The 72,089-nt window shown below is 41.6% G+C and overlaps 4 protein-coding genes across 4 annotated transcripts; all 4 read left to right on the top strand.

Annotated features, from left to right (window-relative positions):
• Positions 1-26,968: 26,968 nt before the first annotated feature.
• LOC138190664 (mucin-2-like) lies at positions 26,969-34,381 on the top strand. The gene is made up of 2 exons (XM_069134507.1): positions 26,969-27,305; positions 32,771-34,381. Exon 2 carries the CDS (start codon positions 32,780-32,782, stop codon positions 33,947-33,949), a length of 1,170 nt encoding a protein of 389 aa, XP_068990608.1. The 5' UTR covers positions 26,969-27,305; positions 32,771-32,779; the 3' UTR covers positions 33,950-34,381.
• A 1,041-nt stretch (positions 34,382-35,422) lies between these two features.
• Positions 35,423-36,163, top strand: LOC124214314 (uncharacterized). Its single transcript, XM_046616565.1, has one exon. It carries the CDS (start codon positions 35,423-35,425, stop codon positions 36,161-36,163), a length of 741 nt encoding a protein of 246 aa, XP_046472521.1.
• An 806-nt stretch (positions 36,164-36,969) lies between these two features.
• On the top strand, positions 36,970-39,325 carry LOC124214313 (juvenile hormone epoxide hydrolase 1-like). Its single transcript, XM_069134603.1, has one exon. It carries the CDS (start codon positions 37,644-37,646, stop codon positions 38,430-38,432), a length of 789 nt encoding a protein of 262 aa, XP_068990704.1. The 5' UTR covers positions 36,970-37,643; the 3' UTR covers positions 38,433-39,325.
• Positions 39,326-56,760: 17,435 nt separating this feature from the next.
• On the top strand, positions 56,761-57,765 carry LOC138190574 (golgin subfamily A member 6-like protein 22). Its single transcript, XM_069134318.1, has one exon. It carries the CDS (start codon positions 56,761-56,763, stop codon positions 57,763-57,765), a length of 1,005 nt encoding a protein of 334 aa, XP_068990419.1.
• The last annotated feature ends 14,324 nt before the right edge of the window (positions 57,766-72,089 follow it).

The raw sequence follows: 72,089 nt of genomic DNA, 5'->3' as shown, positions 1-72,089 counted from the left end.
TGGAACGGTGAAATTCTATTGGCCGGCGTCCAAGACTTGCCAAATTTTGAGTACCGACCCCCCCCCCCCCCCCCCCACTCCCCCTGCAAGTCCTGAATATTAAATGCACCTGCAATTGCTAACCTGGATCACTTGCCGAAGTGAACTCCATCGAGTAAGACGTGTTTGAGAGAACCGAATCCGAGCGCTGATTTTGAGTGTTCAATTACTCGCGAAAAGTTTAAAGTAAAATAAAGCTGAAAGCAAAATAAAGTTTGAATTTTTTCGAACCCATTGCAACCTAGTTTTTACTCTCGAATTACTCCCGCGTTTAAATCAGAAAATGATGTCTTTTCTTCATCACGTGAAAAGTAGGGGCTCCGACAAAGTAAGTAAACTTGTATCTCATTTCGCAAATTCTAAATTCACGATCAAATTAAAAGTATTCTGTGGTAAGGAATTGATAATTATTGCTTCTGGTTTTTTTTTTTACATTTATTAACGCATCGCTAATCACGGTGACGTTGGATCTTAACTCTCCTGTTCCTCGTTTCAAGTTGTTCCTGTCTTAATTCGAAATTTCACTGTTTTGCAGGTTCGGCAGAACACAAATACCAGCGATAATGATGGGAAGCCGACGATACTCGAGACCGGACCTGATGGATCTTCGGATCTCCCGAAGAAAGAAGATCAAGCTGGACGATATTCGTCGAGCACGTCGTTGTTCGCTAAGGCGATGAAGCACCATCGTCATCGTGAGCCGGAAGCGAACGTGGATCTTGCCAAGGCGTCGACGAGTCGGGAGGTCGAGGACGGGGTAAAAGAAGTTGGCCAGAATGGCAAATCGTCAACAAAATCGCCGGTGAAGAAGTCGATGAGCTTTGTGAAGCGGCTCGTTCTTGCATTTGACCGAATTCAGAGCTTGAACTGCGATGAACCCAACGAATCGTCCAGCGTGTACGACGATGGACCGGTAATTGCCTACGATAGTACCGGAACAATCCGGAAGCGAAAGACCAGCAAAACCCCGGAGGACGATCCCTCCGACGAATCGCTCGCGGAGAAACCGACTCAGTCCGCGGTGGTGTTAAAAACGGAGCCGAAGATCGTAGGGGCTTTCTTAAAAAAACCAATTAAGATCGACGAGACGCCGGTAGACTGGATACCGATAACAGGCAAGACGCTTCCTCGTAAAAAATCGTTCAAGAAACTTTTGGCCATGCTGACCGGAAGAAGCCCCGAGGAACGGACCACCGCAAAAACGGTCGTCTTTGCGTCTCAAGACAACCTCGTCGAGGAGATTCAGACTTCGGAACACGAGGACGAGGAGTCCAGCTCGACGTCATCGGAGGCCTCGACCCTCGTTCCCTTTACCGAGACGATGACGAAGCAGGACACCGAGGTTTTTGAATCGGCCCACTTTGACTGCTCGTTCTCGACATTCGCCAAGACTTCACCGGTGAAAATCGAAAAGCCCGGCGAGTCCTCGCGGCCGAAGCTGCGGTTCGTCGACGCGGAACCGATCGTCTCTGAAAGATTTCGCTTCGACTAGGGCTACGTATCGAGCTATTCGATCAGCGACGAATCCAACCAGGAGAAGGGCCTTGTCGCCAAAAGGGTTCGCCGGATCGGTAAACAATTCGCCAAGATTCCGAAGCACCCTCTCGCTCGATCCGACCCGTGGCTTCACAACGAATACCGTCACTGCGATCGGTTCAGTGGCGGAACCGTCGAGATGAGGAACCAGCAGGAGGAGCCGATCTACGACGTCCCAATGGCCAGACCGCAGTCTGAGCCCACCGTCTTTGACGAGTCGGTTTCGATCGACGGGAAGCACGCTGCTCCTCCTGTTCGAGGGGCATTTTCCGGTTTTTACGGTTCTCTCGTCGAGGAGGTGCCTCATTACGCGACGATCAAGCCGAGGTGTGCCAGCCCTCGTTCCAGCATGGAGAAACTTCCAGGGAATCCATCTGAGATTTCGAAACAAGAGGAAATCGAGGAGAAATATGTTAGCTGCAGCTCCAACGATGCGGCCGCTCGTTCGTCATTCGTTATCTCGATGTACATCTAGTTGCGAAGCAGGTAGTATTTCATTTATAAACTGTCGTAGAGCCTTGTTAACGTATAAGAATACAAGATGCCGAGGTTATAAGTAAATGATTAAATTACGATGCTTCGTTCAAGATCGATTCAAAATAGAGGTGCTGAAAATTTAATGGATTCGTTCGATTTCACTCAAGTGTATGATTTTCACTAGAAGCATAGGCAGCTAAGCTTTTCCTTATGATTACGGTATTCTTTCGCTTTCATTTATTTGTTTTTTAACTCCGCGGATATAATAATTTTATAAGTATTATGAAGGATTATTTTACGACAAAATTAGAATATAGCATTTTTGCATAGCAAAATTTTTGAGACTGAATTACACAAGTCCTGAATCATATTCGATATCGAGATCGATCATAATCGATCTATAATACGGAATTCGAATAAGCAATCAACACAATTGGTTTTATTCGTTAAAAGTCCGATAAGCGCATCCCAGACGATTTAGACAGATTCTTCCTTGCGTAAATTTATCGAAATTACTTTAAGTTGGTCACGAATTGCTTGTATTTGCTGGTGATTTTGCAGATTCTCTTCAATCGAGTGAAAAATCATGTAACAAATAAGTTTAGAAAATGCCGATCAATTGCTTTTAATAATTTTTGAATGCAATCCAGTGGTTTTTGGCTTGGGTAAAATATTTATTCGAGGATAATGTGTGTACGAGTTCTTACTTAGCGGTCGGTCAATTTGTGTGACTTTAATCGAGACAAACGACGGCGAATAATCGAACGACCGAATATTTATTCAAAAACTTTTGCTCGAAATTAGTTTTTAGTTTGCGAAAACAATTTTCGATGCAAAATTTCCTCGAATAAATTTAATACGCATAATAACTGTACGATAATTTGTTTCATGTATTATTATTTCATCTCATGTATCATTCGTAATATATGTATCACCTAACTATAGGATTTGTTTGACAATCAAATTCACCTTCTATTTTATGTATACTTTCATGAATAAATTTATACTGTACTTGCAATTTTTGTACCTTTTTTTGTGTGATATTTCAGGAATTCCACCTTTCCCAACCGAATTAAATTTCAGATCGGTTGGTACGATAAATATCGAATTTATTGCTGTCGAATCGTAAATAGTTCTGCAGCTAATTCGCGTTGCTCAGAGCCTACAAAAGAGGATAAAATGAGAATATTCATAATCCATTATTTTTTTACGAGACGAACGCTCTCGGAAAAGGAGCGTTTTCGCAATCAGATCACCCTTGGCGTTGAGAAAATTTCGACGTCAAGTCGAGATGTTATTAATATGAAATTCAGCATTACATTTATATGCTGCAGCTTGATCGTATATTTATATGCTTAAAACCGAGTAACAATTCAATAATATTTGCGGGATAAAATAAAATGTTTAATCAATATTGAAGATCGCTGGGAGACGAAAGCTCCCCGTATATGATAATCCATGGATCTTGATGCTATCGTTGAGCATTAATCGCTAGCCTGTGGTTACTAATGAGCATTTAATTAATTAAATCGGGTTCCGTTCGATCAAAATAACGAAAAAAGTTCAACGAGCATTTCTTGCGGTGATAAGTTGAAGACCCGGCCGTGTCAGGATTCATTTTTATACGTAAACTTCACCGCTCGATGAATAAATCAATCGTCATTCTCACCGATCAGTGATACAACAATTGCGATTTTACACTTCCCATCTTTTGATTTATAAATGTTAAAAACACAACATGCTGTCATCATAATAATTTCTAGTTTTTCTCTGATTCAGAGTTCTATTCTAATATGCGCGAAGAGAAACTATCCGAGTGAAAATAAAATAAATTGACCCTGAAATTGTTTTGCAATCCGGATTGTTTGAAAAGTAATTACTTCGGTAATAATGCGCCGCAAAAGCGTGACGGAAGTAGTAATTAACTCCGGCGTGACGTTTTATCGTAAATTAATGTTGCGGGCTGCATATTTTCATTATATTTGCGCAGCAACACAAAATCAAACTACGGCCAGGAATTTTGCATTTACAGGGACTTTGGCCTGGCGCCGTCAATTTATATTTTACGCATCCACAAGGGTAGCGTTACACGAATTGTGTTTGATACACAAAGTTATACACGCAGTGATGCATTGATTACCGTCATCAAGGGGCGAGAAGCTCCGCTAATTACCCAACAATGGCAGCGGAGAATAGCTGTGTTGATTCTGAGTTAATTTGAAGACCTACAGCCTATGTAATTGAGGAAATTGTACACTTGGGGACCAACAATTTTTTTCTAATTTTTTTACAGGTTTGTTCTATCCGTCGAATGATTATTAAATTAGTAAATTGATAAATACCGCGGTGCTTACCTTAAAAATCCAAAGAAAATGGATTAAAATCGTAAACAGGAGCTTTTCACTTGAAACCTGCAACTAAATTTACAGATACTTGAGCCGAATTTATAAACTCGAAGGTGAAGCGAAGCTTTGTATTTTTTCTGGCTGGTAAATTATTTTTAAAATTGATTGCCGCTCCGGGTGGATTCGGTGAAAAAAAGTTTCACGTACAACCGAATGATCATAAATATATTATAAATGGACGAACCGCCGAGTAAGTGTCGCGAAAGTTTCGCATCCGTTTCGGCGATGAGTTGGATTACCTCGTGTCATTATTATCCGTGGAAAATACGCGAAGGAAACCACCGCAGGACGACAGCGAATGTCCGCCGAGTGGAAAACATTAATATCAGGTGTCCGCAAGCTCATATAAACTCTGTTTTCGGTTTCCTGCTCTTTCCTCAACCCCCGCATGCTATTCGCTTGTCTGTCAGGCTGCACGATGTTTGCATCTCGCTCTCCTTTCGTGTACTCCCAAGGGCTTAATATTTGCTTGAATAAATTTGACAGAGTTTCCAGCAGCCGACAAAGTGAGAAAAAAAATTAACAACTTCAGACTCCCGGCTTATTAAAAGGCGTCGAACCTTATCTCCCACCCCTGAAGACCAACTACGTATATACATATGTACGGTCTAGGTGCTTAGGTAGAGGTTGACCTACGTTGCGCAACCGGGTCTGCAGCTCGAGCGTACAAACAAAACCCAGTTAAAGCTTGCAATCTATTTTTGATCCCTGATTATCCCGGGGATCCGCGCCAATCCCGGGAAACTCTTGTCAAGCGTTGCGGAAAATTTATTTCAGTCAAGCTTGCGTCGAGATAAGTTTATGGCTGTACAGGTTATACCTGCTGCGGTGTCCTCAACTTGTAAACAAACAAATTTAATGTCGCGTTAATCAGAAAATGTAATACCGATTACTACAATCATGCTAAATAACTACTTGCACCACTTTCTCTTGCGAGTCTACAACTATTTCAACCGTCGTTTGAACAATATTTATTTTGCTAAAATTTTTCTCAGCGCGTGCCTCACCTAGACGCGATAGCTTTAAACATCGTTACATTAACAAACAACATTCAAAATTTTTTATACATCATTTCTTATTGTCATTTATATTCAGGCTGATTACCGATACGTGCCGAAATCTCCTACCATAGAGAATCATTGGATCTTACGCAAAGTTGCACGTTAACTTGTATGAAATCGGATTACTCGAATTTTGAAGCACGAAGTTTTCAGTCCAATTTTAATTTTTAATTAAGGCTATTTTCCTCTCACACCTCGAAAAACAATACTAGTCCGTGGCAATAATAACTAAAAATTTCTGTCTTACTAACTGAAAACCAATTTTTCAGACGCTTTTCTTTAAAAGTTTTTCAAAACTTGCTTCGATAAATCTTTACTTTGCAACCTTGTTTATTGCGTATCAATTTTTTCCAAATCAATCCGACAAAGCTGTTCAATTTTGCCAAAAAATGTTTAATTCTAGCGAAATAATTTTAGTCCAGTCTCGTCGTTTTTGGATTTTTTTGAATATCGTTAAAAGATTCCGTAAAAGGTGCTTTATTTTAACAGGAACTCTATTGAACTGAATTAAAATTGTAGAGAATATTGAGGTTTCGGTTTGATCCGTCTCGTGTCCTGGCTAACAATCGAATGCCTCCAGGACCGCCTTCCTCAGAGAGCATTCCTCAGGGCTCTCGAGTCGAGTTGTTCCGTAGCGTCAACATCCGATAACCGATCCCGCATGATTTTCTGGCTGAGCCAGTCCTCTTCAAAAATGTTTACTTCAATTCATAGATTTCACACAAGTTTTGAAGCGCCTTTCATACATTTTGAAATATAATATATGATACCTACAGATCCAAGAATAGAAAAAAAAATAAATGAAATAAAATCATTTGAACCTTTGCTGTGAAGCGGTAAGAATAAATCGTTGAAATTCCTTCCGCGAGCTCAATTAAATTGACCGATCGAACGATAAAAAACCAAAAAAGCGAATGACAATACCTATAATAATATCAGGGATACGTAGAGAGTAAGACGCCAGCGAAAGTTGGAGAGTTTGAAAATCGACGGCTCGAGATCCTCCCCCCCTCATATGTACACTATATATACATATTCATATTATATGAAATCGGATTACTCGAATTTTGAAGCACGAAGTTTTCAGTCCAATTTGTAATGTATGTTTTTTAATTTGCATGTAAGTTTGTGGCCTGTGTACCCAAACTTATCTATGAAAAACAACAAACACGCTGAACGGGTTACGGAAAGAATAACCAAGAGTGACCATCGCGGAATCATCGCCTCGGGAGAGAGGGGAGTGATTGACAGGCGCTCGAGACATCCACTAGCGTCATAGTAAAGGCTCAGCAAAATATATTGTAAATTATATTGTAAATTATATTGTAAATTATATTGTAAATTATATTGTAAATTATATTGTAAATTATTCTTTTCATCATTGTTAACTAAGCCTACAATCCCGATCGTCAAAACCGACATTGTTGTTGATTTAGGTGACTATAAGTGTTGTAATTATTTTTGTCATTATTTATGTAATTATTTGTGATTGGTGTTAATATAATGTTCTAGTATCGTTTCTACATCAACCCAAGTCGTTGAGACTCAGAAATTATTATTTCCGCAACCCTTTTAAGTTATAAGAGTCACGCTTATAACTTAAACATATACCTTTAACAACGTAAACATCAGCTGTACTTGTTTTACCCGACATGTTCTGTTTACACACGCCTCGTAATCGGATCCAGTATGTGAGGTACGTGTGTAAACACAGTAGTAGAAGAAGGTCGGCGATGCCGAACGGCGCCGACGCCGGGCGTCCCCGTCTTTCTTCATTCATAAACCGAACTCCAAGCAAGTAAGTGAGTGACCAAGCGAGTGACTTTCTCGGCTGAACGCTTCGGATTTGTGTCTCCGTGACGTCATTGCCGTATCGCCCCGGGGGTTGTCCGCCGCCCCGGGGGTTGTCCACCGCCCCGGGGGTTGTCCGCCGCCCCGGGGGTTGTCCGCCACCCCCGGAAGTCGGTCGCACCGAGGTTCGGATGTGTTGTTCAGTGGGCTTTAATTCGACGTTATTAATAATTGGCCTTCTTTTCTACGGTGGGAAGGGGCTGCTGTCAAAGGTAAAGAGTGTGCTTTTCTACCCAATTCAATGCAAGGTTGAGGGGGTGTTCTGGTCGATTTCAAAGTTGACGTGTATCTCTCCAAATATCCAAGTCCATGTATTTTAAACGCGAAAAAGGGCTTAGCAGCCTTATTGTACACACAACTCTGAATAAAAACACTCCAATACACTTTCATTTGACGCAGAAATAAAGACATGGAATGAAATCTACGAATTTACTATCGCGGCTTCGTAGAGTCCTGCCATTTATTATCGCGTATAGAATGGGGCTGTTGAGTCTTTTTCAACGTTTGAGACACCTGGACTTCAATATTTGAAGATATATACGTCAACGTTTAAATAGATCAGGGTATCCTTTCAAGAATTTGGCGAGCGTACGATTGCAGGTCACGCAATTTTTCGTAAGGTTTACCGTCGATCAAGCTGATTAACCCGTTTGATTTAAAATAAAAATATCAGCCAAAAATGCCTTTAGTTGAGTAAAGAAACACTTTTCGGATCATTTTAAGATGTTTTCGACATGTTTCAGAAATTGAGTTTCTTTTCTCAAAATTTTTTTCCTTCTCGCAGTGCGAAAGTAATTCTACGAAACAAATAGCGTTGACCGATTCGTCGGAAAATTTTACCCGTACATCACATACTTTACAATTATTTAATACGCGGTATATCTCAAGAAAATCGTCGGGTGTACGTCCGTTTAGAACATACTTCAGATCGATCTGTACAGAGTAGTACAGAGAACTTTTCTTTTTTTATGTGCCGGTGTGACTCAGACCGTATGTTTATCCTCACATCCTACATATACATAACGTCGGAATCTCTTGGACGGTTAGTGACGGTCACGATATCACACTATATCGTTACTCAATTTTCTACGAGCAGCACAGTGCAAAATTTCCCGCGATCCAGAGTACGAAATGTCCTTCCGTGACTCACCGTCCGCCGGTCGGTGCAGTGGGATATACACCTGGCCGGCGTCGCTGGAGTTGCGAGAGACGCGCGCCCCTAGCGGGCGCGTGCGGTACTTGGACGGTGCCAGGGGTACGGCGCGCGGCGACAAGATAGCGGCAGCGGATTTCTGACCCCAAGACGTGCGGTGTTTCGGAGTAAGTTCCGAGTCGCTTCGACCATTCTCTCAATAGTTCCGATATAATCAAACATAGCTCAGGCCAGAAACGTAAGTACGTATAGCTTTGTGTCTCTCTTTCACTTCTTGGGTTGCAGCTCGAGGCTGATGTTTATCTGGAACGGTCTCTTGCTATACTGTGTTTATATTTGAGGTGTGGACGACTTTTCTTAGGTACCCCCCCCCTCTCGATATCAATTTCAAATCATTAAAAAACAATAGCCTAATTTTTTCGGATTCTTGTCTCAACCCTAACTCGTGCTATCAACAGGGTGGATTTCGCCTTTAAAATACATATATTTCATACTTATTCTCAGTATATATTTTATTATCAAAGTACGAATGTACAAAAAATTTTGTAACTGTAAGGTTTTAGTGGTTATTAGCGCAACTATCTGAGAAAGCATTCATATCATCATACGATGCAATCGCGACGATTTGCACACCCTCGAAACCTGACTCTTTTGCATTTAAAGGAAGTGTAAATTCGTCGAGATTGTATGGTATGATGATGTGAATTTTTTCTTAGATAGTAACAATAATCCTCGAAGCAACCACTGAAACGTCGCAGTTACAAATTTTTTTGAACACAGTTTCTGTTACAGTATAATAGTCGTATATACTGCAAGCGTGTCCAAATAACGTGTATTTTAAACGTGGAAAACCACTGTTCTCGGCACGCCGGACAGGTTAGAGTTGAGACAAAAATCCGAAAAAATTAGGCAATTATTTTTTAATTACTTGAAATTGATTTGGGGGGGGGAGGTAGTTGAAAAAATCTCCAAAACCTGTGGGACACCCTACATATACATTCATATAAAAACGTGTGCGGTCGGGGAACCCCCGTATTTACATCGTTTCTATTTGTCAATTTTCGCGACGTTATAAAAAGCGTTATGTCCCTTCTTTCTCTCTCTCTCTATTCCCACTTCGTCACCCAGTGAGTTCACGAACTCTCCTGAGTTCTTAATCGTCGATATTAATCAAGATCGGTCAGATTTTCTTTTATTCGCTTCTATCTATAGACGACCTAAGGGCTTCCGTTTACAAGAATTTTCTGCTAAATTTCATCAGTTTGCGTATGCTTATAGAAATCTCATTATTGCTGGGGACTTACATTGCATCTTACCGTCAAACAATCACGAAGCACCGGTGCCTCACCGACTTGATTTTCTCTTCGGCTTTTTATCTTGTTGAGTCGCCTGCAACGTACCACACGGCCATGTCTAATTCGTGGTTAGATGTATTTGGGTCATTCCATGTCAATTCGACGACGTTCCGACGGTGACCCTCTTAGATTTTTATGATTTTTTAATTTATTTTTATACATATAGAAAAACGTCCTGAGCTAAATTTTTAGCTCTTTATCTCTTCCCATTCCGCAGTTGGCGATTTTGAAGAAATTAACGAAAAATATTCATGTTTCTGACAACAATTGAAATAACCGAATTGAGTACAAAAATTTTCCAGTATTTTTTGATGCTCTTTCTGAAAAAAAATATAAAAATTAAAAAAAAAAAATTTGTCGATGCTTTTTTGGCCATTTTCAATCAAAAAATTGGATTTTCGTTCAATGTGACATGTTTGTTTTATCCAAAAAAATGAACCAAACTCAGCGTTAAAAAACAAAATTTCAGAGCCATAATAGAAAATCGGCTGTCCATAACTTCTAGTGAAAATAAATTTAAAAATAAATTTTTTTTCGGTAATTTTGATTTATTTTCCTTCTCAGATCACGTAGCTTATTTTTATAGTCTAAAGATACATTATTCTTACATTTTATTTTATTTACTGCATTGACGGTCTTGTTCTTGCATTTATGACCATTTTTATTACTTTGTGCGTTGTTGATTCTGTTGATCCAGAAAATCTTTTGACACTGATTGTGTTATCGGTATTTGGTACATCAGAATAAATTTGTTGTGTGTTAGGTATTGCTTTTGCACTACTAAAAAGATCTAACAATTTTCTCTCCATCGCTTCATAGTCAATTTTAGACAAAAATTCAACTTCCATATATATCAAAATTACCGAAAAAAAATTTGTTTTCAAATTATTTTCACTAGAAGTTATTGGAAGCCCATCTTCTATTATGGCTCAAAAATTTTGTGTTTCAACGTAAAATTTGGTAATTTTTTTTGGATAAAATCAAGTGTCCCATTGAACGGAAATCCAATTTTTCGATCAAAAATGGCCAAAAAAAATCGATAAAATATTTTTTCAATTTCCGTATTTTTTTTCAGAAAGAGCACCATCAAATACTTAAAAAATTTTGTATTTGATAAAGTTATTCCAATACGAAGGGTAGGAATTCTCGACCCCGTATATAATCTATTATTGAATCTTGGTGATCGGTCAATTATGTAAACGTATTTTTTTTTAACGTTTCGGCCCGGATATGGGCCCTCCTCAGAACGATTCATTCATTCAACTGTCAAGAACAACATAAATTTTTTATAAGAAAAGTACAAGCAGACATTAAATACTGTAGATGTAATACTCTTAGGGCTATTATATATTATAGGTCAGTGAGTACATTTTGATTATTTGAAAAAAAGATAGACTTAGAGAGTTATTCACCTTTTTATAGTAAGCGGACTAAGATACAGTCGAATTCATAAATTACAATTTGTGGAGACAATGTTCTGTGAGTAACGGTAGTCATTGTCGGCTCCTCTGGTTGTTTAACGTGTAGGAGTTACAAGTTGGAGGTCATTAATTAAAAAGATTGAAAAACTATGTATCTTCACAATCTATATGTCAACGTATTAAAAGGTTTTAACCCTTCAGCACTATCGCTATGAGATTTTCTCTCACGCTCACAAATAGCTCGAATTTTTTTTCAAATTTCAAATGTAATGACTACTTGATTTTTTTTCTATCTGTTAAAAGATTAACATTATTTTAGTTTTCAAAATTGTTATTTCAACAGTCTGAAACGTAATTGAAAAAAAAAATTTTTTATTACCTCTGTGAGATTTTTTCTCAACGCGATACGAAAGTGGGGTGTTAGAATTTTAAAACTCGAGCCTGATCGGCATAGTTCGGATGTTTCGGTAAAAACTTTATTTGTGTTGGTAGATGTATGTGTGGAGTGTACCAGACAAACGGCTGCATGGAGTTAACCTTAATCTAGTCTTTTCACGATATAAATTTTCTCAGATTATTAGTTCAATTCATTATTAAAAAATAGAAATAAAATCAGTAAAATTACTATTACGTTACTTTGATCAATAATAATTATTGAAGTGCTCAGAACGGTAAGTTATTATCATTCATTGAAAAAAAAAACAGCTCATAAAAAATTGACCTGATACTATAAGAGAAAATAAGTTTGTAAAGTTAATAATGAATTTACTAATTTTAATTATTGTAGAATGGAGAGACCAAGGAGGAGTTGTAGGAACAAAACTGCTCCGCCAGAATGGTTTAACGACGACCACAACGAGTATGATAAATGTGATGACAATGCATCAGATACCGATGCATTTGAACTTCCTAACATCGAATCAGAGTCCGATTCTAATTATGGCGAAGATAGTGAAAGTGTCAACAGTGATGCTAGTGATGTTAATAACAATAATGATGCGGAGAATCTGAATGACGACCATCTATATGGAAAAGACAAAACTACAACATGGTTTTCTCAAGTTCCTTCTCAGAAGAAGAAAACTGCGAGACATAATATTGTCTTAAAGACTTCTGGGGTCAAGAAATGTGCTAAACAAGCAAAAACTCCTATGGATAGTTGGAAATTATTTTTTACGGATGATATAGTAAGGAACATTGTAAAATTTACAAATGCTCAACTGGATAAAGTGAGACCATCTTATAAAAATCCATTGAATGTTCTTCCAACTGATATGGACGAAATGTACGCATTCTTTGGACTGCATTATTATCTTGGTATATTTAATGCATCACATGTCAACTTGAAAGAGATGTGGGCCACTGACGGCTCGGCACCTGATTTATTCAGAGCGACTATGTCCCTCAACAGATTTTATCTACTTTCAAGTTCATTACGATTCGATGACAGCACCAGTCGGGAGGAACGTAAAAAAATTGATAATTTGGCTCCTGTAAGAGACTTTTCGGATCAATTCATCCAACAATGTAATGAAAACTATACAGTTGGTGCGTATACAACTGTAGACGAAATGTTGGAATCATTTAGAGGCCGTTGTAAGTTCCGCCAATATACAGCTAACAAACCGGCAAAATATGGCATCAAAATTTATGTACTAGTTGATTCCAAATCATTCTATACCCCTAATTTAGAAATTTATTGCGGAAAACAGCCTTTTGGACCTTATCAAAAATCAAATGCAGTTGTAGATCTCATGAATCGTCTTTGTGCGCCAATTTTAGATACTGGCCGCAATATCACTTGCGACAATTATTTTACATCCGTCCCGTTGGCTGAAGATTTTGTGAAGAATCGTCTTACTACTCTTGTAGGGACGGTAAGGAAAAATGAAAAAGAATTGCTTCCACAATTTGTCAACTGTAAAGATCGCAATATTTGTAGTAGCAAGTTCCTATTTAATGATAACTGTACGCTTGTTTCATATGTCCCAAAGAAGAAAAAGAACGTTCTTTTATTGTCAACTCTCCATTCTTCTGATGAAATCGACACTGATACCGGGGCAAAGATGAAACCAGAGATTTTAACGTTTTATAATCACACAAAGGCTGGCGTTGATGTGGTAGATCAATTAAAAGGTAATTACTCGGTTGCCAGAGAAACGCATCGGTGGCCAATGGTGATTTTTTATTCTTTTATGAGTATTGCTGGAATAAACTCACAAATTATTTGGAGTGAAAACACTAAAAATAAAACGAGTCGCCGATTTTATTTACGACAATTAGGTCAGCAATTGATAAAGGCGCATCTTATTACTCGTAGCAAAATACCTGGTTCATCCGTCGAACTGAAAAACAAGATCAAAAAAGTTGGGGAAATTTTATCTGAGCGTGTTGAAAAAAAAAAAAAACTACTGGAATTTGGGGTTGGTGTCCACGTAGGTCCAACAAATACACAAAAAAAGTTTGTTCGGCTTGTTCAAATTCAATTTGCCCTACTCATTCTTCGTTACTTTGTCCAGATTGCAAAAATTATATACATATTGTTGAACAATAACTGATTGATTGTGATAAAATTTTTAAATTATACCAGTCTGCTATATCAGTGATATTATAGCTATAATTTTAAAAACAAGTACTGATTGTTAATAATTTGAAAATTTTATGATGATAATAGCCTTTAATTATTTTAATTTTAAGATGATAATTTAGTCAAAGACTGTCTTACTACTTGTATTAATATTCAAATTATAATTTCGTATACTCTTAAAGTATACTTATACTGCAATATTATTAAAAAATTAATAAGATATTAAAAAGAAATACTTGAAATTGTTCAACTAAAAATAATAATCTTAAAGTAAGAACCGAAATAAAGTTTCTAACCAAAATTTACTGTTGTATAATTTTATATATTTATCAATTCAATATTTTTTTTAATATTCATAGTTATATTTATAAACAAAGTGAACTTTTGGATAAATAAATTTGGCTTGCTTTGGGCTTTTCAAATTGAAGAGGCTATACGCATGCGCGCGCATGCGCAGCGGACGTGAGACTTTTTCTCATCGCAAGAGTAATGATACTCAATCATTTCACGATAGTGCTGAAGGGTTAAACGCTTTGTGGTGACAGAATATCCGGCATCGCTGTCATCTTCTCTGTCCCGATTAAATGCTCCGTCCTTCTCTACTCTTTCCTCTCCTGATCACTTTGACAATATGGTCCGTGGTGTTTCGTCTGCCATCGCTCAGGCTTTTGATACTAATGCTCCGCTGAAGCAATGGACCAGAATCCGAAGGATGGCGCCCTGGCTAACCGATTTACTACGATCTAAAATTAAGCATAGAAATTCGCTTTACAATCGAGCTAGGCGTGCGAGTGATTTGCTGTCCATGGCCGTCTACCGTCAATATCGCAATGCCCTTTGTAGTGAATTACGTATCGCTAAAGATAATTTCTATTGCTCCCGCATCTCGTCGATCTCTGATCCCTCTGGAATTTGGAGGGAGCTGTCGTCTCTTGGTCTCACTAAAGCTAGGGTATCTTCCCTCTTTTCCTTTTTTTCTCCCGATAGCCTTAATCAGTTTTATTCCGCCGGCTCAACCTCTGATATTCCCTATCCAGACTCTCTATCTTCCCTATGTCTCCCCCCCACTGTCTTCCTCTCAACCTGTGTTTGAGTTTGCTGGGATAACCGCTGAGTCACTGTCGTCAGTTTTGTTTGTTCCCCACTCTTCCTCATTATCCCAGGGCCCTGACTTACTTTCTAATTATGCGATTAATAAAGCTGTCCCGCTTCTTTTTAACAGCCTTCTGGATATGTTCAATGCTAGTCTTTGTCTGTCACGTTTCCCGTCTTGATGGAAATGTGCCTTCATTCATCCGATACTCAAAACTGTGCCTCCGTCGTCCCCATCTGACACTAGACCAGTCGCAAACCTCTGCGAGCTCTCTAAGGCTCAGGAGCGAATTGTTTTCGGTCAGGTTACTGACTTTCTTCAGGTCAATGATCTTGCCGATCCTTTTCAGTCGGGCTTCAGGAAGGGTTACAGCACGTTGACTACTCTGCTTAAGCTTAACCAAGATATCAGACAGGTAGTTGATGACAGAAAACTAACGGTGCTTGTTCTCTTTGACTTCAGCAAGGCGTTTGACATGGTTCCACATCACCTACTTCTACGTAAACTTCGTCTCTTGGGTTGCTCGGATGGAGTGCTTGCCTGGTTCTTCTCATATTTATCGAAGCGATCGCAAGCAGTTGTTGATGACAGGGGAACTGTTTCCTCCTGGTGCACCACCAATTATGGGTGTTCCACAGGGATCGGTTCTTGGTCCTCTTCTTCTTTCAATCTTCATCCGTGATATTGGAATTGGTCTGAACTATACCCAATACCTCACTTATGCGGATGATTCATAGATTTATCTTACCTGCTACCCCATTGATCTGGCTCGTGCTCTATCCGATCTGACTCTCGACGTGAACTATATCTTCGATTATGCTGTGGTCAATGGACTCAGGTTGAATCTTGCGAAGTCTAAAGTTATGATTTTGGGTAGTGGTGCTTACATTAATCAAATTGATTTTACGACTCTCCCTCGCATTCGAGTCAGGGGAAATGAGCTTCCCTATGTCTCGCATGCACGCAACCTGGGCATCACTATGCAATCCAACCTCTCGTGGCACAAGCACATTTTGCACATTTCGTCCAAGGTGAACTTCACTCTCTTTCGCCTAAAATATAATAAGAATCTTCTATCGAAAAAATTGCGCATCATGCTTATGACTGCACTTGTTTTTCCTCTTATTGATTATTGTTGCCTCGCCTATATCGATTTAACCGATGAACAGAACCTGATGTTGGAACGATTAATCAATAACTGTATTCGCTTCGTTTTCAACGTACGTCGTGACATCCATATCTCCTCATTTCGCAATAGCTTATCTTGGCTTACGGTTTCTAATCGCAGAAAATACTTCATGGGCATCCTTATTTTCAAGCTTCTCAAATTAAATGTCCCTTCCTACATCTCCGACCTCTTCTCTTTTGCTCCTGCATTAGCTCGTCCATCTCGTCTCCACTCTACACTAACATTTTCCACTCCCTTGCATCGTACCTCGACATTACGCAATTCCTTCGTTCTCTCTGCATCTCATTTCTGGCATTCCCTCCCTTTTAGCATCACAACTCTGCAGTGTCTATCCACCTTCAAGAGGGATCTGCGGGCGCGTTTTTTGGCTTCGCAACTTTAATATATTTGGTTGCATTCACTGCGTGCGGTTAATCGGCTTGCTGGCCACTCTCTTTTTCTTTTCTTTTTTTTTTACTCTTTTTCTTTACACTATTTCTATGTTTTATTTACACTTTTGTGCTCGCGGTTTCTCTGCATTTTGATTTTGTACGCTTTTTCTTAGTTTTAAGCTCTTAGGTTAAGTCTTATTACATTATATTTTCATGTACACATTGCCCACGGAGTTTTTCTCCAGGGCATAATGAAGTGTGGCGGCTTCGCCTCACAAAAATTAAACAGAAAATTACAACCGGACGTGACAAATCCCAAAAATCTCAAATGCATTTAAAAATCCATATTTCTCCTAATCCTTAATTATTGCACCGCAATTATGAACTCCTAAGTACTTAAATGTATTCTCGTTTTTTTTCTCTCAATACACTGTACTCTAGCCTTTACAACCGACGCCGCCGCGCGTCTCGAGTTTTTACAACTCGACCGCCCGCACGCAGATCCAAGTTTTATGACTTGATCGTGCATGCGCAGTTTAGGCACGTTTTCCTAATTACTGGGTTTTCCCCATTTTTTCTGCATGTCATCTCCTTTGTACCTTTTCGTCCTATCACAGACAAGAAATCCCTTCCATCCACCTACTTCCTAACTGTTTCCTCGTGCATAAAACCGATGCACGGACACAGCGCAAGTACAGACTCGGGGACTCTCTCTGACACTCAACAGTGACTGACGTGCACACTCAACAGTCACCCGCGCTCATCAACTCTGCCAGCGCGTATTCAAATATTACATTACATCATTTATTTTCTTTGTCATCTAATCAAGTGTTTTATAATAAATAATTCTTCTGTGTTAAAGTAAACCTATTGTGTCATCTACCTCAATCACCCGACCACCAACCCTAAAGAAGTATATTCATTCATTCTCTCTCTCTCTCTCTCTCTCTCTCTCTCTCTCTCTCTCTCTCTCTCTCTCTCTCTCTCTCTCTCTCTCTCTCTCTCTCTCTCTCTCTCTCTCTCTCTCTCTCTCTTTCTTTCTTTCTTGGATCGGTGAGTACCTGTCTAGTTCACTTTCTGTTACCCTCCTGTTCTGGCCATTTTCTGCTGTTTCCTGCCCGTTTTCGGGCTCTGCTTCCAGGTTTTTTTCCTCCCCCGTTGCTCTCGCAAAAATTTGAGCTAAAAATCGTCGTTGCTCTCTTTTTTGAGCTACGGGACGAGGCAATAAACTGAAGACTGGTATTCCATAACCTATAATTCTTGACTGGAACGACTTGGCAGTTGACGGACGATTTCGCTGTTGACAACTCCTACGCTACCTTTTCTCTTCCCATTGGACGACCGCTAGGGAATTTCTCTGAAATAATACTCTGAAGCTGGAATTAACCTTTAAGTACCTGTTTACGTCAATGCTGGGTTCCCGTGTGCTTCAGCGTGTGCGTGTCTACTGTAAGTTCGATTTATGCGGTGTGTTAGTGTTACGCCCCGACGTACTGCCTTGGCGTACCTTTTTAAAATTCCATTTCATTTCATTTCTTTGATTACTTCAATGCACATATATCATTTCATCAAATCTCATATTCTAATAACGGCGAGTTCCACCCCTCCTGGCAAAAGTCACGTAGAGACCAACAACGATCCCTAGCATAAGGTTCAACTTTCGTTTATTTAGCTGGTACCAAGAACTGAAATGAGAGACTGCTGAGTTAGTATCAGTAGTGCTCAGCCTGGAAATATCCCTCTTTTTAAATTAAAATTATAATCAATAACTAGGATAAACCACTACCTTCAGAACCATCAAATTAAAATAGATTACTCATTGGAATGTACGAATGAATGTGTGAACATTGCATGCAAATATCTTTTGTTCATATTTTCAATGTGTCACCGACGAGATTGAGAATCGTCGGAACACCGTTGGAGAGCGTGAAGTGACGCTGACCATGTGGATTTGGGCGCCAGGAGGTCGCCTCGCTCCCCATTGGCTAATTACCGTTGTAACTTATTACAACTGCAGCTCCTTGGACCCTCGGGCCCAAGAAGCCGCGTCTTTCGTCTGTCAAGTCGCGAAGTGCGTGGACGTAAACCCGGATTAGCCCTCTCGAGCAATAGTAGCGTTCGGAAAATCTTAGTTGTGACCGACCTAAAGTCTCGCGCTAATTCGTCAAATTCGAGCATTCAGTTATTCTGTTAATTGCAAGAGACTCACTATCTTCTACATTTCCATCTTTTCTGTTCTTTACTAAATCTCATCATTTCGCGAATAGACATTTTTATGATATTCCATTTTCCACAATTAAATTGAGTTCGGCCCTGATTCAAACGAATCAGGTAATTCTAAGTAATAATAATAATAATTACACTATCATTTTTGTTGGTTTCCGGGTTATGCGTAAGTGAAAAGCACAAAAAAAACAATCGGAATAGTTTAATTTATAGGTAATTGAAGTGTGAAACAGTACAAGGTATATATGTTATGTGTTTACGCGTCAGCGGTCACGACAAGTGTAAAGAGATATTCAAAAATACAAAGGTATCTAGCACGTGAGGCGTGCAATGTATATAGGTTTCAATAGATGTCAGCACGTCATCGATTTGGCTGGAAGATAGAGTGTCGTTCTATTCTCAACACTTCCCCTCAATCGATCGACCAGCTTTCTGAACGATTTGCTTTACCCCATGTTCATAAGCTCACGACATCTTCGATGTTTCACCCCGTTCAGTCCCTTTGTCATGATGTCGGCAGTCATCTCCTCCGTCGGCAGGTACTTCAATTCAATAACTTGGTCCCTGACTGCTCTTCGGACATAGTGTTGTCGAATTTCTATATGTTTACTTCTGGAATGAAATACAGGATTAGCAGCTAAATTTTTAGCTCCCTGATTATCGTTGAAAATAACGGTTGGTGATTTTTGAACTTCATCCAGTTCTCTCAAAAATCCTCTAAGGTACGAGGCTTCCTTTGCTGCTTCAGTGAGCCCCATATACTCTGCCTCAGTAGATGATAAAGCAACAGTTCGCTGCTTTCTCGCCTCCCAGGTGATCGGTCCATTCCCCAGTACAAAAATTATGCCCGTGTATGATCGTCGATCAATCGGACACGACCCCCAATCAGCATCGACGTACCCCTCGAGTGTTCTCTGATCTTTTCCGAAGACAATTCCAAGGTCAGTAGTTCCTCTAAGGTATCGAAGCACCCTTTTTGCTGCTTTCCAGTGTTCTGCTGAGTACCCCGTATTGAACTGGCTAAGCCAGTTTACAGTAAAAGCTATGTCCGGTCTCGTGCTCACGGCCAAGTACATCAGGCAGCCGATCAGCTCTCTATACGGGTACAAGTCTAGCTTCTCTTTTGGGCATTCTTCGATCTTCTCTAATTTGGTGTTAGGTTCCATCGGCGATCCGACTGACTTGCAGTCCTTCATCTTAAACCTTTCCAAAATCTCTTCGCAATATGCTCGTTGAGAAATTTTTATCCTCCCACTCTGATCAGTGAATTGCAAGCCTAGACATTGTCTTACTTCTCCAAGATCCTTGATCTCGAATCTCTTCTTAAGTCCTTGCTTGATGTCCTGCATCCAGTTCAAGTCCTTCGATGCCATCAATATGTCGTCAACATAAACCAGCATGATCATACAGTCCGTTCCTCGCTTTGCAAAGTATACGCAGTTGTCAGCCTGTAAAGACTGCATTCCAAGTTTATTCAAAACTGTGTTAAGTTCTTTATTCCACTGATGACCTGCTTGCTTTAGTCCGTACAGGGCTTTCTCTAGCTTGCAGACCTTTTCTCCACGACTGATTCCCTTGATCATCTTTGTCATGGCATCTATGTCGTACCTTTTTCCCTTCTTTTTCTCCATTCTTGCAGCTATTTCAGGCAGTGATTCAACAAATAATTTCGGTATTTCCATGAAAACGGTTTCTTCCAATTTTGCGTTCAAGAAGGCAGTAGCGACGTCGAGATGATGAATTTTCATTCCTTTCATCATGGCTGTTGCTACAAGTATTCGTACAGACAACATTCGTGCCACGGGTGCGAAGGTTTCTCTGAAGTCTATTCCAGGGCGTTGATTGTAGCCCTTAGCTACCAATCGAGCTTTCCTTCTCACCGGCAATCCATCGGTTCCATACTTATTGCAGAGTACCAGTCTGCATCCAATGGTGCTTCGATCCTGCGGTCGGTCCACCAGCTTCCAAGTGTTGTTTTCCAGTAATGCCACGAATTCATCAACTATGGCATTTCTCCACTCGTGTGCCTCATTACTAGCTAAAGCGTCTTTGATAGATACTTCGGCCAGGCTTGCTTGTGGGTCGTCTGCTTGATCCTTTTCGGTTTGTGTCTGCGTCGGAATCATGTTATATATCTTCTTTCTTCTTCCCCTAGAGCCAGTGCTCACTAGTTTTGGCCTACCAGGTCCTCTTCTAAGTTCTTCCGGCTGTGGTTCCTCGAAAAATCGGTCCTCTCTTGTCAGGTTGTCTTGTAGGTTGGACTGGTCTCCCAGTGCGTCGATACTTTCTTCGAATACACTGTCTCCAGATGAACTATTATTTTCTGAAGAGTCAGTACTGTCATCGACAATTGCTTCAGCTTCCTCATAATCACTTTTCTCCGATGTTGGTCGGTTTTCAGTTGAAGTTGTGCTTGCAGGTGTCAGTTCAAACTTTATAACCCCTCTTTCATATGTACCTCCTTCTGAGGGCCTACTTGTATCTTGTTCTAGAGGTATTTTTCGTGCAGCAGCTTTCATGTTTTTCATTGACAAACTGGACAATTCCAGAAATTTCACGTCTCGAGTTGATATAATCTTCCTTTCATTCAACATCCAAACTCTGTAAGCCTTACATTCTTTCGAATATCCTATGAAGATACATTCCTTTCCACGAGGGTCAAACTTACCCTTGCCAGGAGTTTTATCAAGCATAAAGGCTCTGCATCCAAACGTCTTCAGATACGAGAGGTTTGGCTTTCTCCCAGTCCATTTTTCAAAAGGCGTTGCACCTTTCAGTATACTCGAGGGACATCTATTGCGAAGGTAGTTCGCGGTGGCTACTGCTTCCGCCCAGAAAGATCCAGTCAGCTGAGACTCGATGAGCATGCAGCGTGCCATATCGTTGAGTGTACGATTTTTCCGTTCCGCCACCCCATTCTGCTCAGGTGTGTAGGGCACAGTGAGCCTCCTTTCAATCCCGTTTTTCTGTAAATATTCGTCAAAGTCAGTATTACAGTATTCCCTTCCATTGTCTGACTGTAAGCATTTTATCATTCTGCCCGACTGTTTTTCAACTGTGGCTTTATAATTTTTAAAAACTTCGAAAACATCGCTCTTCTTTTTCAAAAAATATACTTCGCACCACCTGGTGCTGTCCTCAATGAACGTTACATAGTACCATGCGCCTCCATGTGATTGTTTACGCATCGGTCCACTTACATCAGAATGCACCAATTCGAGCAATTCTGTTTCTCTTGAGGATTCTTTCGGAAAAGGAGCACGAGTAAATTTACCCTGCATGCAGATTTTGCAAGGAGGTAGCTTCTCATCCTTCCTCATTTCTATTCCCAGGATGTTTCCTTTACTGACCGCCTCGACCAGGTCCTTCTCGTTCAAATGTCCTAGTCTTGTATGCCACTTTTCCAGCATCGACTTTTCCTCACAATCAGTACCATCGGCGCTCCATGCGTTCTGGGACTCTTCTCGCAGATAGTACAGGCCATTCACTCGTTCTGCGATCATCGTAATATTTCCATCCTGATCTCGCACTAGGGCGTCGTGTTTCCTGAAAGTGACTTCGTGATGTTTGTTAGTAATTTTCCCAACAGAGATCAAATTTGTCCTCAGATCAGGGACATATAGGGTCGTTTCCAAGTTGAGCACAGTCTTATTAATTCCATTATCAGCTACAACTTTTACAGTTCCCTCCCCTTTGATTTCTGTACATGAGTTACTTGCAAGATTCAGTGATTTGTGTTCAGACTTACTCATATCGATGAATTTGTCAACATCCCCACACAAGTGTGAGGTGCACCCACTGTCGAGGCACCAGGTACCCTGTGGTTTAATTGGGTCAACCTTCAGTGCGGCTTCCTGCGTTGGAATTGCAATGTAGCTCATTTCAGCGTTGGCGCTCATGGGCTGCGTGTCCTTCCTCCTTCCGCAATCTGCTGCTTTATGTCCAACTTTTCCGCATCTATGACATCTAAATTTAAACGACGACGTACCTTCGGATGTGTCCTCCTTCCCCTTGTTCGCATGTGGTTTCCCTTGCCATTTTTTCTTAAAACGACCGCTTTTGTTCGCCAACATGGCGTTTGGTACAGCTTCCGGCGTTCTTCCCTTTCTCGCGTCGCATTCTTCTAGAATCTTCACCTTCAATATTTCTGGTTCGGGCAAAACGTCTCTCGTTTCGATCGCACAGCGAAAATTCTCAAAAGCTTCCGGTAAACTATACAGTAACATAATCGTCAGTTGATCTTTATTGATTACTACATCCATTTCCTGCAATTTACCTACAATGTCGAAAAATTTTCGCACATGATCACGTACATCGTCACTTTCGGCCATTTTGTGTAAGGTCAGCTGCTTAAGCAGCGCTGCCTTTTTGGCAGGCCCGCTTGACTGGTACACTGATTCTAATTTTGTCCAAACTTCACGTGACGTTTTGCAACCTTTTATTTGTTGTAATTCTGTGGGGCTAATCGCGAGTATAATGTCCGAACGCGCTTTTCTGTCCATATCGTCCCACTCTGCCGCAGCTGTACTCGCTGATACATCTCCCGGTTTCACATCGGGTCGGGCCTTTTCACCGCTCACATATTTCCACGTTTCATTTTTAATTAGGATAGCTTCTGCCTGAATTCTCCACGTATCATAATTATCTCTATGCAGTGGTTCGATACGCACTATATTACCGGCACTCATGGCTGTTTTTCGCGAAATTTCCGATTTCTTCGAAACGCGCTTAGCGGATCGAACACGTGATCGCACAGTCACGATCGCAGATTGTTCTCCTTTTATTTTTACACTGAGCTAAACCCTTTTTCACTTATGTTTTATTTTATAAACAATACTGGGCCCATAACCTGTTGGTTTCCGGGTTATGCGTAAGTGAAAAGCACAAAAAAAACAATCGGAATAGTTTAATTTATAGGTAATTGAAGTGTGAAACAGTACAAGGTATATATGTTATGTGTTTACGCGTCAGCGGTCACGACAAGTGTAAAGAGATATTCAAAAATACAAAGGTATCTAGCACGTGAGGCGTGCAATGTATATAGGTTTCAATAGATGTCAGCACGTCATCGATTTGGCTGGAAGATAGAGTGTCGTTCTATTCTCAACAATTTTTAATAAATAATCGTTCCAATCAATTTCATCATACATTAAAATCGGAAACAGACACTTTTAAACTTTCGATAAGAAGATATCATTCTAAATTCACAAAGACTAAGTGACCAACGCTCAACATCATTCGATTCATCAACTCTTCCAAATTTGAGGTGAGGCCCCTGGTCCAGCATTCTACCGACGCAGACCGACACGATCCGACGGCTCTCAATCTCGTCGACCGATTCACCAAAAAAGCTAAGTCAATCCGAGTGTTAATCTTCGAAATTAGACGAATTCTTGTTTCACCTTGATAATCAATACCTACTTCAGTAAATTCATAACAACCAAGTCTAGAATTGGTGGCTAGCTTCACTACCCCCAATTAAATTGTACTTATTGTTTCCAAGAATTAACGAATAAGACTTAACAATTATATATATATATTGTGACGTGGATTTTTCTGCACCTCGGTTACTCGGAGCAAATAACCGGGAACTTACCGCGTGCACAATAATTTGGCGTCCACGATGTACCCTGGATCTAAAACAATGTCGCGAAGTTTGTTGGGCGCCTGGCGTGATCAACACGCCTCGAAATCGTTAATACGACACACACCGCGACTATATGCTCGGTAGCTCGGTACCGCGGAGAGGGGAGGGGTAAAGTTTGGGTCGAGAGAATTGCAACACAGGTACGCCAACACGTGATGTGGCTTAATTACTATAAAATCCCAATGATATATTTCTCATCAGCGATACAACAAAAACAAAAGAAATAAAAGTAAATAATACAAAAAAAAAAAAAAATAAAAAGAATGATAATGCGACCACGCAAGTCGTCCTTCGCGATTCCAACTACAATTTCACTTTTACCTAAACTAAATACGAAAGGTAGAAATACTCCAAATAAAAAAAAATAAAAATAAAAAAAAATAATAACAAACAAACAAAACACAAAAAAAAGTTGAATAAATCTAGGAGACCTCTACGGCCTACGTGCGCTAGTCGCCGTCTTAACAATATCCTACTTCCTAAAAACCAAAAACAAAATCGGGCTCGACGCGCTGCCCGCGAACGTCCTCTACACAATGGCGCTGATCGCCAACTTAATACTAACTGATAATACAAACAAAAAAAAAGAAGAAAGAAAAAAAAAGAATATCAAATAACTAAAAAGAATATTAAATAACTAAAGTGATGCGAGGCTCGTCGCGACACCCGCGATCCTCCTCTAAAAACGCATACGCTTATCAGCACGCACCCGAGCTTCACTTCCTCGGCGACGGCGGGTCGCAGTCGCGAATTCGAATGCTCCCCGTGATTGCTCGCGACCTGTACGATATTCGAAGCTGTGCCGGATGACGTGAATTGACCCCGTGTAACGGACTTCGGTCACACTCAAGCTCGAGACAATATCGTCTCGGCTCAACCCGTGGCTCGACTCGATTTTCTGGATTCCCCGAAGTTAACGTTACTCTCTCACGCGCAACTCAGGCTACGGTCACCAAGCAAAAGAATCGGCAAACGAATTTCGAGTACTTTTCGACACGCAAACTACCAAAAGGCGAGCCTTCATCTGATCAGCCTGTACTCAATTACCCTCGAAATTCGATCGCGAGAATGTTAGCAACGCTTACCGCTCCACATCCAATTGACAAAGGGACCAACTCCCTCGTGTCGGCTCATTCTCCTCGCAATCACTCAAAACTCAAAATACCAAAAAAAAAAACGCACAATCGCTCCGTTCACTCGCTCTCGTGAACCGCCAGAACTCGAGTGATCTCGGATGGTCGCAACGCCGATCTCGTCGCGCTAATTTTTCGTGACGTCATCACCCTAAGAGTGCGCAACAATCGATCGGTCATCGATTTTTGGGGATTGCGCAACTTGCCGCGCACCTGTCGTCTCTACGCGGCGCAGAACTTAAGGCTAGATCGCGATGTCGTCTCCCGCGCAGCTCTACGTAGTCTTGGGGTGGGGCGGGGTGGTGCTCCCTCGTCGCTCGCTGGTGCCTCGCGGTTGCCTTGGTTGGGCGTAAGCGGGGTGAGCGGGGAGGCTGCGGCGCGCCGGCCGCCGGCGGGAATCGCGTCCGCCTTGGATTCCCGCGCTGCAGGGATCTGCGTTGCCTCCCCCTCCGCAGCCTCGGTATCCTTCCCGCGAGATCGTCGTGATTTCGCCTTGCCTCGGAAGATGTTCGGTGTCGGAGTTGGTCACTGGAGGGTAGCCGGTGCACTCAAAAAAAATAAAAGGAAAACAAAAACCTGAAATATCTTGTTCGCAATGCTCTATTTCGTCCCTGTCGAAGCTCGGGTGCGTGACTCCAGTTCTGGCGCTCTCTGATATTATTCCGCGACTCGATTTTCTAGACCCTTATTCCGGGATCTCGCCCAGGGTTCAGGGAGTCTCTTGTAACGGGCAGGCCTAACCGAACTGCCACGTTACAATATATATAATCGATTTAAGATAATCTAAAAAGAGAGATACCATACAATAATCACGACCAGCTAGTTATAACCATCGTTCAGAGTAGATGTTCCTGGTACCAAATAATAATATCCTCTAGAATAGTATAACACATGATTTTTATTAACTTGAAGACTTTATAAATTGTTATTTTCGGCTCATATATATATATTTATCACCATTGATTGTTATCAAACATTTCAATAACCAAATCGAAATAGAATATACTTCATCTTTTACCAGTCAAATCATATTAAACATTTATTTTGAACGACCTTCTTCCTATTTTTATTATTGTAATTGCCTCAACAATTTAAACAAACCTCACAGACCTGTACAGGTCTATAGCAACACAATCCTACAAATTACCGGCTTATCGAAAGGTAAGTCTTTTTCTTAGTTCTAATAATTATTCATTGTCGTTACGTGGGAGCTTGATTATTCAATTAATCATTAACTACCACCGCTCAGTACACCCTCACCCCCACGTAACATTAGTATCTACACGACCTTTTACCGTGTCTCTGTGACATTTCTCTCAGCTGGTATTATTGTTGCTTCTCATTACACCAAATCGGTTGCATGTCTGATACTTGCTTTAAGTGCAAACGGCTTGTAGCCGGTGAAAAACTCAAGTGTGTGACGTTGCACCTAGAGTGCAAGTCACAACAAACCCCAAACCCGCGGGGAAGAGCCGAACGGGTGAGCCCTGTCCCGTCGGGAAAGACCCGAACATCACCGAAGCCCCGACGCTCGGCAGAGCCGAGCGCGAGAGTCAGTACGATCACGGCCGTGACAGAATCGAGACCAAAAACAGCCTAGGCTACGAGCGAAAGAGAGAGAGAAAGAAAGAACGAGAGAAACCACCACACTCACACCGACACACCCCGCTACACACACGCCGACGACTCCAGGAACCAACGAGACCCAACCACACTCCACCACACCTCGAGACACCCACACACACACGCCGACGACACCAGGTTAGCCTGCATTCTACAGCCGATCTGCTCCTCCCCTCGCAATACCGACCCTTTCTACCTCACACTCCACGTCACGCTACACCACCCCATCCCCTCGCAATACCAACCCTCCCGACTTCACATTCCCCGGCACCTCACCCACTCTCCCCCCCCCGCGCGCGTACCTGTAAGTTAGTATTAAGAAACGCTAAGGGCTGAGGCGTGATCAGCCCCCGTTCGAGTCTACAACCCTTTGTATTTTTCTTAGTTTAAGTCGGCCCCTTTTGCTCAAATATACACATCAAGTTTTACCAATCATATCCGCCCCGTCTCTAATTGTCTCCCCCCCCATATTATTCGTGCGGACTCAAAATCCGTCACAAATTGGCGCCCAACGTAAATTACCCACATTTTTACCCCAAATCCAAACAATTAAGAGACAAAACACAGGAATGAACGCTAACAAAGTACACATAGACTCACGAAACAAAATTACACAGTCACGAAAATTCAAATAAAGACAGTTGAACACACCACTACCAAACACGATACACACAATGGCAGACCAAGGACACAGGGAACCGCAAGGCCTAGCGCGCGAACACATGGACATACACACACCCGAACGCAACCAAAACAACTCGACACAGAGCGAGCCGCGCGCGACACGAGATCAACAAACACCGACCCAACGGCAGGAAATAAATAGACGATGCACGATAAATTCACCAAACACAATAAATATAATCGATGCAGCTATCATAGAGAATACACACAATTTACACAGTACACAAATTCAACACCAAGAAAGCCCAGAACCAACAAATCCCACACAAACATACAATACAATCCCAACACCTACACACACGCAAACTAACACGGTAACCACCAATCAAACGAACCGACACTTCACAGGAACAGACACATTCTTAGCCACCAACACACGTAACACACGACTTATGCAAAACCTAATAGACCTCGAAGCATCACCAAGCGACAGAAACGTATACGAAGATCCACACATATACAGCACACAGTCAATACACCCCACAAACACAAACCACACATCAAACCCAAACAGTACATACTGGAATCAGCCAGCAATGGCAATGAAAACAATACAAACATGGAACATAAAATACTCAGGAAACACAAACGAAGACATAGACGAATTTTTACAAAATCTCCGCGACTACCAAACAGGTTATGAAATACACGACACACAATTAATCAACAACCTCAGCCCAATACTCGAAGGTGACGCAAAAAACTGGTACAGATTAAATAGAGGCAAATGGCGAACACTGGAAGAATTCGAAAGAGACATTACACACGCATTTCAAGACATACAACATAGGGACAGGCTAGAACAAAAAATCAGAAATTACGTACAAGGACCAACACAAAAAATCACACAATTCCTAATACAATTTAGAACACTACTATCACAACTAAAACCACCATACCACCCACGAACACAACTAGACCTGGCATACAGAAACATGAAAATAGAATACAAGGCATACATAAAACCATACGATTTCGCGAACTTCGACCAACTGGAAATGGCCGCAAAAGAATGGGAAGCAAATATCGAATGGGAAAACACGAGACAAACAATATTAAACAACTACACACACCCGCGAGAAACCTACACACACCAAACACACCACACACAATACATCCCATACAAGTACACACAAACACAACCCCGCCCAGCAATACTCCCAACACCAAATATACCACCGGCACTCACAGACAACATACGACGAAACCAAACAAACCAAAACACGCAACAGACTCGATACCCCGCAATCACGTATAACTCACCACACTACACTCAGCAACAAACACAAACGAATCCAAACACAGGCACAACACCACGCAGATGCTTTAACTGCAACCAACCCGGACACTTCAGATGGCAATGCACACAAACACAGAACCAGGGAAACGAGTAAGGGTTGACCCAGCAAGGGTGGAGGGCAACCCCACAAACAACACAAACACACCCGAAACAGTAGCACCTACGACAGACAACAACATAACGGAAAGTAGATTCCACATCAGAATCGAAATACACGGTCACGAATTTAACGCACTAATAGACACAGGCGCAACACACTCATACCTAGGCGCAGAAGTAATACAAATACTACACAACACAGACACACAAATAAACAACACACCCGACAGAACAGCTACAATGGGAAACGGAACACAGGTGACGATAGAAGGAGCAGTAACACTCCCAATACGCCTCGGCAACATAACAAAGAAAATTAATTTCGGATTAATACCAAACTTAGGCTCACAAGGTATCATTGGGAACAGCGACTTAATAAGATTTGGAATACTAATAAATTATGGAAAAAACACATGGTCGCTGATAGACGACCCACAGACACACTACCACATGCAAGCTAGACCACAAAAACTACCAACACCACTCAAAGAATACATACAAACACATCAAACACGAGAAACACGACACCAATCAACACAAACACACACAAAACAAGCAAAAGCAGCAGAAAAATTAGAAGCAACGAAACAACAAACGAACCCGAAAACAACAGAAAGACACGAAAACAAAAAAAAAACAACCATGAAACAAAAACCACTAACACCAACACTACCCAGCACAAAGACACCACCGGAAAACATCCCCCAAAAAGACAACCCACAGAACACACAAATCACAAACCAAAAAATCATACCCACAAACGCACAAACAACAGACGACACACAAACCGACAAAGAAACCGAACCACAGATATGCGCAGGAATACAAGAACTCACACAATCACAACACACACAACTACAGACGACAATACAGCAGAAAATCTCAACACTACCAGGCCAACTCGGGCTAACACACCTAATTAAACACAAAATAGACACACAAGGACACACACCCATAAAACAAAGATACTATATGGTATCACCAAAAATTAGAGAAGCCATCCACACAGAAATACACAAAATGCTGAGAGAAGACGTGATAGAACCATCAGAAAGCGAATGGTCGAGCCCAATTGTCATGATAAGAAAACCAAATAACACATATCGCTTCTGCCTAGACTTTAGGAAGGTTAACTCAGTATCAAAAAAAGACGCATACCCACTACCATACATGACAGCAATATTAGACAAACTACGGACAGCACAGTACATATCAAAAATCGACTTAAGCCAAGCATACTTCCAAATACCACTCGACAAAGACAGCAAACACATAACAGCCTTTACAGTCCCGGGAATGGGCTTATTTCAATTTAAAAGAATGCCATACGGACTGACAGGCGCACCAGCGACATTCCAAAGACTACTAGACAGACTCATAGGCCCAGAATGCGAACCATATGCATTCGCATACCTAGACGACATCATAATAGTAACACAAACATTCGACGAACACTTACAAAGACTAGAGCAAATACTAAAAAGAATTACAGACGCAGGACTGACAATAAACCCAGAGAAGTGCGAGTTCGGATGCGCACAAGTAAAATATCTCGGATACATAGTAGACAGACACGGACTACACATAGACCCCGACAAAACACAACCCATAGAAAATTACCCAAGCCCAAAAACAATAAAACAATTACGGAGACTAATTGGCATGGCATCATGGTACAGACGCTTCATACCTAACTTCGCACACATTACAGAACCACTAACACGACTACTGAAAAAAGACCAGAAATGGCACTGGGGGGAAGAACAAGAAAACGCAATGAACACAATCAAACACGCACTGACATCACCACCCACACTCGCATGCCCAGACTACACACAAACATTCACACTACAAACAGACGCTAGCGGAACAGGGATAGGTGCCGTACTAACACAATCTCTCGATGACGAAGAGCATGTCATAGCCTACGCTAGCCGTGCGCTAAGCGAGGCAGAACGTAAATACTCAACAACTGAGAGAGAGTGTTTGGCGGTACTCTGGTCCATCAAAAAATTCAGACCCTACGTGGAAGGTTACCACTTCAAAGTCATTACAGATCACCACGCACTAAAGTGGCTTAGACAATTAAAAAACCCCACAGGCCGACTTGCACGATGGGCACTAGAACTATTAGAATACGACTTTGACATTACACACAGAAAAGGTACAATGCACGACGTGCCAGACGCACTTTCAAGACGACACGAAGACGAAGAACACATAGACACAATAGTAGACACGACAGACAAGTGGTACACATACAAAAAAACACAAGTACAAACACGCCCAGAGAAAAACGAGTCGTGGCGAATCAGAAACAATCAACTATACTTCCACCGCCCGAACCCCCTACACTCAAACCTCCTACCAGACACAAACCCATGGAAACTAGTCATACCCAAAGACAAAATAACACACATACTACACGAAAACCACGACGTAACACAAGCAGGACACTTAGGGATCGAAAAAACATACCAACGAGTAGCAAAAACATATTATTGGCCAGGGATGTACAGAGACACAGTAAACTACATAAAAAAATGTGACACATGCCAAAGAACAAAAACAATACAAGCGCGACCAGCAGGACTAATGGGCACGAGAATTATTGAAGAACCATGGACAGTAGTAGCCTCCGACATCATGGGCCCACTCCCACGATCAAAAAAGGGAAACCAATACATTATAGTGTTCGAAGACCTATACACTAAATGGGTGGAAATCATACCCACACGCAAAGCAAACGCCAAAACAGTAGAACAGACATTCCACTCACACGTAATATCACGATGGGGTACACCACGCATACTACTGACAGACAACGGCACACCATACATAAACAAACTCATACGCGAACTAACACAAAAATTCAACATAAGACACGCAACAATCCCCCCATACCACGCACAAGCCAACCCCGTAGAGCGAGTCAACAGAACCGCTAAAACAATGATCCAAGCCTACGTAAACAACGACCACACAGAATGGGACATACACTTACAAGACTTACAATTCGCAATCAATACATGTACACACACATCAACTAAACACACACCAGCCTTTTTAAACCTAGGAAGGGAATTAAATCCCACACAATGTCTAAGAAATCAGTTAGAGAACCACGACGAAGTAGAATTACAAGACACAGACAGATGGACAGACCACTTAAGACGACTACAAATACTTAGAGACGAAGTACAGAGGCACCTGATAGAAGCAAACGAAAAACAAGCACACTACTACAACCTACGAAGACGAGACATTCAATTCAAGGAAGGAGACAGGGTACTAAAAAAGAACCACACACTCTCATCCGGACCAGAACGAACGACAGCTAAGTTAAATAAAAAATTCATAGGCCCATACATAATCACTAGAAAAATCTCACCCACAATATACGAATTAACAACAGAGAGCGGTAGAAATATAGGAAAATGTCATATAGAAGACCTAAAATTATATACATAATCAAATAACACACCCCGAAAATAAACTAACATGTGTATTCACTCCACAGAAACACAACATGGAAAATAAACAACAAAGAATACCGGCCCTAATGACACTACGACTGACGAGACCGACGACAATAACAACAAACACAGAGAGAACACCACTACTACAAACACCAGGACAGGCCCCACACCCACACAGATACGGACGCGACGGCACACACCGGACAGAGACCCGACGAACTCTACTACCGACACCCACTACACACACACAGGTAACAAAGACCGCCACGACAGTAACACACACAACAACCATTGCACCCACAACCGCACAGAGACACTCACAAACACATACAACGATGACCACACACACAATTACACCCTCCGGACCAAGGCAATGCCCGAAGTGCAACGGGCTGGTCCGGGGCACCAAATACACAGAACACATACAAACATGCACACAAACTAACACAGACACACCACACCCACCACAAACTATCACACACCCACCAACAGTTATCCACACCACACGAACCACGGCCACACACACGACTACACACCCACCTACCAAGAAACAAACACCCCATACAACCACACGCCCCACACCCACACCAACACCACGGTACACACCACCCCCCACACCGACCCCCCAATGGACACACACCAGATTCGCGAGACCACCACAGAAGACAGAGGACAGGATCTTACAGACATTCGCTAACATGGACAGACACACAGAATCGACACAGACAAAACAAACATGCAAACAATACACAGGACCACCCCCCGAGATAATAGCCATAATCGCAAGTTTAGTACCAGCAAGCACCCTACACGACGAATTACGAGCACATAAAGAAAGATACATGACTAGACGCGCACACGAACGCACAGACACTGACGAAACAGAAGCCAGCACCTCAACACACCAACCACACACCACACATCAAACAGCACCACACAAAACACAACCCCACAACACACCAGACACCGACAGCGACACAGATTCCACCACCTCCACCGCAGAGACAGTCATACACATCGAAACCACACACACAGGCACACTACAAACACAAACGACGGACAACGACACAGACAGTAACACCGACACCACCTCACTCACGGACACAGTCGAACATACACAAACACCCCAACCAGCCACACACACCACACGGGACTCAAAACGATACAAAAAACGAAAATCAATACGGAAACAGAAAAAAGAACAAAACAGGAAACACTAGACAAACTGACAACACCAAACGGACGGACGAACAACGACGCACACACAACACGGGACGCAATACGATACAAAAAAAAAAAAAAAAAAAAAAAAAAAAAAAAAAAAAAAAAAAAAAAAAAAAAAAAAAGGGGACAAAACAGAAAACACCAAATACACTAACAACACCAAACCGACGGACGAACAACGACAGACGGAGGCCAAAGAAACAGAACACAACCCAAAAAGAGAGAAGAGAAGGGAGAAGAAACCACGAGCCACGAGGTACAAAGAACAACGCAAAAACTCACCAAGACCCACACCGACGAGAACCACCGTACCAAAACCAAAAATTCGAGTACAAAATAATATAAGAATAGAATAAGTGTATATAAGAAAAAAAAAAAAAGACTAAGTAGAATAAGTAGATATAAGACGACCCACAACCCACACCAAACACACACCCCGCAAATACAACCCAACCTCCATCCCTTAACCCCGACAGATCGGAGCAGACAACACAAAAACAACAAAAATAACAAAAGGAGAATACACAGACGAAAGGACCACAAAATGCGTCACCGAAACCGGCTCACCCTATAGGCCTCGCCCCGCGTGGGGAGGGGAGAGTTGTGACGTTGCACCTAGAGTGCAAGTCACAACAAACCCCAAACCCGCGGGGAAGAGCCGAACGGGTGAGCCCTGTCCCGTCGGGAAAGACCCGAACATCACCGAAGCCCCGACGCTCGGCAGAGCCGAGCGCGAGAGTCAGTACGATCACGGCCGTGACAGAATCGAGACCAAAAACAGCCTAGGCTACGAGCGAAAGAGAGAGAGAAAGAAAGAACGAGAGAAACCACCACACTCACACCGACACACCCCGCTACACACACGCCGACGACTCCAGGAACCAACGAGACCCAACCACACTCCACCACACCTCGAGACACCCACACACACACGCCGACGACACCAGGTTAGCCTGCATTCTACAGCCGATCTGCTCCTCCCCTCGCAATACCGACCCTTTCTACCTCACACTCCACGTCACGCTACACCACCCCATCCCCTCGCAATACCAACCCTCCCGACTTCACATTCCCCGGCACCTCACCCACTCTCCCCCCCCCGCGCGCGTACCTGTAAGTTAGTATTAAGAAACGCTAAGGGCTGAGGCGTGATCAGCCCCCGTTCGAGTCTACAACCCTTTGTATTTTTCTTAGTTTAAGTCGGCCCCTTTTGCTCAAATATACACATCAAGTTTTACCAATCATATCCGCCCCGTCTCTAATTGTCTCCCCCCCCATATTATTCGTGCGGACTCAAAATCCGTCACAAGTGTGTAGACTGCTCAAAAAGTTTTCATCCAGGGTGTTACAGATACTATACGAGTAGTAGAAACTCTAGTCCCTGTTGTTATAAAAATCTTATTAACACGCCATCGAGTAGTACTCAAAATATCAGAGAGAAGTTGAATTGTATTGTTGATACACCAGTCATGTCTCATTCGGGCAGAACTCTTGACTCGATAGCAGCCCTTCTAAACAAAAATGTAGATACACTTAATGCTTTCATCAACTGTCAAAATACATTTAATTCTAATATGGCATCTAAGCTTAATGCCATCGAAAATATTGTTAAAACAGTGAGTGATCAAGGTGACAGAATAGCACAATTAGAGGCCAGCAACGTGTTACTTACTAGGGAAATTGATTCTTTACGAGATTCATTAACCAATACACCTATCAACTCCTCTGCCCAGATCACCATTGCTGGTATACCATTTACAGTTACCAATAATCCGTTAGAAGTCGTTACTGAAGTTCTGACTGTGCTTGGTGTTCCTGAACTTGCTTCTGACATACTCGACATTCGTTTAATCACCCGCAGAGCTCCGTCGAGCCAAAATCCTGAGCGGGATAACACTAGAGAGGCATCCAAATCATTTATCGTCTTCTTTAAATCCTTACAGATCAGTAGCCATATTATAAGGAAAAAGCGTTCGCACGGCGTATTAGCGGTTAGTGATGTTTTTGCATGTGATAAACGTATCAATATTTTTGTCAACGAGTTTCTTCACCCAAACACTTATAATTTGTTGCGCAAAACTGAAAAGATCGCGTCTGACAGAAATTGGAAATATGTATGGTCTAGGGAGGGTCAGATCTACGCACGTAAGCAAGATGGATCTCAGCCTATTCGCATTACCTCTGAGGCTGATCTCGACAAACTAGGTTGACTAAATCATGTACGGAACTCTCGAAAAGCAGTGAGATTGCATGATAGTTCTACGTCCTTGAAAATCTGTCAATTTAATGCAAACTCGTTATTGGGCCACATTGACTACATCAAATCATATCTTAGCGAACATTTTTATCACGTTATTTCTATATCTGGAACATGGCTCAAGCCTGAAATTTCTAATGATCTTGTTAAGATTCCGAACTATTTTATTATTCGTCATGATAGAACAGGAAAGGGATGTGGAGGTGTTGCGTGTTATATTCATGAGTCATTGAAAGCCAATCTATTTGCAGCTTCACCCTGTTTGTATTCTAATCAACCTGAGTTTCTCCTGCTTGACATACACTATCCTAACCAGGACTCTATATTATTCACGTCCATGTACAGGCCACCCAAAAGTAAACTATTCACTGACTATGTAAACACTTTTTGCGAGTTTAGTCATTCCTTCGAAAATGTCATAATTGCTGGTGATCTGAATTGTGATCTTCTGTCTAACTCTGTTGAATCTAGATATCTTAGTGAGATGGTTTCTGCTCTATCATTATACCTGGTTGAATCCCAAGCAACGCATCATACATCCACGTCCGATACGCTTATTGATGTCATAATTATTGATATTAGTGACAAAAACATTGCCTTCACAAAGTCTGAAACACCATTTATCGCAGGGCATGACCTTCTTGAACTCTCGTATGCCTTTATTACACCGCAGAATCCTGACCAAATGATAGTTCGCCGCAACTTCAAGAATTTTGACTCACGTCAGTTCTACTAGGTACGTGTAGTTCGCTGGTTGTTCGTCACAGCCTGTCCGTTCTACATACAACAAGTTCACTGCATTCGAAAACTTGGATCAACTCACAAATACGTGGAAATTCACGTGACTGTTATTGCTGTTGATCTATGGAGCTGCAAGGTACTGGAGTAACTCAGAAAATCCCAAAGCACCAGCAGTGCGTGACGATCAGTACTGGGGGACAAGAGAATCTTACTCGGAAGACAAAACTATTCGGCCATTCAAAATTGATGTTAAACAAGAGGTTATCGATGACCTTAAGATGCGCCTTAGCAGAACCCAATCTTTGAGAAAGCCACTCGAAGACATTGGATGGATTTACGGCGCAGACAGCGAGCACCTACAAACCGTACTGGAGTACTGGAGGACAAAGTAGGACTGGACCAAACGTCAAAGCCTCCTTAACAAGTATTCGCAGTTCGAGACCAGCATTCAAGGCTTGGACATCCACTTTTACCATGTGAAGCCCAGAATCTTCGAGGACAGTTCTATCAGAGTTCTTTCTCTGCTGCTGGTCCACGGCTGGCCCGGATCCTTCGTTGAATTTCAGAAGATCATCCCTCTCCTCACGATACCACGTGATGATCGGGATTTCGTCTTTGAGCTTATCATACCATCGTTGCCAGGTTACGGGTTGTCGGACGCAGCAGCTCGCCCTGGTTTAGGCTCCACTCAGATGACGATAGTGTTGAAGAATCTTATGAGCAGGCTAGGTTTTGAAAAATTCTATGCTCAAGGCGGGGACGCGGGAAGTGTCATCACAGCAAACATGGGAGTTCTCTACCCCGAAAGTATTTTGGGAATACACTCGAACATGTGCCAAAACAATGCACCCTCTGCTTACGTCTGGACCATTCTCGGTGCCTACATTCCGGCTCTAGTTGTCAGCAATGAGCACTGGTCCAAGATGTATCCTCTAAGCTACCATTGGTCACGTCTTTTCGAAGAATTTGGTTATCTACACGTACAGGTTACAAAGCCTGACACAGTCGGCATCGCGCTCACCGACTCTCCGGCTGGTTTGGCTGCCTACATCTTGGAAAAGTTCAGCACATGGACGAATCCGGATTACAGATTCAACAAAGATGATCGACTGCTCGAAAAGTTTACCATCGACGAGCTTTTGGACAACGTTATGGTCTACTGGGTGACAAACTCGATCACAACAACAATGCGATTGTACGCCGAAACTTTCAGTATTGCTCATCTGATGTTTCAGACGGAAATATTTCCTATCTACACACCGACTGCATGTGCCCTGTTTCCGCACGAAATTACCTACCAGTCGGAATCCCTATTGCGTTCCAAGTACCGGAATTTGCTTCAGGTAAATCACATGCCTCGGGGTGGTCACTTCGCCGCTTTCGAGGAACCGAAACTTCTCGCCGATGATGTTTGGTCCTTCGTTACCCTGGCGGAAGCAAAAAGAACACTCAAAAAAACTTCCAAATCAACCGAACTTTAACGATCGATACATTATTTTTCGCTCCGATGCGTTACATAGTTTTATACGCCGCGTGATAATTTACTTGTCGCGATATCTTATCGAGAAGTTACGAATTAATCAATTTCGATCACTGATAGTCTCTTTTCGTCTAACAATAATCCTGCCCGTGTGCAGCAAATGTCTCAAATTAAATGATAATATACATCATTAGGCCGTATACAACTAAAAATTTAACAGACACCTCATAAAATAACTTTGACCTCTTACCGGGTCAGCGAGAATAAAACAGATAATTTTTTTCAACGTTTTTAAACAATAAAGATATTTTCGATTACTATAAAAGTTGGGCTAGTTTCTACTTTTATTAGTAATTTTTTTTATAAATATATGGCACAATACAACTCGATAATAACTTGCCTCGCACACAGGCCACCGGATTTTTCACAACAAATTTTTTAAACATAAGATCCACATGGAAATTCTGTAAATTCTCATCTACGTGCTTTTCGTCAATTTTTCTTGCTCAGATTTCTTCGATAAATGTCTCAATCTCAGGTATTCTACATTACCGACCGAGCGTTTCAAGTATTTACTCATGGCTGTGAGAAGAATGATGTATATGTACATAGTGGCGAAGCTCGACTAACAAAAAATCGATGTGTTCCCGGAGAAACGCAGACATTCCGCTTTCTATTCCTATTCGCCGGTACCGATCAGTTATTTTAAAATTTGAACTGATAAAAAAATTAATATCGTAATTTTGAAGATACTGTATTAATGGATTTCGAGCATATCGATCAGCGGATTTTCCTTTTGTTCTGACCATATGATACACTGTTTATATAATTGTAATCATTTCAATTATTGTACACCATCATAGGTTCCAGAATCGATGTATTCCACTTGGCAGATGTATACCGGGACAATCTCTTGAAACTATACATATAACGCGCATGCGCCAAATAATTTAATCTCATTGGTCGGTGAAATCGCGCCACGGTGATGTTTTCATCTGCTGAGCAAGGCGCCAACGTACCCAAAATGAAACAAAAGCTGTAATTCTCTCGCGCGTAAAGCCGTGGATTGAGGTTATGCTGCTGTTTATTTTTACGTAGCGTGAATTGTCTAAGAAGAATAGTATCGTTCAGCAATCCCGTGGTTGATTTCGGAAGATATTCAACCGACGCAATAAAGAATTTAACGAAAAAGCAAATATCAAATGATACAGAAATTGGGTGTTATTTATTGAAAGAAGAAATCTGAAATTCAACGTGAAATGTCATTAACAAGTGGGAGCCTGGACAAACAGAGGTAGGTAAGTAAAAACAATGTTTATTGTGAACAGATTCTTTATTTACATAAAATTAAAAATAAATGAATGGTTGAGACCCAGTAGAAGGTATTTCCAGAGTAGATTCGTTACGGTGCAGTGCTCCAGAAGTCAGTAATTAGTGCCAATGAACATGAAATTAATAAAAGAAATGAGTAACAAGGAATAAAGAAATTATTCATCTTAAACACGAAGCTTAGGAGGACAAAGAGTAGCAATTAACAGAAAACGTACCCGACACAATACTCACAAAAACCCTCGCCGACATCATTGATTAGTTGACAAAGTTTTTGCAGCTCCATTGTACAACAATCAATGTTCCGTTAACAAAGAGGGTTCACCAGATATCCAAGAATAAAAAGAGAAAAAGAACAACAGTTAATATTACAGTGTAAATCATGCTATTAATGAAAAATTAGGAAACAAAATAATAACTTACAAGACAATCGTCCGATAACACTGGGAGACCAATCTCCACTCTTCTGATCACCCCTCGTCTGGCCATTGGTTGCCTTTCAAAAAGTGCTGCCTTTTTTTTGCCTTCAAAAATACCGAAAGATCCTGTTTGATAATAATAGCTTCTAATATTTTCAGGTACGAAATAATTCATTGTCAAAGCGGGACTAAATTTGTCAGGCATGGAAGCATGTAAGTAAATTTCCAATTACGTGATCTTTGACAATGACAATATTTTAACATGGATTCAATGATAAAATTCGGTTTTTTTTCAGCAGGCTCGAAGTTTAAACTTTAATTAACACGAGGAAAATTATGCCTTACCTGATGGTCAAAACGTTTAGGTGGCAAGGATCCTGGTTTCTCGAGCGGTGCAATCATTAGAACCATCGAACCTGGTTGTTTCGTCAGACATCAGGTGCCAGAGTGAATTTTATCAGGCCATCGCCACCTTCTTAACATCAGTTGAGGCAAAATTGAAGAGCGGGATATACTACAGATCATAATGGCTGAATATCCCATCATTTTACTTTGATCGAGCCAATAGCGATAAGTTTGTTACTTAACCGTTGCTGCCAATTCATTCTACCGAGGAATTATTCTGTGCACCATTGTAATTTAAGCATCATTATTGACCAGCATTGTTTTTCAAACTTTATACCATTTGATTTGGTATCTTATTTTGAAGCTTACTTTTACTCTCTTTGGCATTGAATTCAGATAAATAGTTTTTCAAGTCCTCAATTAGATTGTAGGGTTGAATTTTGCTAGGCAAACTGAATCAATCTAAATCTAGAACTGTTGAATAAGTTCAGTTAAAAATGTCTTTAAATTTAATCTTAGTTGACGGTGTCATCTGGCTAGCTAGTTGCACGATAACTTGAAACCAAATTCAATTTTACACTCTTTATAGGGTCCTACGCTAAGACTGAAAGCTTGTGAATCTCCATGTACCGCAATTATTTCTGCATTTCATGTTAGCATTATCTGGAGCAAAAAAAATCCCATTTTGAGATTGAAAATGGAACCTGAAACACAGAGTTATTCAATAGCACGAATTGAAAACCAAGAATTTTATAATGGTTTCTGCAACAAAGGGACTCTTTCCAAATATCCTTGTTAGAAGGTGATGTTCGGAGGACTATGAACAAGATATTGTATCGGATTACATTATTTGGAAAAAAATCTTCATAAACTTCGTTGAAAATTAGATATTCATTTATTTTGATGGAACAAGGGACACAATCTTCACATTACTTTAAAATTGACATTACTCTAAAACATGATTGTCCTTGAAGCTAATTGTGACATCGAGGCGCATTTTGAGAAACCTGATTTGCAACTTGTGTCACAGGATGTGATTTACGTTCCTGAGTTCTACGCTTTCGATTAGATTTTCTTTGTTTCGAACCGCACTAACATGAAATACAGAAATCATTTTAATAAATCTAATATCACTTGAATTTTCAATTTGAGTATTAGGTTCCCCTCATTTATTTAATCGAACATCATTGAAAATTTGCGAAATAAATTCTGATAATCATTCGGAAATTTTAAATAGTAGTAGCAATAATTTGTTAATCAGAAAAAATACATTGACTATCGACTATTCGTAAATTTTGTTGAACTATTTTCAAGAAAAAAAAGATTCAGTTCCGTTACAGATAGTGAGATATTTAAATTTCTTGAATGCTCGGTTTAATGTCTCATTTTCGAAAGTAATAAAATTCAATATTACCGCCTGAAATCACAAAAGAGTGAGAAAGTTGCTTAGTTGCTTGAAAGTGGCGATGATCTTTGTACGTCTGACAAATTGAATGGGCAGATAACAGTGAATATCAGAGATGTAATTATTTTAGCCGTATCACCTGTTGATAGATAAAAATTCCATTGTTATTTCTAATGTACGAAATAATAAAAATGATTAAATAAAGTGTTCGCACTTACCTGCTGCGTTTCTTCCAAGCACCCAACATTTAAACAGATTTCTCATTTTAGTCGAATAAAGCCAATTTTCAAAGAGCATTAGCATCAACTTTCCGAGTCACTACCTCGACTGTTTGAGATTCTAACCTCAAAAATTCGTATGAACTACAACGCCGCCAGAAACAGAGTTTGACAGCTGAAACTCGGAGTGGCTAACCTGCCCGAGCAGCCGATAAAACTCGCGCATGCGCATTATATGTATAGTTTCAAGAGATTGTCCCGGTATGAAAATAGGTAAGAGAAGCATATTTATGTCGCCTGTTGAATACGTATATTACAAACGACTAAAGTATTTTAAATAATTTTCAACACCCCAAAACATAGCCTGTGTAAATCTTCTAAAAAAAAAAAACAGAATATGTTTAGAGAAAGACTGCGAACTCTTAATTCAAGAATGACGCGAGGGAGAAGTGACGGGATGCTTGGGAATGTTGCAACAAATTATAACTGAATACTCGACACGTAAAATAATGCTTCATTTATTAATACGTGTTCCTCGATTGAGAGATAGGTTCGGACTGAGCGTGGTCATCGCGACAGCTCCGTTGCTGGGCGAAGAACACGAAAGCGTATCGTAATAAACGTGAGGATAGAAAAAGAAAAACAAAATAAGTGTGGTAGAATAGAATCGGCGAATTTTGGCGTTGAAGCGATACTTTGCCATAACAGTGCATTCAATACAACTGTGGAATTATCTCTTGTTAAGATAGTAGGGCTTGTACCCACAAATTCCTCAATCTCTGATGATATTAACGTGTTTCTTGAGGCCTTAGAAGGTATCTTACTTTTAGCTCTTGACATTCATGCTCCTTTCAAGAATTTTATTGTACGCAAGCCTATTGCACCATGGCTCACACCAGAATTAAAATTACATATTAGAAAACGCAACGTCCTTTATAAACAAGCAAAAAGAGCTAATTTAGAGCCCATTAGGGTATGCAATTTATCGGAAATTCAGAGACGAGTTGACGTCTGAGTTGGAACGTGTGAAAAGTGAGTACAACTTTACCAGACTAGCCAATGTTAACAATGTTAACAAACTGTGGAAGGAGCTTGCGACCCTTGGGCTAGTTAAAACATCGTCAACCTCCCCTCTTAATTTTTTCACGCCTGATCAATTGAACTCTTATTATTCCTCAATCTCTAGTTCCTTACCAGCTTGTTCTAAAGGTGAATTGCAGTCCATTAAAAGCCATGTTGATACCTCGAATCATCTGTTTCAGTTCGAGCATGTAACGGATAATGATGTACTCCGGTTAATCATGTCCTATATCTCTAATTCTCATTCGACTGGACCTGACGGTATTTCGTCTTTCATTATTAAAAAAAGCAGCTCCATTGCTGGTTCCTTTCTTACAGAAATTGTTCAATTCCTGCTTTGACAACTCGTTCTTTCCGGCGAGTTGGAAACGATCATTTATTAGACCTTTGTCAAAACAAAATACACCTTTGTCTCCTTCGGATACTCGACCAATTGCGAACTTGTGCGAACTCTCCAAAATCTATGAAAAGATTGCTCATAACCAGATCATTCAATATCTTACAGACTATAATATTTTGGATTCTCGTCAATCAGGGTATCGCACAGCTCACAGTACACAGACAGCCTTGCTTCGCCTTTGCCATGACATTAGAAAGTCTGCTGATGATGGACGTGTCACTATTTTAGTTCTCTTTGACTTCAGCAAAGCCTTTGACACGGTCTCTCATTCCATTCTGCTGGAAAAGCTCCGTGACATTGGTTTTTCTGAATCGTCTCTGAGCTGGGTTTACTCCTATCTCACTGGTAGAACTCAGACTGTCATAGATAAGACAAATATTTCGGACTGGCTTCCTATCACATCCGGTGTTCCACAAGGCTCTGTATTAGGACCCTTATTGTTTTCTGTCTTTATCAACGACATAGGAGCTTCTCTCAAGTATTCCGACCACATAGTGTTTGCTGATGATACTCAAATCTACTTGAGCTGTCACTGGTCAGAGCTCAATGTAGGGTTAGCTAAGATACTATATGATATCAACCAGATATCTGAGTATTCGAATGAAAATAGCCTTAAATTAAATTTAGCGAAGTCTTCTGTAATGATTTGTGGTAGTGGAGCAAACGTTCAGTCCATCGACTTTAAACTGTAACGATTACATTCATTCGAATATGGGCGGCAATATTTCGGATTTGACCGGACGCAAGGAAAGTGCGCGCTTGACCAGTCTGGCGGAACCGGCAACAGATCCGGAGGAGAGAAGCGAAGAGGACTCTGCGGAAAGACGCCAACCTGGGCAGACCGAAACCTATAATACTCCGTAGCAGTTGAAAGTCTAGTCTATTTTTACATTACCAAAACTCAATATACACAGTACGAAGTTCACCGAATATTCGATGCCATTGCGATCCTTGCTGATTTCATCTCCACTCTGAACGTGTGTAAACAACGAAGCCTGAAGGTGAACATCCAAATTCAAAGTATCTATCGAACGAGAGCAATGGAGAGAAGACGATCAGGATCAGCAAGTGACTCACATGGTGCAACCACATTCGAAAATTAAGACAAGCAAGCAGCATATTTTAACATATTGTGTATCCATGGCGTATTTTTTAAATTGTGTGAATGTGCGAACGAATGTATAGTTTTTAATTTTTTATACGAACACTTTTATTTCTACCCTTTATTGCAATCTGCTTATTTGAACTATTTTATTTATACTATTTTATCGTTACAATTTTGTCGACTCTTTTATTTATAATTTACTTATTTCTGTTTATTAATTGTTCAGGGAGAAATAAAGTGTAACAAAACTATTGCCGGTCATGGCAATAAATCAGACCTCTATACCTTATGTACTAGAGGCTCGTAATCTGGGAGTTATAATGCGAGCAAATCTTTCTTGAGCTAGTCATGTAACAACAATATCTCACACAGTGAATTTCACACTTCATAGATTAAAATATCACAAGAACTCGCTGTCAACTGAACTTCGCATAAAATTAGTCTCTACTCTAATTTTTCCTTTACTCGACTATTGTTGTGTTGTTTATAATGATTTGTCAAACGAGCTTGACTTAAAACTTCAGCGATTGGTAAACAGTGCGATACGATTCATTTTTGATCTGCGTGGTGATGTACATATCACCCCGTATCGATTACGGTTGAAGTGGCTGTCAGTGTCAAACAGGAGGAAGTACTTTGTAGCTATAGTTACTTATAATATTCTGCATAACCATGCCCCGTCGTACTTACGTGAACTATTTCCCTTACATCATGATTATACTCGTCATTCGTCACGTTTGGGCATGGCTAATACTTTTCATATTCCGCTACATAGAACTTGCATTTACCGCAACTCCTTCCATCTCACTGCTGTTTACCTATGGCATTCTCTTCCTCTAGACATTACTTCTTCGTCCTTCTTATCTAATGAGGTTTCTGCCCTAGCTAGCCCGATTAATTAACCTATCTTTATACTACCTAAGTTATAGTATTGCGTAGTGCTAGTTTATTTTTGTTTATTTTATTTCGCTTATTTGATTGTGTTTTTCATTTAATCTACTCACTTTACTTTATTCTATCTAAAATTTATTATTTATATTTTATATTACTTTTTATTTTATTTTATTTTATTTTACTTTTATACTTATGTATATTACTTATATTTTATACGTAGTTTTTCTCTTGCCCCAAAGTATTCTAGGGCATAATAAAATATCTATCTATCTATCTTTCTCTCTCTCTCTCTCTCTCTCTCTCTCTCTCTCTCTCTCTCTCTCTCTCTCTCTCTCTCTCTCTGCGTAAGTAGTGCCTGCACGCTTTCATTTCGCACCTCCTTTACGGAGCTTTTTCTGCCTCTTTCTGCCTTCGGGCCCTTTTATTTGCAGACCCCTTGCACGCGCCTTTTTTTGCAAGCCACCTCTGGCTTGCTTATCTCCACGTCCAGCTGTCTCTCTCACGCCCTTGCTGCACTTTTCTGGTTTGGACTTTTGGGCTACCTGGCCCTACCTAATCTGCACCTGCCACCGGCTTCCTTTCTGCGCATGCCTGGGTCTGTTTACTTCTCCATCTCCGTCTGGCTGGGTCTCTCTCGATAGCGTGACTGTGGCAGTTGTGGCTCCATCCGCCGGTTCTATCGGCACCGTCGCTTTCTCTTGCCTCGCCGCCGCATGCTCGTCCAGCCGATAAGGTAGGGAACTTCCACTCCTCGGCAGCCGGCCCAGCTGTCATGTGTCCTGCCAGACTCTGCGCTGGCTGTAACAAGCCGGTCCTTGACGCCGTCCACTGCGCCCAATGCAACTCATATTACCATCGAAGTTGTCTAAAGATTAAGGCAACCCGCACTGGCACCCTTCGTTGCTGCCGTGATACTCACTTGCAGTAGGTGCGAAATATGGAGATCTCTCAACTACCAACCCTCGCCTTCCGCTCCCGTGCTCGGCTCTAGCTCTGTCTTAGGCTCGCAACCTCCGCTTTCGGCTGCTCCTACTGCCTCCGGATCTCTCCTTACTCCGGCCGTTACGTCTCAAACTACGCTTCTCGGAGAAATGATGTGCCGGATCGACAGCAGATTCGACGACATAGGAGGTCGCATCGATGGCATTGATGATCGTCTTGGCCCATTGACTGTTATGCAAGAGCAAATTGACAAAAATGCAGCCCGCATACAAGATCTCGAGTACCAAAACCGTACCCTCGCTGAGAGACTCGATGAGTTGCGGACAGCCTTCGCTGACCTTTATCGTCACCAGGCTGCTGATCAACCGGAACTGCGGTGCGTCTCTGCCCGGCTCTGTGAGGCGGAGCTCATTATTTCAGGGGTTCTTTGCCTATCCCCTGACGAACCTCGCGCAGTCATTCTGCAGATTGCAGCCTCCCTTGGCGTTACTCTGGGAGACGAGGACGTCCTATCCTCGCGCTTCCTAGTCCCACGATCCCGTGCCCGCCGGGATACCTCCCAGGGTGATGCTCCGCTGCCAGTTATCGCTCTCGGGACTTGTGTCTCCGGCTCATTGCTGCCAAGAAGGCACACGGGATTCTCCGCACCTCCGACCTTCTCCCCCAGCGCACCACTCCTCCACTTGTCATAAATGTGAACGAGGCTCTCCCAGGGGATGTCTACAAACTTCTTGTCGCAACCCGTACTGTGGCCAAAGCTAGAGGATTTAAATATGTCTGGCATAGCGATGGCGTTGTTTTGCTGAAGTCCAGGGACGGCGAGCGTACTCGGCGTATACGCACAGTTCAGGATCTCGAGGCACTTGAGGTCGGGTCTCCCTCCGCCTCTCCCGGCGGTGGCTCTGATGCCTCTCCGTCCCGCCCGGGTCCCTCTGGCCGTCAACCTAGGCCCGGTTCCGTGCGTGGCCGTACTTTGCAACCACCGTTCTATCGTGGCTCGCGTGGTTCCACCCGCGATACACCAAGGGGTACCGTCGTCTCACGTCCGCCTCCTTTAGCTGAATGTGAGGTGACACAGGAGGCGCGCACCAGCCCCTCCTCTGCCCACTCATCGCCTCTGTGACCTGGAACCTCGAGCTTGCCGCCTGCGCCTGGATGTTCACGCTCCTCGCTCCAGATCTGCCATATTAACGCCAACTCCATCCGTGGCCACATGGACTATCTCCGCTACCATTTCGCCGCCTCCCCATACCACGTCGTCGCCGTTAGCGAGTCCTGGCTTCACACTGAAGTCTCTGACTCTTCAGTCGCTTTACCCGGTTTCTCCATCCTCCGAAATGATCGCACTGGTAAAGTGGGCGGTGGGGTTGCTCTGTACCTCCGTGACCCACTGCGTGGACGTATCCTCGCGGCATCTCCGCCTCCTTACTCTGCTCTCCCTGAGTACCTCGTGGCCGAAGTCAAGGCTCCTGGCCTGTCCCCACTTCTGGTCTCGGCAGTTTACCGCCCGCCAAAGACGGCCAACCTGGCCCTATTCGAGTCGGATTTTGACCTCTACTCACCCGGTTACGCTCTCTCTGTAGTCCTGGGCGATTTTAACGCGAATCAGCTCGCTGACTCCTACAAGGCCCATAACATTCGTTCATTTTGCCAGTCACACGCGCTTCACCTGGTGCCCTTCATGGCCACTCATCACACATCCACCGCTGACTCTCTTCTGGATCTCTGTCTCGTAAGTGACCCTGACGCTGTCGCTGACTTTGCACAATCGGAGACCCCCTTCATTGCTGGGCACGACCTAATTTACGTGACCCTTGCAATGCCCGCTCCCTCGAACCAGCGGCTTATCACCTCGCGCTCCTATCGTAACTTCTCAACTAAGGAGTTCGCCCGCTCCCTTGACTCTATGAATTGGGACTGCTTCTTTCCACCTGCCTCCGCTGATGAGCTGCTGCAGCGTCTCCAGGGCAATCTCACCACCGCCTTGTACCTCCTGCATGACGGACCCTGTTTCCCTGGCACCAGCCAGCCCACTCTGAAGCACAAGAGCCTGCAACCCTCCAGCTCCGTGGGTGTTGCATCAAATAGACCTCCCATCAAGGCCTCTCACCAGGCCCCCGGCGGTGCTGCTCTCATTGTGGGACGTGAGGAGAGCGAGAGTGACGTCACCTAGCTACTTTCGCCGCATTCCAGCAGCGGTCTCTCCTTTCCCCGAACCACAGCGCTCCTACGTCTCGACGGCCACCTAGACATCCCAGTCGGATAGAGAGTGGGAGTCTCCGAAAAGGACCACCGACCCTGAGAATCGCCGCCCCCCGACACCGCCGAGCTCTCCGGAAAGCCGGTATACGCCACCCCCGAGGACCGAGCCCACTCAGCGCATCACGTCCTCACTACAGCCTCCACCGCGGTACAATCGGACGACGACCACCCCTTCCCTCGCGTGGCAACCCTTATGTTAAATCATGTATATATGTAAATAAAATAGTTAATAAATAAGATGTACATATAATGAAACCAAAAACCTCATCTTTGACTCCAGCGATCTACCCCTTCCACGCGGCTCGGTCGAACAACCAGCTAACAACAAATAGCGAACAATGTCTATCATCCCTATTTTGCAGAATATCTTTGACTCTTCACTGCAAACAGGGGTTTTTCCATGTGGCTGGAAAAAAGCTCCAGTGCGACCTATCCCTAAGATAAGTATGCCTAAAGTACTGCAAGACTTTAGACCTATTAGTATTTTAAATTCCACTTCGAAAATACTCGAGACCGTTGCCTACAGACAAATGTCGGAATTCATCGCTCAACGTGACTTGCTTGATCCGCTTCAATCTGGCTTTCGAAAGTTTCACAGCACTCATTCTGCAGTAGTAAAAATAGTTGATGATGTAAGAGTTGCCATCGACCGTCAGCAAGTCATATTATTGGTTGCGATTGATTTCTCGCGTGCATTTGATTTGGTAAATATTCAGTTGCTCTGTGACAAGCTGTATAATGTGGGATTTTGTGCGTCGGCTTGTAATTGGTTTTGCTCATATCTGACGGGTCGGACTCAGGTAGTGGTGTCCCCCTCAGGCAAGTGTTCTCAATCCCTAGGTAGAAGTGCGGGTGTGCCGCAAGGTTCCATCTTGGGCCCGCTACTCTTTTCGTTATTCATCAACGACATCGGTTCTGTACTGAAGCATTGTTCGTACCATCTATACGCTGACGACTTCTGCATTTATCTTCATGGTTCTTTCAGCGACTTTCCGGATATCATTCGACGCGTTAATGAGGACTTGACTAATGTTGCTAACTGGGCGCGATCCAATTCACTTCTCATTAATACTGCGAAAACCGGTGCAATTTGGTTTGGCTCGAGCAGCTTCATCAAAAGGCTCTCCTCAGTCGTTGCACCTGACATCCTGCTTAGCATCACCGTTGTACACGTCAGCGAGATGCTGAAGATTTTGGGTGTTACACTTGACTCTGCGTTAACTTTTCGAGCTGAATGCGGCGTAATTAGAAGAAAGTGTACGGCTGCTCTTTATCGTCTTCGTCGATGCGGGCATTCCCTAACACTTTCATGTAAACTTACTCTGGTTAGAGCACTCATAATGACCTTTTTTGATTATTGTGCAGGACTATATGTTTCGATCTCAGGTGAGCTTGTAACGAAGCTTGGTAGTAGCATGAATGCCGCTATACGGTTTGTGACGGGTGTCCATAAAAGCAGCTACATTTCTCCCGCATACATACAGCTGAACCTGTTATCATACGCATATAGGATTGAGTACCTAGCTATGTCCTTCCTGGCATCCGTCTTGCGTACTGGCCAACCTTCGTATCTCGCAAGTAGATGTAGGTTTAGGGCCCCGAATCGTCCTGGAACGAAGCGCGCGACGCATCTTGATCTTGTAATTTCTAAGGCAAGTCTGAATTATTTGCGTGATTCGCTTTTTGTCTCGTGCGCCGAAAAGTGGAACAAACTCCCGATCTGCGTTAGGAACATGTACGAACGCCCTTGCTTTAGGCAGCATCTGTTTGCCCATTTGTTTAGTAAATTTAAATGTGATAAAGTGTTGTAAGTAACACCATTGGTGTGTAGCCTAGGCTAGTTATTAGTCACTTATTTTGTTTGCGCCCTTCTTTGTTATTTTTTCTCATTTTTATTACACTAATACTTGCTTTGTTTTCTTTTTGTATACTTCATTAGTCTGAATACTAATAATGTTGTTATAATATTAAGCTTTGTATAATGCAATATAATGCAAGTAGATTTTATCTACTACCATATGTAAATAATCACCTTGATATGTATATTTTGCATATGGCTTAGGCTATACGGGAACTCTAGTCATCGACTTCTGGATCCCTAGCCTCTGATAAATCTAATCTAATCTAATCTAATCTCTCTTCTCTCTCTCTCCCTCTCCCTCTCTCTCTCGTGAGTACTCAAGTCGCTTGCTACATCGCTCGCTCTTTTTTGACTCGATTCTACTCAGTTCTGCCTCCGGGCTTGTTTATTTTCCAGTTCATAAAGCACGCCGATTTATTGCTTTTCACCTCTGCATATCATCGTTACAGAATTGCACATTTCTTCTGGTTTTGAGGTGAAACGTCTATCTGGAGCTGATCTCAAACTTCTTCGGCTTGTGATTTTCCTATCCACGTCGAATTGTGCATGCGCAATATTTTTTTTTTATCAATTTCTCTCAACTGAGCGATAAAAAGAAAATACATAGGGTTTGGGTACTAGCCCATACAACCATTTTTACACTTGTTATTACATTTTTCAATTATTTCATATTTTGCTTAAATTACAATTATCTGATCATGTTATATTATAAATTATTTGAACATTTTATAGATTATTTTAACATAAAATATATTATTGTGTCAGAAATTAATTTTTGGAGTTAATAAATTTGATTGAAGCATCAAAAATTATGATCTCTACTTGCTACAATCGTCATCTACAACTACTCTATCGACCAAAACGTCTGACACCATCGATCATCCGCGATGCGTATTGTATCTCTCTGTGGGTAATCTAACACATATAATTACACAAGCTTGATTTGATACTTCCGCTGATAGAAGGCCATCATTCAAAGTTCATGTCGTTAATCGATGCTCAGTAAAATGTCATACGCGAAATCGTCATGAAACGAATCGTTTAATCATATAAGCACATTGGTAGCTGAGCATAGGGATAAATCATCATCTCTTGAAAATAAATGCCTAACATTAGCACGTGAGATTGAAACGCATCATTGTCCCATCAACACGTTTCGTGAAGGATGTATGGATGATTCCGATATAACTGTGATATTCAATGTCCTGTCTTGTTTGTTCTGACTGATCATTAATTAATGAAATTTTTGTCTTAGTTAGATGATTATAAACATATTTCAACATTATTTTTATATAATATAACTTGCCACTGAGAGCAAACTTACAATATATCACTTAAATGTCAGTACCGTGTCCTGTCCATTTCTAGAATTTACCGATAAACTGTTAATTTTTTTTGTCGCAATCAATTATTTGAACTAATTTTGTTATAAATTCTAATGTTTATGACCAAACTGAAAAAAATTGACACACTTTTTGTTCAATGTATTGAGTTAACATCGAATTCCGATTCAATAACTTTTGTAGTTAATTTTAACGAATTTTTGAATTTGAATTTGTGTGACTCGAGCGCCATCTCCCTGGAGATTTATGAAACGTCTAGTGAACCATCTTAAAAGTACGTCACCTGCGTAATATTTACAAACATTGAGTTGGTGAAATAGTGCAAAGAGTTTGTGTCATGTGAGAACTCAATTTTGAAAAAGGTATGTCATAAATTGTCTTGTCGATACGGTGGTATTGATAAACTTCATTCACTATTAATTTTTTCCGACCAAAATATTAAATTCTTGTATTAAATACCAGTCTAAATTTTACAGTAAGTGGATATTATCAAATACAAAACCAAACAATTACAGTTATTATTTGAAATGAAAATGTCAGTACCGTGTGTGTCAGTACCCTGTGAAAGAATAATAAAAATAGTATATAATTATAGTCATTAGTTGGAAAATTAGTTTAATGATTAATTGTAATTTTTTTTAATACAGATCGCACCAATACTCCGTACTAGAAAGCTACCTCATACTAGTGACATTAAAAATGGAAAAATTCAAGAATTGCCATCAAAAACAAAAATCAACCGTAAAAATACAGTTAGTGCCCAAGTAAAACAATATCGTTTGGAACAAAAACGTACTGCTGAAAAATTAAGGAGAAAAACTACGGAACGATCCAGAGGCTCACAAAAATTATTATCAGAGTGAAAGAGCAAGAAATGAAAAAATAAAAAAGGAACGAAAACTCAAGTTAATTGATCAGTTATCAGAACGAGAAAAGCGAGCTCGTCGCAAACAACAAAATTTATGGAAAAAAAACTCACGGATACGGCAAAAAGAAAATAATGAGTCGACAACGGAGCAAAGTGATATGAATAATAACTTTGAATCTAAGCAAGCCAAGGTAGGAAGGAAGCGAATACAAAAAAATCTACGTAAATGTTTCAGAGACGATAAAAAATTATTGGACGATAATAAAAATCTGCGAATAAAAATAAATAGCTTAAATAAAAAATTACAACGTTTGAATAACAAAAAATCGGACTCGACATCGCCCGAATCTAAAGTTGATAATATGTTAAACGGTCATAATGTGAATCCTGAAGTTAGGCAAAACATTAATACTTCATGAAGTCATGGTACAGTAACTAAAATCATCTTATGAAGAGTCAAGAAGTTCAAAGTTCAAGCAAAATTGGGTAGATTAGTGACTAGCAATTAGTGGAAAAATTGTGAAAAAATACCGACAACTATCGGCTATTAGGAAAAATGTTGTCCCTATTATTCCTTCAAGAGTTCATAGGAGTAATAAACCATTGGAATATGTAAATAAAATGAAAAGCAATCAAACACTCATCCAAGATCGAGTGACAAGTCTATATGAAGAAAATAGTCAGATAATTCCTGATGAAAAAGCTTCTATAAAAATGAATGGTAAACAAGTAACAAAGCGTTATGTGAATGCTACGATTCAAGATTTACATTCTAAATTTTGTTCTCAAAATACGTACCGTGTTAACTATTCAACTTTCGCAAAATCACGCACAAAGTATTGTATTGAACCCAAAGTTACTAATCGAAATACGTGTGCGTGTTTTACTCACGAAATTTTTTCTTTGTTGATACAAGCTTTTCACAGTCATAAGTTACTGACAGAAAATACCTCATACAAAAATTTGAACAGTTTCTTATGTGACACTAATTCTGAGCAATGTCTTTCAAGAACGTGTGAGATGTGTAAGTTAAAAAAATTGGAATTTAATTTAAAAGAAAGTAATCCTGTTCACAAAATATCTTACATGAAGTGGGAAGTATCTTCAGAACAAAGAATTGATGAAAAAACAAAAATAAAAAACCAATACCTGTTAAAATTACTTCAGGAAAGAAAATTTCATGTACGATAGGGCAAGCAATTGACCATTTTAATCATGAACTAGATTTTTTTATAGCCCATGAATACAGAACTACTCACCAAAATAACTCTATGAAAAAACTTACACACTCTATACAAAGCAATGAGTTAGGACTTCTCATTGACTTCAGTGAAAATTATTCTTGTAAGTATGAAACGGAAGTTCGGTCAGTACACTTTGAGGCTAGTAGAGTACAATGTACTTTACACACCGGCATGATCTACTCTTCAAAATCTTCCCATGGCTTTGCTACTTTGTCAAAATCACTCAGACATTATCCTTCTGCAATTATTGTTCATATAAAAAAAAACACTTTACGTTTATCTAGCTACCAACCCAGAGATAAGAAAATTACACGTAACGAGTGATGGTCCAACTTGCCTCATTGCTATTCTCAGTTAGAAGATATTACCTACAACTTTAGTGAGGCTGGCCGTGGAAAAAGTTCAGCTGATGGGATCGGCGGCTGCATCAAAAAATTAGCTGCCGACCAAGTGAAATACGGCACGGATGTGTCAAATTTTGATTCTCTGTTGGCGATTTTGCGAAATCGTGTTAAATCTGTGTACCAAGAGAATATCTTGAAAGTTAACACTCGGTCACCGCCGACTCGGCACCACTTACGTTCTTCGTCTGTTTTTCGCTGGCTGGCCATCCCATATTTAATTTTAAACTGCGAAAGGCCGAAAAATGATTGCATTCAACACGGCGACGATTATGTTTTAGTTTTATGCATGGAGGTATGGGAATGCCGAATAGGTAGAATACAAGAGCGTGGTCCCAACATAATCCCTATGTTTTCCTTGGAAATCGAACACAGTACCCTGTCAAGCTGAACATTTGTGTGGTTGTTGTCGACGGCCACATTATCGGGCCGTTTTTCATCGAAGGAAATCTTAATGGGGAAAGATATTAGCAACTACTCAAGGAGCAGATTATAACTGCAATCAGAGCGATTGACGGGGACGTAAGTACAATTTATTCAAGTTATACCTAGGTACATTATAAATAATATTATTAATGATGATGATGACGATGATGATGATGATAACAGTAATGAAATTAATGATAATAATGTAAGATCGTGGTCCCCCATGTTGACTAAGAAGTTTATGAAAATCACGATGGCCAAAGTAATTATAAAATGGGCTCAATATGATTTTGCGAGGCAATTGTAGACTGCGATCTTAATTCTTTCGATTATAAATTACAATTGTAATTCGTAAATCAAATCCAATCAATTAGGCCCAACACTGGTTGCAGAGCAGTTGACAGGAAATCGAGAGGACCTGGGTTCAAATCTCAGTGCAGTTACCCGAAGCTTCGGTTTTCCAAGATTCTGACAATAATATTAACAGTAAAATCATCATCATGATTTAATTCATCGTCAATTGAAATATTTCAACAATTACTCGTCAGAATTGAAAAATAATGATAGAAACATCCAACTATCCAACGTAGATAACACATTCCATCTATCAGTAAAGTCTTCGGGTATGAGGGAGCCGTGTCTGAGTGAACCCCAGCATTGCGTCTGACGTTGAAACTTAGATACGGTGTTCGGCGCAGAATCCCCAAACCCTTAGGTAGGGCCCCTGAACCTGCAAAGAGCTACCTGCATTGCGTCAGGCCGTCTTGATGCAGGAAAAGGTATAATTGCGTATAATTGCGTATAATTGCGTATAATTGCGAATAATTGTCATCCTTCAGATAACCACGCTTTCACGTATTCTATATCCTGCCTCACCTTTCGTGAGACGAAATATTATAACCACGAAATAATAACTCATAAACGACAATTTTCAATCGTCTGAATCTATTAAATATCTGCTCGTGCGAACTGATCACATGAGTAAACGATTCCAACTCAAACAATTATAGATTCACAAATGGTATTGTCATTCGTGTTACTCGATTCACGTGAACAAGACACTAAAATATTTCATTAACAAATCATTCTTGGCGCAAACAGACCTCTCGCCTCACGAGTCTTCGGTCAGTTGCGCTAATTCTGTGCCTCGCCTCACGACCACAGAATCAGTTTGCCCCAAAACCGTTCATACGACCTGTGATGATGGGTTTATTCCACTCGTGCTATTGCAAATGAGAGTGATGAAACAAATTCTGAGGCTATCTCGAAAACCAATTTACAGGGTCAAACTCTTGTAACCTCTTCGAGGAGCTCGTTAAATAATTGATAAGTGATAATTTTCCACCTTCCTCACATGTCAAGAGACCGAACCCTGCCTTTCTACTTACGAGACAGGAAATTCATGAAAACTACTACAATATTCGAGGGGGACTTCCGTTTCCGTTTTGGATGTGAGTGGCAGGTGTGCGAAAGAGTGTGAGTGAAAAGGCGAGAATTTAGCAGGATAGAAAAGGTGAGGAGAAAAGGAAATAGGGCAGAGAAGGAGCGGGGAAGACATAGACCGGAGGTCGGGTGAAGGGAATAGGGAGGCAGGAATAGAAGGGAAGGGCAGTTGAAAAAGAAAAAAGGGGGAGAGTTTTGAGGTTAGGCAGAAAGAGCCGGCGGACGGCAACGATAAGGATAAGATAAGAATAGGCGGTGACATCTAGGGAGTAAGAAGGGGGATAGAGTAGAGACAGGTAGGCGGTGGATAGATAAGGTAGGGAACGGTGACAGAGAGAAAGAATATGAGTAACGCGGGTGGCCAAAAAGAAGGGGCGAACAGGGAAGAGGAGGAGAAAAAGAAAGGTAGGCCGGGGGCAGTAGCAGCGTTAGGGAGGGATAGGAGGCATAGCCTGGGATCGACGACGACGGTACTAGACTTATGGAAGAGAAAGCGGGAGGTGGAAGGGGAAAAAGGGGAAGAGGATGTGGACGAGATACAGGAAAGAGAAAGAGTATTTGGGAAAAGCAGGAAAGTTCACCGGTCGCCGGAGGGTAAGAAAGGTGAGGAAGGGAAGACAGAGGGAGGGGGTATACAGGATATGTTAAGGTTAATTAGGGAAGAGCTAAAGATAGGTCTAGAGGAGGTCAAAGGGCAGGGAAGGGGGATCAGGGAAGAAATGGAAAAGATTAAAGGCGAAATGACTAGAAGGGAAGAGCAGTGGGACGTAGAGAGGGGGGAGATGAAGGAAATGATAAGGGATCTAGGTAAAAGACTAGAAGAGGTAGAAGAGCGGAGAGGGGGGGAGATGGAAAGGGTAAAGGAGAGGCTGATAGAATTAGAAAAGAAGAGTGCAGAAGGCGGGGGGGAAAGGCAGGTACAGGGGAGTGCGGAAGTGGCGCAGGTAACAATAGATAGGTTAAAAGAGATGGAGTGGGCTATAGAGAGGAAAGAAAGGGAAGAAAGAAGGGGAAATACAGTAGTGAGAGGAGCGAGACTAGAGAAGGGAAGAGAAAAGGAAGGGTTGAAAAAGATTTTGCAGCTGATAGGGGTAGAGGTCGAGGTAAAAGATATGTGGAAGGTAGGCGCAAAAAAGGGGGGAGAAAAGGGGATATGGATAGCAAGACTAGGAAATAGGGAGCAAAAGAGGCAGGTAATGGGAAGAAAAAGCCTCCTCAAAGGGAGGGAGGAGAGAATAGACGAGGATCTCACCTGGGCAGAGAGGAGAATGAAATGGAAGTTGAGGGAGATAGCAGCTATTGAGGAGAGAAGGGGAAACAGAGTAAGAATAGGGTATGCAAAGATCTAGATAGACGGGAAAATGTGGAAGTGGGATGAGATAGGAGAGGTGCTTAGGGACGGTACAGGGAGAGCGAGGGAAGAGGGGCAAAGGGAGGGGAGGGGAGGGGAACAGTAGGGGAAAGCGATAGGGAAAGGTCAGCAAGCGAGGAAAGACAAGAGGGAAGTATAGAAGCACAGGGAAGGGTACGTAGTGAAAGGCAGTCGGGGGAATGGGCAGTGGGGGGGGAGGGGGGGGGGGGGGCAGAGGCAGGTGGGGTGGGAGATAAAGAGGAGAGAGAGGGGAGTAGGCGAGACGGGAAGGGAGTGGTGAAAAGTAGCTTTTTGGAATGTGGTGGGGCTCGCGAGAAAGGATGAAGATTTCTGGAGGGGGCTAGGGGAGTGGGATGTAATATTTCTAATGGAGACATGGATAGAAAAGAAGGGGTGGGAAAGGATTAGAAATAAGTTGCCAGTAGGGTATAAATGGGAAGTGCAGTATGCGGTTCGAAAAAATAGGAAGGGAAGAGCAATAGGCGGAATGCTGTCAGGGATAAGAAGGGAGATAGTAAGTGGCGAGGGAGGGAGGGAAGAGGTGAAAGAGGGCATGATAACAAGGAAAATAAGTATAGGGGGGGAAAAATGGGTAGTAGTAGGAATATACGTAAATGGGGATCTAAGAGAGAAGATAGGGGAATTGAAGGAGCGGGCAGAAGAGATAGAGGGAGGTGCAAAAGCGCTAGTGGGGGGTGATTTTAATGCCAGGACAGGGCAGGAGGGGAGAGGATGCTGGGGAGAAGGAGAGGAGGAGAGTAGAAGTAGGAAATCAAAGGACAGGAAAATAAACTCGGAAGGTAGGCAGCTGGTGCAATTTTTAGAAGAGACAGGATGGGCAATAATAATGAACGCGAACATAGAGGGGGATGAGGAGGGAGAATTTACGTATGCAGGAGGGGCGGGGGTGACGGTGATAGACTACGCTATAGGAGACATCGAGGTAAGGGATAGGGTCAAAAGGATAGAGATTGGGGATAGGGTTGACTCGGATCATTAGCCGGTAATAGTGTGGTTGAGGGGGGCAGTGGCTAGGACAAGGAAGGGAAAAAGAGTAGGGGGAACTAGCAGAGGAGACTGGACGGAGGAGGGTAGGATGAGGTTTAGAACAGAAGGCAAATGGGAGGGGATATGAGAAGTGGATGTAGGTAAAGAGATAGAGAAAAGAATAAGGGAGTTTAGACGAGCCTTAGATGTAGGAGGGAGGGGGAGGGAAGCGAAAAAGGGATGGTGGGATGAGGAATGTAGGCGAAAAAAAGCGGAAGTTACGCAGAGTCTAAGGAAATGGAGAAAGGCGGAGGGGGAAGGGGACGCGTATAGAAAGGAAAGAAGGGAATATAATAGGCTATGCGAGGAGAGGAAAAAGAAAGAAAATGAGGGCTTCATAAAAGAAGCAGCGGAAGCAAGGACAAAAAGCAAGGTATGGGAGATAGTTAATAGGGAAAGAAAGAAGTGGAAGAGGGTGAATGAAGAAATAAGAGATCAGGAGTGGAGGGAGTATTTCATGGGATTATTAGGCAGGGTAGAAAGCAAGGTAACAGAAGGCGGGGAGACGGTAAATAGGAAGGGGGACGGGGAAGGGGAGCTGCAGAGGGAAGAGATTAAAAAGGTGATAGGGAAGCTGAGGGATGGAAAGGCACCAGGGGGGGATGGAATAGTTAGCGAGGTATGGAGGTATGGGGGGGAAGAAATGGAGCAGTGGATATGGAAAACATGTAACAGAGTTTGGGTGGGGGAGGGCTGGCCAGAGGATTGGAGGGAGGGATTGATAGCGCCGATAGTTAAGAAGGGGGAGGGGAAAAAGGTAGAAGAGTATAGGGGGGTGACGTTGATGCCAACTCTATATAAGGTGTATGCGATGGCATTAGCGGATAGGTTAGAAAGAGAGGTAGAGGAAAAGGGCTTGATACCGCAAAACCAAACGGGTTTCAGAAAAGGCATGGGTACAATTGACAATATATATGTACTTAATTATTTAATCAATAGGCAGCTGGGAAAGGATAAGGGAAAGATGGTGGCGTTCTTTGTGGACTTGAAAGCGGCGTTCGATTCAGTGAACAGGAAGGTGCTGTGGGAGACTATGGAAAGGAGAGGGGTGAGGGAAGGGCTAAGGGTAAGGATAGAGGAAATTTACAAGGAAACAAAGAGTCGAGTGAGGAGCGGGGGAAAGGTAGGAGAGGCGTTCTGGACGGCGAGGGGGGTAAGGCAGGGATGTCCGCTCAGTCCGCATGTGTTCAACCTGCTGCTGGCGGACTTAGAAGAGGAAATGGGGAGAGGGAGAAGGGTTGGGGGGGTGGAGTTAGCCGGCGGCAGGGTATGCACGTTAGCTTATGCGGATGATATAGTGTTACTAGCGGAAAGTGAAGAGGAAATGGAGGTAATGATTAGGAAGTTAGAAAGGTATATGGATAGGAAAAGGCTGACGGTAAATGTAGGGAAATCAAAGATTATGAGATTTAGGAAAGGAGGCGGTAGAAGGAAAAACATAGATTGAAGATGGAAAGGGAAAAAGATAGAGGAGGTGAAAGAGTTCAGCTATCTAGGGTATAGAGTAAAGTACAATGGGGGACAGGAAGCACAGGTGAAAGAGAGAGTACGGAAGGCAGGGGTAGTAATGAGACAGGTATGGTGAATAGGAAAAAGGTTTGGGAGGGATTGGGAAAAAAGGATTTAGTTATTTGACAGGCTAGTATGGACGGTAATAGAGTATGCATCGGAGATATGGGGGTGGAGGAAGTGGAGGGCGGTCGAGGCGGTACAGGATAGATTTTTGAGATGGACATTAGGAGTGGATGGGAGAACACCGGGATATCTAGTAAGGGAGGAACTACAGAGGGAGAAGCTAAGGATTAGGGCAGGGAGAAGGGCATGGAATTTTGAAAGGAAGCTGGAGAGAGGGGAGGGTAGCGAGTTAGCTAGGAGATGCTGGGAAGAGATGAGGGATAAGGCAGAAGCTGGGAGGCAGGGATCGAGGTGGGACAGAGAAAGGGAAAGTTTCTTTGCGGAAAGGGGAGCAGAGAGTAGAGAGGTAGTCGCGAGAAGGGAGAGGGGCGAGATGGAGTTTAGGGAAATAGAGGAGAGAGAGAGGGAAGAACAGAGAAAAGAGAGGTTGGAGAAAATAAGGGAATCGAGGTACAACAGATGGTACAGGCTAGTGAAAGGAGAAGGGATACCAGGATATCTGGGAAAGGGATGGGGAGAAAGCAGGTGGATAAGGGTGGCAAGATTTAGATTAGGAAGCGAGATGAAGCAGGCAAGGTACTGGGAAGAAGAGGAAAAGAGAAGGTGTAGGGTGTGCGGAGGGGAGGAGGAAACATGGGAGCACGTATGGGAAAGGTGCGTGGGCTGGGATAGAAGGGAGGAAAGCTGGCAGGAGGTGGTGAGGGAGATGTTAGGTGAGGAGGGGGTGGGAGAAGTCTGGATGAGAGAATTGGAAAGGATCAGGGATGTACAAGAGAATGAAAGAGTGAGAGATGAATGGGAAATGGAAGTCGATTAGGATAAGGACGAATTAGGGAATAGAATAAGGTAAAATAGGATAAGGTTAAGTAAAGATAAGGATAAAAAATAAGAAAAGGATAAGAGGGAAAGTAAAGGAATGGCAAGGCAACGGCACAGGGCACAGGCAATTAGAAATTAAGTAAGGATAAGCTAGGAAGTAAGAATAGGGTAAGAATAGGTTAAGAAAACATGTAAAAATATTGTAAAGGAAGAGGAAAAGGGAAGTCCTTGAAACCCCAAGGGGATCAATAAATATTACATACATACTACAATATTCGAGTTTGTGTAAAATCTCCGCGTTATATCATATCACGTGAATACAAATCGCGATATTCAGCGTTTAAGAATACCTCGAGATGTTTTATTAGCGACCGTGAGTTCCCTTTACTGATTGCACGGTACTCAACTCAAAGTATCGGAGGTTCGTAACTGATTCAAGCCGTTGTGGTACATTGATTGAGAATACATATCGAATATAACAGTTCCCTTGTAATTCTTGTATATCACAATGCAGTGATGGGTGTTCCCGTTGGTTCTGAAGATGAAGTCGAGGGTTCGATAATTTATTCGCATCAACCCGTTCTTAAGATCGTGATACTAGGCGCATAAACAAACTCGAATCGTTTCAATATATAGAAAGTATAGAAAATGTATAAAATGTACAATGTTGAGGATGTGAGGTTAAATGATGGTGTAATATGATGTAATATTCTCAAGCCCAAGGGTCAAGGATGGCTAATAAATGTTATCTATGTATGTAGAATTGCTAATAATTTTTTTTGTACATAACCCAAACAATATAGTATTATCACTTACCTGATAACTTCTGATACAATTCTTGGCCTGAGACGAGAATTTTTAGTATTATGACATTAGAATTAACGATAAACTTCAGTTCCATCCTTCCATCGTCAATTTCGATCATAATTACTTTTGTATTTAAATCGTATTGCTCGAATAATCGTTAGTTTCGCAAGATAAACTTGAATGACCGGAGCGATGACATTGACTTGCAACGGCCACGGCGTGTTCCACTCAGAAGGTTTGCCCCGATGCCGGGCAACGTATGCACGGAACGATTGCCCCCTATTCGAGCCAGTACGCACTCAGTGCAACCAGTGGAAAATGCTATCAGTATGTCAACGAGGGAGAGGATGGACTACCGCCCACCTAACCTGCTGGCCCAATCGCGATCAACCAGAACAAGGATAGGATCACGTGACGACAGCACGCCGAAAATCGATCGGGATCGCGAGGAGCATCCCTCGACCCGGCACATTCTACGTTCAGTGCCTATACCAACTAGACCTGTTTTTGCCGGATCATAAATACCTTTTTTTTGTAACGAACAATGATCGAGAGGATCAACATCGAGTATCCAGCATCGATTTCTCGAAGTAGTTCGTCGAATCGACATTTCGACACGCCAATCCCCACCCTACAAATTAATAGCGAGATCGACAAGTGAGACCGGAGCTTTGCCTCTTTCGTTCCGGGGTCGTCAACTGACCAAGATCTAATCGACAGCGCGTCCTGGGGTCATCCTCGAAGTCCCAACTCGTCCTGGCCAGGCGCATTCAGAGACTCGAATCGCATTCTCGTTCAAGGGCAAGAAACGCGACGACATCGCCCAACACGCAGATCATCAGACCTCGGAACAGGGGAAAGAGCCAACGTGGGAAAGGCCCCCAACCTCAGATAAGCGATCCTCATTATTTGCCGTTACGAACGAAATTGTCACTTAGTTGTTGATCGTGAACTTGACGGTTCAGTAATATCATGTACAAAAATCATCTGTGAGGGAATGAGTGTTTGACGTGAGGGAATGCCTTGGTGAATGGTCCAGTTATAAAAATCTATGTTGCTCGCACAAAATAAACATGTAAAACTTATAAATTGAATGTCTTCGTGAATGGTCTAGTTATAAAAATCTATGTGCTCGTACAAAATAAAACACGTAAAACTTATATGTTACCGCACCTTTCGCCTCACTTGTGTTTTGCCGCTGTCTCGAATGTTCTGTCTTTTATCTTCTATTCGCGTGAGTGAGGTTTTTCTTTGTTATTTTGTGAAGCCCGAAGTTATTTGCATTGCATCCGATCTATATCTTTTCTCGCAGCTCGTTCTTCATCATATCTCTCGTCTAATACCGCAAATAACTTCGCGACTACTTAGCTCACTTACTTGATTTGTAGTGATTATTGCTTCCTTTCTTAATTTCGCTTTGCTCATCTGACATCGCTGAATTGCAGCTTTTTGCTATCACCTTGCTTCTGATTCCACAGAAATTACCCAATTACCTGTTTCATTTGAATAGCTGACTATTGTTCTTTGTGATGACCGGAAAATTATTTAGCTTATATATAGATTGTTACAAAGGGTAAAATCACCCGTTTCACTCCCCTTTGTAACGATCTGGTAGTCATGTTATCAAATGAATAAGGTTGCTGTATCAAACTATATTCTTATTCCAGACGTAAAAACGGAAAGCACGTACTTCTTTATTGAAGTATTTTTACAACATTTTCAAAGCATTTTCTTTCCTCATTGTAATTGGAATCCAGTCAAGCTCGCGAACCTGTATTTTTGCGCAACTTCTCCGAAAATTACAATATATTTTCTCAGTTGTCTTATTCTCAGTATCTTATCTCTATCCTTCATCGCAATTTCTATTACCTTGTCTATATCGTTTTGTCCGATTCGATTAGTGTGCCTTACTATCGATTACTATTGAATAATTAATATATTCAATAAATCGCGTGCGTGATCTTCCATTGCTACGCGGTCCACACGTCGTTCTCGGAACCTGGAGTATTGCGCCGTACTAACATCTTTCTGGTCAACTCTCGCTGCAATCATCGCTGGCATGTGATTTGTCCGTAGTTCTCGCTATTAATATATCGCATTATCGTGCCTTTCGTATGTCTTTTCTTAATACATTAAGAATATCTGTATCTTACAGTTATTCATCTCATATCTATCCGCATATATTCCAAGCGAGACACTACTTATTAATTTTTCTTCGTAACTATAATTTTCGAGTCCTGAATTCTGTATCGAGTAGCGTGTTTCCCTCAATTGAATTTCTGAACCTCTGATCTAACTTAGATATTATCTGATGACTTCTACCGCTTGTTCCTTTCGTTTCTTAATTTCTTCATAATTTGTAATATTCTCTGCTTCAATCGTAGACTACCATGACTATTTTTCTTTATTGTAATATTACTATTCCCTCGCCATCGCAGTTTGTTGTCGCTTGCCTTGTTACCCTAATTTAAAAACGTTAGATTGTGGATTGCATGCTAGCCTAACTTGATCGACCTATTTTGTACATCTTGCTGAGTGTACCTCAATAGTATCGCGAACACACGCATTTCTATCGCTCATCACATCTCTCGTCTCGTTAATCCGTCAAGTCTCACTCATACCTTTTCTCTGGACGTATTTGAATTTCTTTTGTCATTTAATTGTACCTGAATGCCTTGCATCTCTCGCTTGTGATTAATATCGCTCGCCTTTCTTCAATATAGTCGATGCTATCACCGGTCTCTATTAAATTGTGTTTGTCTGTAGGATACGACCCCTCCCCTCTGCCATTATCTTATCTATACTGAGCCGGCTGCATAAGACCGTCGTAGAACCTGATCGGTTCTTCTCTTGTCTTTCTATAATTACCTTAGATCTGACGCTACTGCGTCTGACGCCCAACAATAGCATCTTTATCGTTAATGATCTCCTTATACAGATCAGTACCTGCGCCGTAAAGTTACCGGACTTTAGCCCTCACAATTATTTTGAAAAATGAAATATAAATGAATTATAAATTAAATAAAAAGAAAACCACGGTTACAGTGTATTCGGTTATTTGTTTTTTTCGTATTCTAAGCCATTGTAGCGCCGGTTGCGCCTCGGTCGGGAAGGGGGCAGGCTCCCTACTCCCCCGCCAGTGGAATTCCCTCTGGGCCACCCCCTCTTCCACCCCCGTCGGGGGTTGCTGGTACCAAACCGTCTATGGGCCGGTGAATGCCCGCGGACCAGCACGAATTTCGACATGGATTTATTACGTCGGAACAGTACGTTACGTGTGGGTGGAGCGAGTGAAGTTTTTTGACCACATGAGCCCAATGAGAATCTTGCAATTGTTTGGAATTTATATAAGTTATTGTCGTAATAAAAAAAGAAAAGGGTTTCCGATCGAGATGAGCTCAAAAATTGGGCCATTCTGGCGGTAATTACGACTCCTAAACGCAGGGGTGGAGTGGGATTTGGCCTACAAACGTGGGATATCGGAAACGTGAACTGTGATTTTAAAACGTAAGGTGTTGAATCCGCTCTATAAATTAGCGGCATTCTTTTTCACGTTACATTCTTTAATCCTAAATCTCTGCGTGGACATTTTAGTCACGTTTTAAGGTCATAAAATACTCAACTGCTGGAAGTTCCCATCCCTTATTGACGAATTTCGTCGACTGATCTGCAAAAAAGGATAATCCTTACGCCTGTCTGCCACATCTGGCAGCCAGTCTTGCAATCTCGACAATTTCTCTACTTTCTACTCGTAAATACCTTTGCCTACCTACCAATCCTCTAATCCTCACTTTTCGTTCCTCGTTTTTTATGACGTGTATCCTAAAACGCCCGCACGTGCATCTCACATTGGGAATGTACGTTTCTGCTTCTCGCTCACGTGCTCACTCCCACTCCCAAGCAAAATTCATCCCTTCTCCCAAGGGACACTCCTACCCTTTCCAGTGGTTTTTTGGCCATCGGAACTCAGTTAATTTTTAAGAACTACTTTTAAGATCAGATTCGTTTCGACCAACGCGAAGAGAAGACCAGCTTATTCTAACTTCCATAACTTCTTCTCACTACCCCGCGTGAATCTCATACAACCGGAGAACAACAGTGTATTCAATTTACTTCAAGCCTTTTAATAAATATATTTGTTGATTTGAACCCTTCGAACATTGAATCATCTTTGAGTCAAACCCAATTGTCTCAAGGACGCCAGTGCATCGAAAATCTTTCCCGATTGGTTTGACGAGGATTTACAACCCTCGTTGGTAAAAAATCTCTTACCGCCATCGATGCCGAGCGCAAACAAAAGGATATGGGTGGTTTTTCCCTGAAAATCTCGGATCGTTCGGTTTTTACGTCCGAATTTTGTCACCTTGTATTCCACACAGCTGCCAGTAAATGTCGCACACTACTGTGCTGTAAGCGGCAATTGGAATCACCCGATTGTTCCCAAATAAGTGAATGGGCATGCAATAAGCCATGTTGTTGACGAATTCTACATCTGTTACTACACATCCGTCAAACCCTCTCCAAATTTCCAGTAAACATATATGACTAAATCATTTTCTCGCCTTTGTTTCCAGCCACAGCTTTGCCCATGAAGTGTGCTCAATGTTATTTCACTTTTTTACGGTGATGTGATTCGAAGGTGCTGCGTTATTTAGCGGTGTGAACGGATATTACGAACTTTATATCAAAGGAGTTCAAAAAATACATGGCGGTTGCAATTTAATCTACGACGGGTGTCCGTCGTGCGTGCCGAGGGGGTTGTATACGGGTTCCAGTTCACTATGCATTCAGTCACTTGTATAGGCCCCGTGCGTATCGCGATGCGCCTACTGTTGCGCCATCTCGCGGAACAGTGGTGACAATACGTAGATGCCCAGATGACTGGAGCCTTCCCAAGTAGCATATAATTCATACGCACTTCGAAGTAATTATTAATCGAAAATAATTAATGTTATGACCTCGACGATAATCCAATGTGGTTTTCAATCAATCTGTTCACATTTTTTTCGTGTAAAATCGATATCACAAGGTAAGCGAAGTACCAAAAAAAATTAGAAATCCAACCCTTCCGAGTGAATGTGTTGCCGCTTATTATTGAATTGAATTTTAGGTAAAAAACTATTCGAAGACGAGCATGTCTCCAACGTGCGAGAAATTATCAATGTAGATGGTAGACGTATCATCGAGGGAAAAGTTTTACCACAAACTAGGGTAACAAACCCTCCGTACGATGTTACGTTAAACGTATATAAAAGAAAAAAAAAATTTTCATTGTAAATTGTAATATTAAGATCTGATGTAAACGACACTAAATCATGAATTTTTACAGTTACTTGTATACTTGAATAAGGATAACGACTCGTTAAAGCGAATATGCAGGATCGTACGATCAAAATGGATATACTAAATAAGTATTTTTTAAGCAATTGTAGATTCTAGTTTCATAGCAATTTCACTAGCCTGTTGCACTAATGAATTAATGCTTTGCTCTTTCGTTATCATCAAAGCATGATGTATGGCACTGATGCTATGGTCCTTGTATGATCAAAAACATAATTTTTGTGTTGTTTTGTTCATAGCTATAAATTAATGAACCATTCGATATTTTTTTGTATCCAGTGAACACTGAATAGTTCATAGGATCAATTTCTTTATCGCTTGGCTTTTTAACTCTTACACTATTTTATTGTTATAATAATAAGAATGCATTTTTATAGTTGAATGGAGACCGCACAATATCCACGACGCAGTGTGGCTGCAAGGCCGGCTTATCGCTTCGAGGGTGTAAGCACGTCGCTGCTGTTGCCATTTTCATTAACAATGAAAGTTCAAATTCGGAAACTGATCAACCACAAGTTTGGAATCAATCAAAGAAGAGTCAGGTTGAAAAATATAAAAAAGGTGCTACGATAGAAAGTCTCTTTCCTACCACGAAACGTTTGATCGATTGTAATCAAATTTATAAAATCGACAATGTAGAAAACGTGTCAACAGCTATGGCAGACATTGATGGTTGGCTAAGTCGTTATGTGCAATCAGAGAAAGACATAGAGCCTGAACGTAAAATCGCGATGGAGGAAGAACGGAATCGTATGAAAGAAGCACGTCCTGTAATGAAACAAATTTATAAGCTACAGAATTCGAAAACTACTATTTATAATAGTTACGCAGTCTCCTCAATAAGCGATCTCAAAATGCGGGTGAAAAAATTTACGTGTCCTGACAATCTTCGCGAAACATATGAAGAGAAAATTGTAGTAACCGAGAACGACTGCGTAGAAATTTGTTTAAAATCTATAAGCCAATCCGACTGTTTCGAATGGTTCGAAGAAAGAGCGAAAGGGATCACGTGCTCAAGCAAACCTCATCGCATGAAAGCGCGCGTCAATAAGTTCGAAAATTTAGCGGCGCAATTTAAGAAGGGAAGTTTGACGGAAAGATAAACGACGCTATGAAATATGGAATAAACATGGAATCAACTGCAAGAAAATGTTTCAGCGCGCAAACTGGCTTAAAGGTAGATTTGGTAGGCCTGGTCATCGACGTGCATCAATTGTTTCTCGCCACTAGTCCGTATGGAATTATCATCAGTGAGAACGCATTGTTAGAGATTAAATGCCCGTTCTCTAGTCTAGACAAAGTCATTATAAATCATGAAGAAAAAGAAGCAAACATCCCATACGTCGAAATTGACGAAGAAAACAACGTGCTTCTAAAAAATACCATCAATATTACACTCAGATTCGAGTTTCCATGTACATTCTGAACATGCGAAGATGCTATTTCTTTATTTACTCAGCCAAAGATAACGTAAACATGAGTGTAGAAAGAGATGAAGATTTTTTAAGAGGGCTGATTCCAAAAATCGAATGGTTTTATTTCACGCATTTCCTCCCGTTGTTGCGTTGATGAGAGGGAAAACTATAAAGGTTTGAAGCAAAAGTATCAAAAAGAAAAAAACTATTATCAAGGTTTCATGTCATAGTATTATAAAATGTTTATTTAAATATACGTGATTTATATTTGGCTATACAATCGTTAATGCACAAAAGTTCTTTAATATGAATATTTTCATGTGTGTACGTTACATAATGAAAGTTTTATATACTACTTTGAATTACATAACAATTCTCATCGTTTTCATTGGCTTTGTTATATCTACTATCTAAATGAATAAATACACGTTTTATTTAAAAATAATGTCAATTTTGTTCGACGTTTGTTCAGTTTGAGTGAATTAGCGGAGTTTTACTATTTGCAATAATACAACACAAGTGCAAAATCGCATCGATATGGGGGAGAAGTTCTATCGGTATCATTTGCAAAAGATTGCATAATCTTATGCTTTGAATTACGCGCTCGACATGGATTCTAACAGATGCTATTTTGTACGTTTTTTCTACATCTTCGTGGCTAAATTGTGGATCGAAAGCAAACGGAGGTATTACTAATACTGCTTCGCGTTTCAATTGCTCAGATTTTATTTGAGGGAAACCTTTGTCGGCTAAAACAGTAACTCCGGGTTCAATCAATTCCAAAAATCGACTATCATTTGTTATAAAACTATCGGTAGCTCGACCTCCATACCCATTTGATAATTTGCAAATAAAACCGTCGGGTATTATTACCACAAGATATTCAACTGTGAAGCGAGATTTGTAGTTGGAATACATTAAAACGCGTTGTTCCACAGTTGGAGGGGTTCCCGTATATATATCTATGCAGTCGATAATGCATCTGCAAATTCGGGTATTTGTGGTATGAAGCCGGTAGATTTTATTTTAACGCTTTCTTTTGACGTCCAGCAAATCCAAGTTTTCGTCTTCTGCGTTAAGCCCGTTGATATTTGAAAAAAAATTTTCGAAGCAGTCGTCCGATGTACGTTAAATGAGGCCACCAGAGCACAAAATGAAATGCCCAATTTCATTTACATTAAAAAAAGTAACAACCGCTTTTCTTTATTTGGGGATCTATAGAATTGTGGCTGACCAGCTTCATTGAAAATTCTGAGATTGAGAAGAACCGAAAAAGACTGGAGCGATATTCCGCCTAGCTGTGCCATGGTTTCGTTGTTTATTACATCCGAGAATACCGAAAATCCGCCATGAAATACCTCATCTGGTCCACAGGATGTTGTGCGAACATTTTTGATGTTGCTCACGATTTGTCTCTTATTTTTCGGAGGTTGTCGAATATAAATGTTGGTGTGAGTCGATGCCTCATTTCCGTTAATGAAACAACACACTAAGATGTTTGCCTCCGAAATATTTTCTTCTTCACAATTATGTGCATCTGTTTAGCAGCCTATACTTGTAGAAGTAGACGTCTCCCCAACTTCTTGCAACCCTGAAAAATTCCCGATTTTAGTTTGCCTTTTTTTTCCAATGTATTCTTATCTTTGAAGAAAGATATTTCTGAATTTCCACAAACCTGTTTCGACATTTTCTTGAACTACAGCCTCCACGTTTACCTCCGATGGATTTGAAATCTTTCGTTTCCGGAGTCGATCATGTTGAGCAGCGGCTGCTTGTGATAATGTCCTTTTTTCATAGTTTGATGGAAAAATTGTTGGGATATACGATGGGCTATTTTCAATCGTTGATTTTGCACTGCCAACAAAAAGGAGCACTGCAGATGCGACTGTTTACGTTCGGCTTCCACAGTTTCTTGTCTGCACTACTAAAAGATAAGCATATAATAACGCATGATGAAAAAAAATTCCTATTCCCTTATAAATATTTCGTCCTCACTGTCTTATATATGCATATATTAGACAACGATAATTTTGAGAAATGAAGAAATAAATGTAATATTGAGTAAAAGTTACCTACACTCGTCTCAAAGCTTGTATCCACTTTTTCATTCGGTCAATTTTATGGCTTTTTCTCGGAAACGAGTATAATTTTAATTGCCGACTATTTTGTTCGGAGTTGTTGCACCCAATAACACAACATTATCCTTTGGCGGGCATTATTTTCCGATATTTTTAGCTATTTTCACAAGTTCGATCCGTATGCACGAGCTCACTTCGATCGACTGTTGTCACCACATGGCCACACGGCAATCTACTACCTTTCCGATTGATCCGCGAGGGCGGCGCCACATGCGATGCGCACGGGGCCTATTATCATGTTCGTCATGAGACGAAAAGCCCGCGGGAGACCATTGAGTTTGTAAAATACCGACATTGCGGCAAGCTTCCCGCATCAATAACTCAGACCGTATGTTTGTTCTCACATCCTACATAAAAGTTACGTCGAAATCTCTTGGACGGTTAGTGACGGTCACCATATCACACAATATCGTTGCTCATTTCTCTACAAGGAGCATAGTGCACAATTACCCGCGATCCAGAGTACGGAATTTCCTTCCGCAACTATGCGTACATGTTCGGTGCAGTGGGATATACACCTGGCCGGCGTCGCTGGAGTTGCGAGAGACGCGCGCCCGTAGCGGGCGCGTGCGGTACTTGGACAGTGCCAGGGGTACGGCGCGCGGCGACAAGATAGCGGCAGCGGATTTCTGAACCCAAGACGTGCGGTGTTTCGGAGTAAGTTCCGAGTCGCTTCGACCATTCTTCTCAATAGTTCCGATATAATCAAACATAGCTCAGGCCAGAAACGTAAGTATGTATAGCTTTGTGTCTCTCTTTCTCTTCTTGGGTTACAGCTCGAGGCTGATGTTTATCTGGAACAGTCTCTTGCTATACTGTGTTTATATTTGAGGTGTGGGCGACTTTTCTTAGGTAACCCCCCTATATCAATTTCAAATCATTAAAAAACAATTGCCTAATTTTTTCGGATTCTTGTCTCAACTCTAACTCGTGCTGCCAACAGGGTGGATTTCGCCTTCAAAATACACATATTTCATACTTGTTCTCAGTATATGTTTTATTATCGAAGTACTAATGTACAAAAAATTTTGTAACTGTAAGGTTTTAGTGGTTATTAGCGCAACTATCTGAGAAAAAATTCATATCATCATACGATGCAA

This window comes from Neodiprion pinetum, chromosome 3 (genome assembly GCF_021155775.2).
Source record: "Neodiprion pinetum isolate iyNeoPine1 chromosome 3, iyNeoPine1.2, whole genome shotgun sequence".
NCBI lineage: Eukaryota > Metazoa > Arthropoda > Insecta > Hymenoptera > Diprionidae > Neodiprion > Neodiprion pinetum.
This window is presented reverse-complemented; position numbering and strand designations above follow the sequence as displayed.

Bases quoted from the DNA above. Each gene is read 5' to 3' on its own strand.
- LOC138190664 (XM_069134507.1), top strand. From the start codon at position 32,780: ATGGAAAATAAACAACAAAGAATACCGGCCCTAATGACACTACGACTG.
- LOC124214314 (XM_046616565.1), top strand. From the start codon at position 35,423: ATGTCTCATTCGGGCAGAACTCTTGACTCGATAGCAGCCCTTCTAAAC.
- LOC124214313 (XM_069134603.1), top strand. From the start codon at position 37,644: ATGACGATAGTGTTGAAGAATCTTATGAGCAGGCTAGGTTTTGAAAAA.
- LOC138190574 (XM_069134318.1), top strand. From the start codon at position 56,761: ATGAGTAACGCGGGTGGCCAAAAAGAAGGGGCGAACAGGGAAGAGGAG.